The sequence below is a fragment of the Salvia splendens genome, chromosome 5 (assembly GCF_004379255.2).
Source record: "Salvia splendens isolate huo1 chromosome 5, SspV2, whole genome shotgun sequence".
Taxonomy (NCBI): Eukaryota; Viridiplantae; Streptophyta; class Magnoliopsida; order Lamiales; family Lamiaceae; genus Salvia; species Salvia splendens.
The window spans coordinates 17,088,901-17,160,989 of record NC_056036.1 but is presented as its reverse complement, the minus strand read 5'-3'; the positions used below and the strand labels follow the sequence as shown (position 1 = coordinate 17,160,989).

General features: G+C 39.4%; 4 protein-coding genes, 2 long non-coding RNA genes and 1 pseudogene across 7 annotated transcripts; 3 read left to right on the top strand and 4 right to left on the bottom strand.

The window, feature by feature from the left end:
* Nucleotides 1-33,935: 33,935 nt before the first annotated feature.
* On the top strand, nt 33,936-36,022 carry LOC121803368. The gene is made up of 3 exons (XR_006050970.1): nt 33,936-34,144; nt 35,584-35,739; nt 35,891-36,022. It is a non-coding gene; the product is annotated as an uncharacterized LOC121803368 (long non-coding RNA).
* Nucleotides 34,158-36,795, bottom strand: LOC121803367 (protein PNS1-like). The gene is made up of 2 exons (XM_042203043.1): nt 35,599-36,795; nt 34,158-35,517 (listed from the first exon to the last, which is right to left on the bottom strand). The coding sequence occupies exons 1-2, from the start codon at nt 36,748-36,750 to the stop codon at nt 35,383-35,385; spliced, it is 1,287 nt and encodes a 428-aa protein (XP_042058977.1). The 5' UTR covers nt 36,751-36,795; the 3' UTR covers nt 34,158-35,382.
* On the top strand, nt 36,555-37,061 carry LOC121803369. The gene is made up of 2 exons (XR_006050971.1): nt 36,555-36,695; nt 36,795-37,061. It is a non-coding gene; the product is annotated as an uncharacterized LOC121803369 (long non-coding RNA).
* Nucleotides 37,062-38,920: 1,859 nt separating this feature from the next.
* Nucleotides 38,921-40,914, bottom strand: LOC121803916. The gene is made up of 4 exons (XM_042203490.1): nt 40,888-40,914; nt 39,771-40,295; nt 39,462-39,564; nt 38,921-39,384 (listed from the first exon to the last, which is right to left on the bottom strand). Exons 1-4 carry the CDS (start codon nt 40,912-40,914, stop codon nt 38,921-38,923), a joined length of 1,119 nt encoding a protein of 372 aa, XP_042059424.1.
* Nucleotides 40,915-44,008: 3,094 nt separating this feature from the next.
* LOC121804888 (transcription factor IIIB 60 kDa subunit-like) lies at nt 44,009-54,483 on the top strand. Of its 2 annotated transcripts, XM_042204586.1 has the most exons (20): nt 44,009-44,199; nt 44,274-44,350; nt 44,460-44,541; nt 45,220-45,292; nt 45,834-45,919; nt 46,003-46,079; nt 46,354-46,410; nt 48,526-48,638; nt 49,152-49,231; nt 49,318-49,404; nt 49,963-50,043; nt 50,783-50,944; nt 51,021-51,185; nt 51,825-51,894; nt 51,996-52,105; nt 52,522-52,602; nt 52,799-52,936; nt 53,204-53,293; nt 53,908-53,958; nt 54,212-54,483. In XM_042204586.1, the coding sequence occupies exons 2-20, from the start codon at nt 44,286-44,288 to the stop codon at nt 54,368-54,370; spliced, it is 1,827 nt and encodes a 608-aa protein (XP_042060520.1). In that variant the 5' UTR covers nt 44,009-44,199; nt 44,274-44,285; the 3' UTR covers nt 54,371-54,483. The 2 variants fall into 2 exon arrangements, with proteins under 2 accessions (XP_042060520.1, XP_042060522.1); XM_042204588.1 differs by lacking the exons at nt 53,908-53,958; nt 54,212-54,483 and having other exon boundaries at nt 52,799-52,953.
* A 95-nt stretch (nt 54,484-54,578) lies between these two features.
* On the bottom strand, nt 54,579-57,547 carry LOC121804889 (probable arabinosyltransferase ARAD1). The gene is made up of 2 exons (XM_042204589.1): nt 56,168-57,547; nt 54,579-55,466 (listed from the first exon to the last, which is right to left on the bottom strand). Exons 1-2 carry the CDS (start codon nt 57,068-57,070, stop codon nt 54,912-54,914), a joined length of 1,458 nt encoding a protein of 485 aa, XP_042060523.1. The 5' UTR covers nt 57,071-57,547; the 3' UTR covers nt 54,579-54,911.
* A 1,645-nt stretch (nt 57,548-59,192) lies between these two features.
* On the bottom strand, nt 59,193-62,294 carry LOC121805555 (annotated as a pseudogene).
* Between the last annotated feature and the right edge of the window lie 9,795 nt (nt 62,295-72,089).

Genomic DNA, 72,089 nt, shown 5'->3' with positions numbered 1-72,089 from the left:
ACGGAAAAAAGTAAGAGAGAAGTAGTGTTAGTGGAATGTGAGGTCCATATTATTAGTTGTGTTTAATTGTGTTAGGTGGTAAGATATCTTTAATTAGGAAGTAGGATCAATGACAATAAATAATGTGACGCCCCAAGATTTTGGGTCAAACAGTAATTGGCTCTAAATTACCTTTGATTTATGATTAGATTAGATGTCGTAAGTTTTTTCATGTGTTTAAACTAGATTTGTTTAATTATTAGAAAAGATGATTAATGGGAAAGCCCACTAAGTGGTTCTAGTTATGGATAATTTAATAAAAGAGCCCAGCCCAATTCTTCCCTCTTAAGGGAGGAATCGTGAAACACACACACACTTAGAAAAATTAGCTTTTGGAGTAGAATAGAAGCTTTCCCTGTATCAATCTGTTCATTGTGAACGGACCGCCAAACCGACCACCGCCGTACACCCATGATTCTTTGATTAGACTACTTCTAGTCTCCTCTCTGTTTTTCTCCATGGAAGTAAAAACCTAGAGCTGGAAGTCAACACCAAGTTTAAGTTTTTGGCATAAATAAGATTCAACAAGGGAAAAGTAGATCGAGGGAATTCGGTACGATAGCACACCTGCCTCCATTTCTCCAGTGTTGCTTGTATATACTTTTAAACTTAGGCTTCTTCTAGTGGCATATACTTAGGCTTTTGGAGTGTAAATATTTTGTTGCCTTGTGTTTACACCCGTGCTATGCACGGGGCATATAATTTTTAAATAATGAATATAAATTTTAATGAAATATAGAAACTAAGAATTAAAAACAATATAAAGATTTACAAAAACATAAATGTGATTATAAATAAAACATTTATAATAAATGAAGAATTTACTCATCAACTATAAATGAAATATTTCATATTCGGCAATCAATTTTATATAATTTTAATTTATGATATAAGTGGAGTAAAATAAATGACAAATAAGAGATGTATGACTAATGATCAAAGAGTATGAGTTAGTTAGAATAAGATACACAAATAAAGAACATGTTATTTGAGTAGAGATTAAAGAGAAAAATTAGAAAACAACAACAAACCAACCGATAGTTCATAAGTTTTGAAAAACTTCTTTGTAAACAACATTAACAGTAGCATTGCTTCTATTATCATCTTCATCTCCACAAACTAAAATCTTGAGACCTCCACGACTCGTAACTCTAGATATAGCAACATACAACTGTCCATGACTGCAGACTGGTTTTAGTTAAAATAATCCAACATGAGACAGATAATTATACCTATATTTTTAAATTAAAAATCTAATAAAAGGCAAAATAATAATGTACAAATTTAATTACAAAAGAGAATTTAAATAAAAGATAATATCATTATATTTAAAACATAAATATAATGATAATATAGCCATAACACCCAATTTGGAACTCTAAATTTTTATAAATTTTTAATCATAAAATTCATCAAAAATAAAGCCCAAATAATACACTCATTAAACTAAAATACCAACACAAATAAAGCCCAATTAATACACTCCTTAAACTAAAATACCAACACAAATAAACCCAAATAATAGTACTCCATAAATTAAACCCTATAGGAAAAAGCGGCGCCTCCCTCTCCCCCCAAATCGGCGCTGCACTCTCACTCTCATCTCCCTCTTTCTCTCTCAATTGGAGGAATTGACTCGTGCATCGCCACCACGCCGGCAAGCCCATCAACCTGCATCGCCGCCACGCCTTCCGCACTGCCTCGCCGCTCCTCCATCGCCCTTCCTCTGCCGGTCTCCTAGTCCGTACTCTTGCAGAAAATGACGTCCAACGATGAGGGAATAGAGGGAGTTGTGCCTTAGGGTGTATTGTAGAACGACAGCTGATTCTCCCAACACCCACTCCGCCGGTCTGCTCGCCCGGAGAAGACAGCCGAGGCCGCGGCTGTCTCGGAGTTTGATCCCCGCCGCGGATGCTACTCGCCATCATCAAACGCCGTCGTCTCCTGCAGCAGGTCGCTGGTCCGGATTCGTGGGCAACATCCCGCAGCCGCAGACTCGCAGCCTTTCCGCCGACCTGATCTTTTCACCTTCTTTTTCTTCTTCTCATCTTTCTCTCTAATTGCATTGAAGTATTGTTATTTGTTTCTGTGTTGGGATATATAGAGATTTTGTTCGTGTTGGTTTATATAGAAATTTTGTAAATAGTTTAAAGATTGGCTGGTACGCTTTGTCTATACTTGCAAGATTATAGCTTTTTATTTCTTGAAAATCGTCGCACAGTTGTTATTCACTCAATTTTTCTCTCTTGGAAACTGCTGAAAATATAGGCTGCAGTATACAAAAAAAATCAGTAAATAAACTCCAAATTTAGTGTCACGCCCGCATTTTCTAAGGATAGAAAACACGGTTGATCGCGACTAGGGGAGGATTAAAGAAGCGGGGAAGAAAGGGGAAAACAACACAACTCGACCATAGCTCGAAACAACTGGGAATAGGTCGAATAAAATCAGAGTATCTCAACAATCAACAAATCAAAAATGAATATTATCTCAACGATACAAGAACTCAAAAGAAAGACAACTACTTAGCGGAAGCATTTCGAGAGAAGGAATATGCCACGTGTGAAGACATGACAAATTCTAAACACTTAATTTCTTCAACGATCTTGCTCAACACCCACCGCACCCGTCACGCTCAACCTGCAATTTTTAAAAGAAAAGCAGGGCTGAGTACTTGATGCACTCAGTGGACTCATGCCGAAAACATTTTATAAAAGTATTTATCATGCCACCATTAAGTGACCATGGGGTTTTAACTTTAGAAATCGCCCAAGACACTAAAATCATTTCCATCGTAAAACTCGGTTGATCAACCATTTTCCCATATCTATCTCCCTTATCTGATCCATTGATGACAAGGAACGTGGCCACATTCCAAGTCACTAGACCGGCCGACCCAAAAGACGGCTCACGGTCTCCATAGGTGTACACTAGCCTGAATAGGGACTCACTCCCTAGACAGACCCGAATTCGATTATCCATTGATGGCAAAAGCCACATCAGATAGGTTCCATAGAATAAAACAAAACACGGCATGACAAATATTCATATCATTTTCACATAAAAATATACTTAGGGCATTGCCCTTACTTAAAAAGAAAGCCCACCTCATTCTCTTAAATCCTCCACTTGTCAATCTTTTCCGTTCTCAAATAGTATGCAAAGATCAACCTTTTTGAAATAATATAATATGCAAAAATTAGACTTTAAGAAAATAATTGGATTTAGAGGACCACATGTATCATACAAGATGTTCACATTACCATCTTCGGGGTGTTCTGAAACTCGCGTACTGTAACTCTGCTAAGCAGCCAATTCTTTCGTAACAATTTAATTCCTGAATCCAATCCTTGAAGCTCTTAAACACTGGCCCAAGTTTAACACACTCATCTCCTTTATTTCCTTGGCCCAACTTCTAATTTTTTAAAAAGTTGGCCCAACTTCTAATTTTTAAAAAGTTGGCCCAAACCACACCTAAAATGACTTCTCTTCCACCATTCTCTCTCTCTCTCTTCTTCCCAGAAACTGAAAGTCCCCAAATCATCATCTTTCTCACGTGATTTACATTGTTGCAACTCTTTCTCTCCATCTAATTATCTCTCAATTTCGACAGAAACTCTCCCTCTCTATCCCTCCGTTCTCGGCCTCCCTCTCAACCTCGTCACTTCTCTTTCTAACTCGCCGCTGCCTTTGCTTCGCAGCGCTGTTGCTGTCTCGGTTTTCCGTCATCGCCGAGCAGCCGCTGCTGGGGTCGCTCTTTGCCACCGCGTTCCATCTGTGAGTCCATCGCCGTCACGATCAGCCCTTGCTTCCCGTTGTTGCTGTTGTCTGTTGGTTGCGAGGCTGCTGATCGGAGTGGGAGTCGTCGCCGTCCGGTCCTCCACCGCCGCCTCTGCCCAGCGCCGCCATGCGTCGCCGCCTCTCTCTCTCCCCCCCTCCGTCTGTCCCTCTCTTCTCTCCTGGCACTGCACCGCACCATCCAGCCGCTGTCGTCTCCGGCGTGAGACTGTCGGCGTCGTCTCCACTTCATCACTTCGCAGTTCCTCCGTCTGTCCAATCACGCCGCTGCCCTGGCCTGCTCAAGTCTACGCCGTCGTCACTGGATCGCAACAATCCGTCGGATAGCCGCCGCTGTCTCATCCCCTTCACTCTAGATATTTTTCCCTCTTTTTGAAACTGAATCCCTCGTTTAATTTACAGAAAATCGGTGGAATATATATATATATATATATATATAAGCTGAACGTCTACGTTTGTTGAGATATGGCCGAGATTTTCTCCTATATTTAAAATCTGATATCCTCCCCGTATTAGATGTTGTAATCAAAAAGGAAGTGGCGAAGGGCATGAAATTGGTGAAATAAAAGCTGACTTGGTCTTCTACAAAATTGGACTTCAAAAAGAAATAGTTTCAAAAAGAATTGGGTTTGGAAATAAATAAATTGGGATCGAAAAAGAATAATTGCTATAGGCCACAAAATGATATTTCTTCTCTTGACAAACAAAACAAAGCCGAAAATTTTTCCAGATGCACAAACGATGTCATTACGAGAACAGGTAAAAAGGGTAGAAAAAGTCGGGGTGTTACAATCTACCCACCTTAACAAAAATTTCGTCCCGAAATTTAATTACATCCTTCGAATATAGAATTTCTCCATCATCTTGTCTTCCAAGTTCCAAGCACCTTCCTCATATCATTTAATTAACACTGTAGTTGAAAGTCACATCGCTGCCACTTTTAATAAATTACGCGAGATTAGACTATATTAAATTAAATCGCGCACTTCACATCATCCCTCCATGTCTTACACCCTCTTTTGCGTTTGAACTTCATTTCGTCTTCGCTATCTTCCACTTATTGAAATCTTCCTCGTATTCTTTTGATCTTGTCGTTCAGGGAAAACGTAGGAAATAGTAAAATAGTTCACACATCAAGCTTGCTCCACCGTTTTGCGCCATTCCAAAAAAATAGAAAGAGTTTCATGGTTCACCGGCCTCCATTCGCACTCTCGCTCTCATTGCCTCGTCGTGTCTTGACAAATTAGGGGTTCACCCCAAACTTTCAGATTCTCATTCGTTTTCGTCACTCGGGAAAGTGATAGATTATCTCAACTTAAAACTACGGTTCGCGTCTATTCAATCTAGCCTACAATATAAGCACTCTATGTTCGCCACATACTTCATCATCTCTCATCTCAACATCTACCACAATTAACGTCATTCATACCACAAGATAAACACACAACATTTTCACATCGTATAGCTAAACACTTTCGCACTTCACATTTGCATTCATAAAATTTTGACACAAAAGATTTCTTCAAACTCTTTCACACTTTCCTCAAAAATTTACACATCTCACTTTTAAAGTAAAAGTTTTGACTCAAAACTAAACGTACTTTCACATCAACTTTCATGCTTCGCATAAAACACTCCATAGAATAACGCATCATACTTTGCACCTCATAACATAAATATCACCACACTTCCATAGCTCAATTTTCCAAACGAAAAAGTTAAAACTAATTTTCTCGAAACTCAAAATTTTCGAACAATTCATAAACACAACATTTTCCATTGATCAAATCTTTTCATAAAAGACAAGTCACCCCATTGCATAACATATCGCGAAAAACACACATATATTTTTTTATATAAGCAAAGCTCATCTATCTCAATGTAAAACATACTTTATTTTCATAACCATAGCTCTGCTATCCCATTATAAAACATACTTTGTTTTCATAACCATAACTCTTCTATCCCATTGTAAAACAAACTTTGTTTTCATAACCATAGCTCATATATCCCATTGTAAAACAAACTTTGTTTTCATAACCATAGCTCATATATCCCATTGTAAAACATACTTTGTTTTCATAACCATAGCTCTTCTATCCCCATTGTAAAACATTCTTTGTTTTCTCTTCTATCCCATTGTAAATCATACTTTGTTTTCCTAACCATAGCTTCTCATCTCCTTTCATGAAAACTTTCTCATACAAATTTTTTTCATAAAAATAAATTACCTCTTTCTTGATTGAGCGCGGCGAAGCAGGATGTTGAGCCTTCAATGCATAATTATTATTATCATTATTATTATTATCTCTATTATTTTAGTCTAGCGAAACAAGTCTAGACTAAGACTGAAAAAGACTCTCGGGTCCAGAGCGGAAAGAAAAATTGCTCTGATACAACTTTGTCACGCCCGCATTTTCTAAGGATAGAAAACACGGTTGATCGCGACTAGGGGAGGATTAAAGAAGCGGGGAAGAAAGGGGAAAACAACACAACTCGACCATAGCTCGAAACAACTGGGAATAGCTCGAATAAAATCAGAGTATCTCAACAATCAACAAATCAAAAATGAATATTATCTCAACGATACAAGAACTCAAAAGAAAGACAACTACTTAGCGGAAGCATTTCGAGAGAAGGAATATGCCACGTGTGAAGACATGACAAATTCTAAACACTTAATTTCTTCAACGATCTTGCTCAACACCCACCGCACCCGTCACGCTCAACCTGCAATTTTTAAAAGAAAAGCAGGGCTGAGTACTTGATGCACTCAGTGGACTCATGCCGAAAACATTTTATAAAAGTATTTATCATGCCACCATTGAGTGACCATGGGGTTTTAACTTTAGAAATCGCCCAAGACACTAAAATCATTTCCATCGTAAAACTCGGTTGATCAACCATTTTCCCATAGCTATCTCCCTTATCTGATCCATTGATGACAAGGAACGTGGCCACATTCCAAGTCACTAGACCGGCCGACCCAAAAGACGGCTCACGGTCTCCATAGGTGTACACTAGCCTGAATAGGGACTCACTCCCTAGACAGACCCGAATTCGATTATCCATTGATGGCAAAAGCCACATCAGATAGGTTCCATAGAATAAAACAAAACACGGCATGACAAATATTCATATCATTTTCACATAAAAATATACTTAGGGCATTGCCCTTACTTAAAAAGAAAGCCCACCTCATTCTCTTAAATCCTCCACTTGTCAATCTTTTCCGTTCTCAAATAGTATGCAAAGATCAACCTTTTTGAAATAATATAATATGCAAAAATTAGACTTTAAGAAAATAATTGGATTTAGAGGACCACATGTATCATACAAGATGTTCACATTACCATCTTCGGGGTGTTCTGAAACTCGCGTACTGTAACTCTGCTAAGCAGCCAATTCTTTCGTAACAATTTAATTCCTGAATCCAATCCTTGAAGCTCTTAAACACTGGCCCAAGTTTAACACACTCATCTCCTTTATTTCCTTGGCCCAACTTCTAATTTTTTAAAAAGTTGGCCCAACTTCTAATTTTTAAAAAGTTGGCCCAAACCACACCTAAAATGACTTCTCTTCCACCATTCTCTCTCTCTCTTCTTCCCAGAAACTGAAAGTCCCCAAATCATCATCTTTCTCACGTGATTTACATTGTTGCAACTCTTTCTCTCCATCTAATTATCTCTCAATTTCGACAGAAACTCTCCCTCTCTATCCCTCCGTTCTCGGCCTCCCTCTCAACCTCGTCACTTCTCTTTCTAACTCGCCGCTGCCTTTGCTTCGCAGCGCTGTTGCTGTCTCGGTTTTCCGTCATCGCCGAGCAGCCGCTGCTGGGGTCGCTCTTTGCCACCGCGTTCCATCTGTGAGTCCATCGCCGTCACGATCAGCCCTTGCTTCCCGTTGTTGCTGTTGTCTGTTGGTTGTGAGGCTGCTGATCGGAGTGGGAGTCATCGCCGTCCGGTCCTCCACCGCCGCCTCTGCCCAGCGCCGCCATGCGTCGCCGCCTCTCTCTCCCCCCTCCCTCCGTCTGTCCCTCTCTTCTCTCCTGGCACTGCACCGCACCATCCAGCCGCTGTCGTCTCCGGCGTGAGACTGCCCGCGTCGTCTCCACTTCATCACTTCGCAGTTCCTCCGTCTGTCCAATCACGCCGCTGCCCTGGCCTGCTCAAGTCTACGCCGTCATCACTGGATCGCAACAATCCGTCGGATAGCCGCCGCTGTCTCACCCCCTTCACTCTAGATATTTTTCCCTCTTTTTGAAACTGAATCCCTCGTTTAATTTACAGAAAATCGGTGGAATATATATATATATAAGCTGAACGTCTACGTTTGTTGAGATATGGCCGAGATTTTCTCCTATATTTAAAATCTGATATCCTCCCCGTATTAGATGTTGTAATCAAAAAGGAAGTGGCGAAGGGCATGAAATTGGTGAAATAAAAGCTGACTTGGTCTTCTACAAAATTGGACTTCAAAAAGAAATAGTTTCAAAAAGAATTGGGTTTGGAAATAAATAAATTGGGATCGAAAAAGAATAATTGCTATAGGCCACAAAATGATATTTCTTCTCTTGACAAACAAAACAAAGCCGAAAATTTTTCCAGATGCACAAACGATGTCATTACGAGAACAGGTAAAAAGGGTAGAAAAAGTCGGGGTGTTACATTTAGCCAACTGGATTTACCAAAAGTGCCCTCTCATATACTGTAATTTTTTCCCGCCAAAAAGGGTAAATTTGTCTTTTCATTGAACTGTCACTTTATATTAGTATAGATTTTTGTGTTGCCATTTTGCATAACAAAACAATGATATTCAGTACGCGTGGTTAGAGTTTACATCGAGTGACTATCCTTGGTTCGTTTAGATCTAATCTGGTACCTACACATTTTACATAATGTTGAGGGATGTTGATAGCTGAGCTGAACTATTCTTATGTGTTGAATTGTTGAATAGTTTTGAGAATTTTGTTATAGTTTAATAAGTTGTGATCTTAATTAAATGTGTGACATAAAATTGAATGTTTGTCAGATATTTTCTTTAAGCAGCTCTGCTTTCTGCCTTCTTGTTTATTTTTTTTTTCCAAAAATGTCTTATTTAATTACATAATTAGACAGGGAAAGTGATTCTTTTCATGCCCATGAATCACTTATCTTATGTCGGAGATGGGGTGTTACAAATAAATTCAATAAATTAACTTCAAATTTTTGTTTTGGAAACTAACAAACCGAAAATTGTATCCAGGGTTGGAAAACTGCAATAACGGTGGAAAATTATACTAATGGTCAAATTTGCATTAAGTAGTTCCGTATGGAAAATTGAAGATGGTTGGAGATTTCATTTAATTTTGGAAATTAATATAATTAGGTTATCCGCAACGCTATCACTTATCCGTCTCTTAACTGTCCCTTAAATTACTATTCACGGGCCCACTGTACTTTTTTACTCAATCTCTTAACTAAGGGACGGAACCTGCAACCCTCGTCCCTTAACCGTCCCTTAAATTACTATTCATTCAATTTCATTTTTTATTTTTATTTCCAACCAAATTCAATTAATAAAAACACACTTCATTAAATAAAATAAACTTACAACATTAAAATTCGTAAAAAAAACATAATTTAATAATTTCCTAAAAAATTAAAAATACATAATTTAATAATCTCCTCCGCCAAATTTTGCTCAAATGTGCTCCATTAGATCATCTTGGAGTTGAGTGTGGGCGGAAGAGTCACGTATCCTTGCCCAAATAGACAACCGTTCTTGTATAGACGGATGCACTCCACTGCGTGGCAGACTACTTGCGGTAGAGCTTGCGGGGGCTTCAGGGTCGAACCAATTTCCCGTCTCGGGTCCTTTGTCTTGGACAATCATGTTGTGCAAGATTAGAGCATCCACAACGGTGGTGGGAGTGAAGGCCGCCGTCCGTGCCAGCGGCGAGGACGAGGAACGCCGCCGCTGCGCTCGCGCCGTGCCAGCGAGCAGGCGACGTGGCGGCTTATGATTGGGCAACGGCATAGCCGTTGCCTTTGAATTATTTTTTTTTATTTTAAAAATCATTTTTAAATTATATAAAATGATTAAAAAAAATTTCCAAATCCAAAAAATATGGCTATTTTTTCCCCGTTTTTTCTGATTTTTTTTATTTTTTTTTAATTTCCCTCCCCCCCCAAAATCATCTATAAATACACACATTCATCATCCATTTATCACATCAATTCATCTCTCATTCATCTCTCATTCTTAATTCTCATACAAACTATCAACACATTCATCCCTCATTCAAAACCTCAAATGGATTTCACCCATATTATGGCGGAAGCGGAACGCGAAGAACAAGAATACTACGAACAACATCGTGCCGCTTACGAAGCATATGTCGTGGCGAATACCCCTGCTCCTCCTCCTCAACGAACCAGATTACTTCGTGCTACATTCATCGTGACCGGGAGGGAGCCCACGAAAGGCTCGTTGCCGACTACTTTGCCAACCAGCCGCGGTTTCCGGCAGATTACTTCAGGTGCCGTTTTCGCCGTCTTCACGAATGAGTCCATGGCTTTCCCGGAATGCTTGGCAGCATTGACTGCATGCATTGGAAGTGGAAGAATTGCCCGACTGCTTGGAGGGGGCAACACTTGAGCGGTCACAAAGGCGGCAGCCCAACGCTTATCCTTAAGGCGGTCGCCGACTACCGCCTATGGATTTGGCATGCATATTTCGGCGTTGCTGGATCCAACAACGACTTGAATGTACTATATTCTTCACCACTCTTCACTGATGTGATGAATGGTGTAGCACCGGCGATCGACTTCACCATCAACGGAAATAGCTACCACATGGGTTACTATCTCGCCGATGGTATCTACCCAAGGTGGTCGACTTTCGTGAAGACGTTCAACAACCCGCACGACCCGAGACGGGTTCTTTTTGCACAGCGTCAAGAGTCCGCATGGAAAGATGTCGAAAGAGCTTTCGAGGTCCTTCAAGCCCGATTCAACATTGTGAAGTCCCCGGCTCGGCTATGGTACGTGAATAATATCGCCGACATCATGTTCACGTGTATTATCTTACACAACATGATTATAGCCGACGAAGGGCCGAGGGCGGCTAGCTTCTACGATGAGGACGAAGCTGGAAGCTCAACAGCGAGGTCTCCCCCACGCCGAGGCGAGCATACGACGGTCGGCCAAAGAATCGAGACAAGGCACACAATGCGCGATACCCGAATCCACAATCAACTACAAGAAGACCTAATCAAATACATGTGGGCGAAATTCGGCAACGCGTAGTGGTTTTTTTAATTTTTAGTATTTTAATTATGTAATTTTTAATTTTTTAGGATTTTAATTATGTCGTTTTTATTTTATTTGTCATTTGTAATATTATTTAGGTTTTTTTAATGAATTTTAGTATTATTGAAATGTTATTGTTTAATTGAATTTTAAATTAATTGTGCTCGTCCTTGCAGAAGAGCACAACTGTGGGTGTTGTGCTCTTGCCAGAGAGCAGGCAGAAAAAGTGGGGTCGGGCCCACAACCGTGCCGCTGGCAAGAGCACGGTTGTGGATGCTCTTATGCATGTATACATGATGTCGACCATGCTCTCCATGAACCACGTACGAGCTGGGGCTTTGATAATGTTGAAGCGCGCTTGGAGAACCCCGAACACCCGTTCCACATCCTTCCGAGCAGCCTCCTGCTTCTGCGCAAAAAGCGCCTGCTTTGCGCTCACAGGCCTGGTGCACGTCTTCACGAAGGTTAGCCACTTCGGGTAGATGCCGTCGGCAAAATAGTACCCCATTTTATAGCGCCGGTTGTTAGCGGTGAAGTTGATGGCCGGCGCTTTACCATCCAAAACTTCGGCGAAGAGGTCGGATTGGTGGAGGACGTTTATGTAGTTGTTCGAGCCGGGGACCCCGAAGTACGCATGCCAGATCCATAGTCGGTAGTCGGCAACGACCTCAAGTATAACGGTGGGGTGAGTGCCTTTGTGGCCGCTCGTGTACGACCCCCTCCACGCCACTGGGCAATTCTTCCATTGCCAGTGCATGCAATCGACGCTGCCAAGCATCCCGGGGAATTTGTGCACTTCTTCATGAAGACGGAGCAGGAACTGGCAATCTGTGGTGCTTGGCTTCCGGAGAAATTCGTCGGTGAAGGCTACCCGGGCGCCTTTGCAGAATTGGAGCAAGCACATTCTCCCAGTGCTTTCTCCAATGTGAAGGTATTCGTCGAACACATCCGTCGTTTGTCCAGTCGCAAGCTGACGGATTGCTGCAGTACATTTCTGCAACGTCGTGTGGCTGGGACGGCCGACGGTGTCGAACCTTTCTTGGAAGAACTCTTCCCTGGCAGCCAATGTATTTGCGATGTGGAGAAATAGCTGTCGCCACATGCGGAAACGACGACGGAAGTAGGTATCTTCCCACACCGGGTTATCGCAGAAGTAGTCGCGGACTAACCCTGCGGCGGCTTCCTCCCGGTTACGATGGATGTAAGTCCGGAAGTGCCTTTGGGGCGGCGCGGCTTCCTCCGCCTCTCGGCGTCGATCTTCTTCAAGTGATTCTTCCATTATTCGACGCATTTGCTCATATGGATCCATTAGATCGATTAAATTTAGGGGAAGATAAAAGAGATGATTTGAGATGAAAATTGGAGAGGAAAGAGAGAGGATTTGAGAGGTTTAGATGTGTGTTTGTGTGTGAAATGAGAATGAAATAGGAGTATTTATAGAGTAAAAAAAATTAAAAATAAATGAATAAAAGGAAAACGATCGAAAACGGTAATATTACTGTTTTCGAATTTTTAATTTTTTTTATGAAATTTGAAATTTTTTTAAAAAAATGAATTATTGCGTCAGCGTGACGAAACTCACTCGCGTGCCGGCGAGTGGGCGTCACGCATGGCCTGGGAGCGCGCCACGTCGCGGGAGCGCGTGGCGAGCCGTCTCAGCATGACAGGCGATCCGGCGGGATGGTGACGGGACGAGACGCTGCAACGCGTCCCGCCACCGTTCCGTCACGGAGGAACAAAATTCGGGCCACCCGCATAACGCGTTGCGGGTGACCTTAAGACTTAATAGATTTGGATTTAATGCTTGAAATGAGTATGATACGGAAAATTGTTTCTGTATTAATTATGGTGGTTAATGCATTGAATTAATTTGTAAATCAGTAGTGATTATTGCATTAAATTGTAAGGCAATTCAACAAATTTATTACCGCCTAAAATGAAAGGAAAAGAGGGAAACAGGGTGAAATCAGGTAATTTGACGGAGGGAAAAATTTCCCTCTAGAATTGAAATTTGCTGCATTAACTAGTCATTTAAATACATAAGGCCAGTCATTCATTGCAGCTAATTGTCATTTCAAAACAAAAAACTACACATTCCATACTCTCAAGATGGTAAATCATAAAAACACCCTTGATATCACCATGGACCAAAAAAATTCAATCGCCCAGTTTCTTCTATAATGTAGCACTGAGGGAGAACTTCCTTATGGATCAAAGAAGAAGGCATCAACTACATTTGGAGTTAGCTACAGCACAATTCGTCGCATTTGGAGAGCAGCAATGGAGCATGTTGCAAATGGAGAGTCAATACATTTCAAGTCAAATAAGAAAGGCAAACAACATGCCGATTTATTACAGATTGATGAAGCTAAAGTCAAGTCTCTATCAATGTTAGAAAGATCAACCATAAGAAAGATGGCTTCAAAGCTTGAGGTTAGTAAATCTATTGGGTGATGCTAAATGGCCATATTATGGCTGGCCATAATCAGATTTTTTATTTGAAAACTGAGTCATTTAATACACTTAGAAAGTATCAAAATTTTCAAGACTATACTACCCGTTGCCTTAATTTATCCAACAATATTTTCCTTAGCCTTCAATAAAATGTACTACGTACGCTTTATACTTAATATTTCTTTCCTTATTTTTTCAGATTTTTAATTTTATTTCTAATTGATTTTTCAATTTAAGTTAAATTGATAAATCTAAGCTTAGATCAATCATATGTTTAGTTGTTTGATTGAATCTTCAATTTTTCCCACTATTTGCCTAATGTAGCAAGTTTTGGTAATAATGTATAGTAATAACTAGATTATCAATTTATAAAAATTCATAATATTACAATGTGTAAAACTATGATATTTCATATTATTAATTATAATAGCATCATATACGGTATATTATTTGCAACATTAATAATTCATAATATTATTAATCCATAATAATAACTTTATACAACAATAATACAAATTGATATATTATGGTACTTGATATTAATGTGTATAATAAAATACATACTCTATAAATTTACAATTTAAATATATTGACTAATGATATTATGCAATAAGCGTACATACTTCATTAGACCAAGATTAATTATGCATGACTTTAAAGATCCGATAATAATTATTTTTGGGAAAGAGAGTTGTAATTAATAGAGAAAGAGATTGATTTCAAATAGTATAAATTTGAAATGCAATGTAAATTCGCTCCCCAAAATTAAAGGAAAAGGGTGATTATGTAAAAGTACTAAAGCACTATCTAAAACTATTATTTTATTATATTATAATTTTCAGTTATTTACAAAAATACCACTGTATGGCCGGCCACATTGTAGCCACATAGCATTATTCAAATCTATTCTAGGTGTAATGATTAACAGAAAAAACTAAGGCCACACACAAATGCAATTAAATCTCAACTTTTAGAAGCAAATAAGCTTGCTAGGATGAAATGGAATTTGAGTCAGCTGAGGATAGACACTCATTTGGATAAGATATTTTACAACAGCATGCATAACATAGTACATATTGACGAGAAGTGGTTTTACATAACCAAAGCATCAGGTAGGTACTACCTCCTCCCAGAAGAAACTGAGCCCTATAGGTCCATCCAATAAAAAGGTTCATTAATAAAGTTATGTTCATGTGCGCCGTAAGCAGGCCACACTTTGCTAGTAATGGTGAATTGCTATTTGATGGGAAGTATGGAATTTCTCCATTTACTACTCAAGTAGCAACACAAAGAAATTCCAAGAATAGAGTCAAGGGTACATTAGAGACTAAGCCAATCCATTCAGTCAACAAACAAATCATGAAAGACTACATCATTAATCATGTATGTATAGGAGTATAAGTTTATTCAAATCTTTCAGTATTAATGTATTTATCATTTATCTATCAGATTATTCCAGCCATAAAAGCAAAATGGCCAGCTAGCTCATGCAAGGATATTATCATCCAATAAGATCATGCGAAACCACATATAATGCCAGATAATCAAGAATTCAAGGAAAAATGTGGATGACAAGTTTCTTTAGGGCCATCCAGTCGTTACAAGATGACAAATCAACCAAGAATGTGGATGACCTTTTGAAGAATGCGGTGGCTTCATTTGATGAACTGTCACCTGATAGGAGTGAAAGGCGAGGGGAAGGAAAAGAGCACGAGAGGTGCTCCTTGATTTGAGTCACTAGTTTGTAATTGCAGTAATGTAATGAACGATCACTTTGATTGAATAGAAAGTAAGGAAAATAACACTCCTCCGCGGAGGCCTACGACCAAGTCGTCCAATACAAATTGATCTCTCCAAGATGGATTGAACTCCCTAGTTACATTTATTTATACTAAAACAAATAACTGAAATGCATAAACCTAGGATCCGCTCCTGCCTTCACTGCTGCCAGCTTCTCCTATTTTCTTGCTTCCCCTACCTGCTTCCTCCAATCTCTCGCCGCCTCCAACCTCTTTCCCCTTTTTGCGGCGGGTGTACACCTTCCATCCTCCGCGGCTGTTGACCGTATCAATTGCCCCGCCCGTCGGAACAGCCTTGTCCTCAAGGCTGAAGAAAGGAAACTGTCCGCGGACGTCTGCCTCGTCCATCCAAGTTGCCTCGTCATCCCCCAGGCCGACCCAGCTAACGAGGACCTGGTCGACGGTGTTGTCATCTCGGCGCTCAGCCCGTCGTGCCAGCACCTTATCCGGAAGGAAAAGTGGAGCGGCGTCGACCAAGCCGTTGGGTAGCGTAGCCTCCACCGGTTCGTCCCCCACGGCCCGTTTGAGGAGTGAGACGTGGAACACCGGGTGTATGCGGGCCGAGTCGAGAAGATGCAGCCGATAGGTCGTCTTACCAATACGCGCCTCAATTCTAAAGGGCCTAAAAATCGAGGGGCGAGCTTCCTGTTGCGGGCCGTGAACAGCGAGGACTGTCGATGGGGCCGAAATCGTAAGTAGACCATATCTCCCACGCTGAATTTGACATCCCGACGCCGCTTGTTCACAGAGGACGCCATACGGTCCTGGGCGCGTCGCAAATGGTGCCGCAGCAGCTCCAACATCTCATCGCGGGAGCGCAGAGTGTCCAACACGGACTGCGCCCGTACCTCCCCCGAGAGGAAGGCGTGTAACGTGGGGGGGGCGACCGTAAACCGTCTCGAACGGTGTCATGCTCGAGGCAGAATGGGCGCTCGTGTTGTAGCAGTACTCCGCCCACGACAGCCACTTGTTCCACTGTTTCGGGCGGTCGGAGGAGAAACAACGCAAGTACGTTTGTAGGCACCGATTTAGCACCTCTGTCTGGCCGTCGGTTTCGGGGTGGTAGGCGGAACTCATCTTGAGGGTGGTTCCTGTGGCCCGAAACAACTCTTTCCAAAAAGAGCTGAGGAAGATGGGATTGCGATCCGACACGATGGACCGGGGAATACCATGGAGGCGAACCACCTCGCTTGTGAAGACTTCCGCGACCTGCCGGGCGGTGAAGGGGTGTCGTAGGCCGATGAAGTGGGCGTATTTGGACAGGCGGTCGACGATTACGAAAACGCAGTCCAGACCCCCAGCTCTCGGCAGCCCCGAGACAAAATCCATGCTGATATCTTCCCAGATTCGGCTCGGGATTGGCAGGGACTGGAGGAGGCCGGCTGGCGACTTGGTGTCGGCCTTGTGCCTCTGACACGTTGTGCATGCCGCGACAAAGTTAGTGACATGCTTCATCATCCCGGGCCAGTAAACGTTTGAAGCGATCCGTCGATATGTGCGGTAGGCTCCTGAGTGTCCCCCGGTGGGGGTGACATGGAACTCGGCCAGGAGTTTCGGGATCCATGGGGAACGGGGTAGCACAACTATCCTCCCTTTATAGAATAGGGTCCCATGAACAAGCTCGTAATGTGGGGAAGTACATTGGCCGGCCTCCAATGCGGCTTTGATTTTTGCCAAGGGTGGGTCGGCCGAAAGAGTTTCCTGGACCGAGGACCTATCTGGCCACGACGGAATAGAGATTGCCGCGAGTTCCGGTGCATCCTCGTTCTGACGGGATAGCGCATCTGTTGCCCGATTCAACTTGCCCTCCTTGTACACGATGGCGAAGTCGTAGCCTAGCAGTTTTGCCGCCCAATTTTGCTGCGCCGGGGTGGCTAGGGGGTGGGCTAGGAGCTGGCGCAGACTCCTCTGATCCGTGTGCACGACGAATCGCCGACCCAGCAAGTAGGGGCGCCAATGATGGATCGCGAGGGCGAGGGCCATGAGCTCCTTCTCGTATGCCGACTTGGCCAACCAACGAGAGGATAATGTCTTGCTGAAATATGCCACCGGCTGACGATCCTATATTAAGACAGCGCCGAGGCCCCGGCCCGAGGCGTCGCACTCTATCATGAACTCTTTTGTAAAATCCGGCATCCGGAGCAATGGTGCTGACGTCAGTGCTGTTTTGAGGGCGTCGAACGCGGCGGCTGCCGCCGCCGGCCAATCCCATGTGGTCTTGGACCGGGGAGCGAGGGGCTTTTTCAGGAGCTCCGTCAATGGGGCGGCAATCTTGCCGTAGTCCTTGATGAAACGGCGGTAGTACCTTGTCAACCCTAGGAAACCGCGGACACTCTTTAGGGACATCGGCGTCGGCCAACGGAGGACAGCCGAGATTTTGGCCGGATCCATTTTCATTCTGTCGAAAGACACGATGTGGCCGAGATACTCGACGCTCGGGCGACCCAGAAGACATTTCTTCGCGTTGACCACGAGTGAATGGGCGTTAAGAACCTCGAAAACCCGGCGGAGGTGACGCACATGGTCCTCCCAAGACGCGATGTAGACGAGAATGTCGTCAAAAAATACCAAAACAAACTTCCGAAGGGCCGGGCGGAAGATGTCGTTCATCAGGCTTTGGAACGTGGTGGGAGCGTTGGTGAGGCCGAACGGCATGACCAGGAACTCGTAGTGGCCGGAGTGGGTCCGAAATGCTGTCTTCGGAATGTCCTCAGTGGCCACCCGAATCTGGTGGTACCCTGCTTTCAGGTCGATTTTGCTGAACCACTTGGCTCCGTGCAATTCGTCCAGCAGCTCCTGGGTCACCGGAATAGGATATTTGTCCGGGACCGTTCGTTGGTTAAGCTCCCTGTAGTCTACGCAGAATCTGCACGAGCCGTCTTTCTTGCGTACCAGGAGGACCGGGCTCGAGAAGGGGCTGGTGCTGGGTTGAATCACCCCGGAGCTTAACATCTCGGCGACGAGCTTCTCCATCTCATCTTTCTGCAAGTGATTATATCGATAGGGTCGTACGGAAACGGGGTCGGTGCCGGGGAGAAGTGGGATCCTGTGGTTCGTCCGGCGGCGGGGGGCAAGCCGACGGCTTCCCTCGTGATTGCCGGGAATTCCCCGACCAACTTGAGGAGGTGCGACCTGGCTGTGGATGGCAGGGCCGGGTCGATCCCGAAGGGCTCTACCGGGGTCTCCTTCTCTAGGGCTCGGAGGACCCAGCAGCAGTCCCCTTCCTCGAGGCAGCGGAGGTCGTTGGTGGAGCATTCCCGTCGCATGAGGGACAGATCTCCCTTGAGTGAGATGGGCCGTCCGTTTGCTCGAAAGTTCATGGAGGATCGTTGCCAATTGGCCATGACGTAGCCGAGGGATGCGAGCCACGCGACTCCCAAAATGACATCGATATTTTGGAGGGGGAAAACGTAGCACGACACCATGAACTCCTCGTCCTCCAACATTAGCGGAACGGTCCTGCATATTCTTGCCGCACGCCGTGTGGATCCGTCGCCCAGCACCACCGAGTAAGGCGAGGTGGGGGTAATTGGTAGCTCGAGGCGTTGTGCACACTCCTCGGATATAAAGCAATAGTTAGCGCCGCTATCGATCATGATCTTGACCTGTTGTGAGGCGATTTTTCCGAAGAGTTTCATTGTATTGGCCGTGTCCAAGCCATTAAGTGACAGCACCGAAAGCTGTGGTTCTAGCCCTGTCTCCAAGCTCTCCGAGTCCTCGGTGTCGGAGTCCGCGGCTGCATCCTCACCCTCTTCGCAGATCATGACGTTGAGAGTCTTGGGGGGGCATCTATGAGCCGGTCCAAACTTAAGTCCGCATTTAACGCATGTTCTTGCTGCTATGTGTCGCCTGTATTCCTCCGGAGACACGTTACAGAAACATTTGGACACCGGTTTCGATGAGGCGGTTGAGTACGAGTGGGTCGGAGAGTACCCTTTGGTGGCCGACCGATTCGAGTGAGCTGGGTAGGAGTGCGTCTGAACCGTGGTCTGGGAGGGGACAGGCCGCTGGGGCTGAGCAGAGGCCATGATGTCGAGATCCAGGGCCATTTCGACCGCGTCTTCATAGGTCGTGATTTTGGCGGCCTTCATCTGGAGACGCACCTCCGGACGGAGCGCAGCCATGAAGAAGCCCAGGTACTGTTGGCAAGAGATGTCCGGAACCTGTGCGAGGTGCGCCTCAAACGCCGCGACAAATTCCGCCAGAGATCCGGTGTGTCTGACCGCTGCGAAGGCTTCGTATTCGTTCAATGCTCCGGTGCCCCCGAAGCGTTTCATCAGTTCCCTCGCGAACCGAGCCCATGTCAGATCCGGGACCCGGTGTCGCAGCAACTGGTACCAAGGGAGGGCCTCGCCCGCCAGTGCTACCATCGCGAGACCCACCCGATCCTCGGGAGTGGTCCCTGCAATCAAGAAGTATTGCTCAGCCCGCGCCAGCCAAGCGAGGGCATCCGAGCCATCGAACGTGGGCATGGGTGACGCCGCAACACCCCCGGCGGGCGTCGGCCTAGGACCGTGGTTCGCTGAAGTGGATCCATCCCCTGGGTTGGTCATATCCCTGAGGTTCAGTGACGCGAAGCCCGCGCGCATCTCGCGGAGCATAGCGGCGAGTTCGGTTCGGACCTCCGCTACCTGGTCCTCAGTGTGGCGGAACTGAGTGTTGAGTTCCTTGACAGCCGCGTCCAACGAGAGGCTGCTCTGACGCAAGTCCCCCGTCGCCTTCTCCAATTCATCCAGTCTCGAGTCCGCTCTTGAGCTCACCATTGTCACCGCACCAATTGATAGGAGTGAAAGGCGAGGGGAAGGAAAAGAGCACGAGAGGTGCTCCCTGATTTGAGTCACTGGTTTGTAATTGCAGTAATGTAATGAACGATCACTTTGATTGAATAGAAAGTAAGGAAAATAACACTCCTCCGCGGAGGCCTACGACCAAGTCGTCCAATACAAATTGATCTCTCCAAGATGGATTGAACTCCCTAGTTACATTTATTTATACTAAAACAAATAACTGAAATGCATAAACCTATGATCCGCTCCTGCCTTCACTGCTGCCAGTTTATCCTATTTTCTTGCTTCCCCTACATGCTTCCTCCAATCTCTTGCCGCCTCCAACCTCTTTCCCCTTTTTGCGGCGGGTGTACACCTTCCATCCTCCGCGGCTGTTGACCGTATCATCACCACACACTCTTGACAGTGTCTTCCTCACCTTACAAAGTTGCTTGACAGATATATTGCGAGTAAAAGGTGGGAATAACTACAAGATTCCAAATATGAACAAGCAAAGGCTAAGAAATCTAGGGGTTCTACCAATGTTTCTTGAAGTGGACAAGGATTTGATTAAGGACAGCTTGAACTACCTACTGCTGCTTGAAATGAAGCTGGTGCCGACATTGATCTGTCATTTCTGAATGACTGTTTCCAGATATAGTTTGCATTAGAAGTGTAGGCTTTTTGTGCATTTTGGTAAGGATGTGAAGTGTCTACTTTTTGTACATTTTGGTAAGGTTGTAAAGTTAAAAGTTTTTTGTACATTTTGGTAAGCATGTAATGTCTCGGCTTTTTGTACATGTTTGTCAACTAGTGCGATGCTTAATTGCAATCCTCCAAACATATGGAATGAAATGTAATTCCACAGGGTGACTTTTCAATTAGCCAACACAAGAGTCTCAGCTTATTCATACAGAATTGCATCATTGACAATCAAATTCAGCCCCACTCATTCATATAAAAGTGTACAGATTCTGCCCCAACACAATGATCCAACAACTGTTATCCAACAAATGCAACACATTCATCCAACAAATGTAACACATTCATACAACAGTCACATTCAGACCCAACACATTAAACACAACCAGCATTGCACACCAAGGACAATATATCGACAGATATAGCAACATAGTCACCTGATTAGAGATCAAGTGTCAAAATCGTGTGACAATATATCGCCAGAATATCGATGACACATTTTTCCAACTTAGGGCGGACTGTTCTCGACCGAGAATCAAGGATGACAATCTCGGAAGTAGAGAATAATGTCACAGATTCGTCAAATGACACCACCATCTCCGGCTCCACCATGTCAGAGTCATCAAGCAGACGACTCATCTCCAGCACCACCGCATTCAATTCGTCGCACAGAAGGACCGTTTCCTGCACCACCGTTTCCGACTCGTCGCCGATGTTAAAAATAGTGGGAATAAATTCCCAAGCCGTGTACAGGCGGTACTCTAACTATTACAATCGAAAGGAAACTTGCAACAAAAGATGAATGAAAATTACAACAGAAATAAAGCAAACAAAATTTATAAGTCGAGTCGAGGAAAGCCCTCTTTCCGCAAGACAAATTACGCCCTGGCTAGTGCTCACGGAATGGCGTATTGCCCCCAGAGATAAAACGACTTCCTCCTAGCGAGTAGAAGCACCTCAAACCCGCTAGGCACCGGCGAACTTGATGGAGTTCCGAGAATCGAGCTAGACAATGCTCCTAAGATGCACACTATGATGTAGAGACCTTGAGAGAAAATATGATGATTTCTTGGTGTGTTTTTCTACTTCAAGATCAAGCCTATTTATAGGCTAGGAAAAACAAGTGAAAGGTCTTGCAATTAGGACACCTCATAAACATTTGGAGGTTACACCATATGAAAGACCAAAGGCCTAGCCTTTTGACATTTTCACACGTGTTTTCCTACAATCCCCCACATTGGTTAGAACGGTGTAAGCTCAAACCAACACCATACACAAATGCATGTATGCAGACTCTATGCTCAATTCTCGAGAAACAATATTGCATTCGGAATAGTAGCTTGTGGCTTTGAACTTTCCATAGTCAACACTATCGAGCATACTGGCGGTCTGGTGGACGTGATGCCTTGAACCATTCCTCCGTATACTGAGACAATAATATTGACACAATATTATTTACAAACTCATCAGTTCTCACGTTTGTGTCCTTTACTGACCATGGAACACCACTTTGGACTCATAAGTGATTCACATGTTGAAGCTGCCCACACTTCTTCATTTACATAGGTGATTCTTTTCCAGGTATCCTGCAATACCCACCCTCTCGAGGTTTCCAAGAATCATTAAAAGTCAAAACTTAGCCTCCTACCACATGCAGGTTACAACACTCAATGTTTTCTAAAGAATGGACGAAGATTAAAAATCTTTCCAGTGTTACAACTAGATTCATATAGCTTCGTTTTCCCATTGAACCAAGCCCATGGGATCTCCAATTGTATGGTTGGGTTACCACTATAATCATCTTTTAAGATGTGTTTTCAGTCTCATTCCTTTTAGCAATTTATGCATTTGATCACGGTTTAAACCTTTAACGGACCGCTAAGTTATCAACTGACCTTACATAGTCAACTGTGATAACACCACTTGTGATCAATTGTCTGACGGTATTATGTCGCCAACGAATATGTCGAGACTTACCGTTGTATAAGCCACTATGTGCTCTCCCTATAGCTGCTTGGCTATCATAGTATATCACTACTGTCGGCACTGGCTTCTTCCAACTAGATTCATATAGCTTCGTTTTCCCATTGAACCAAGCCCATGGGATCTCCAATCGTATGGTTGGGTTACCACTATAATCATCTTTTAAGATGTGTTTTCAGTCTCATTCCTTTTAGCAATTTATGCATTTGATCACGGTTTAAACCTTTAACGGACCGCTAAGTTATCAACTGACCTTACATAGTCAACTGTGATAACACCATTTGTGATCAATTGTCTGACGGTATTATGTCGCCAACGAATATGTCGAGACTTACCGTTGTATAAGCCACTATGTGCTCTCCCTATAGCTGCTTGGCTATCATAGTATATCACTACTGTCGGCACTGGCTTCTTCCAACAAGGAATACATTCTAGGAAATTTCTGAGCCACTCGGCTTCTTCCCCTGCTTTATCCAATGCGATAAACTCAGATTCCATGGTGGAACGAGCAATACACGTATGTTTCGTTGATTTCCACGAGACAGCACCACCCCCCACAGTGAACATATACCCACTTGTCGAAAATGAGTCTTTTGAATCAGAGATCCAATTTGCATCACAGTACCCTTCAAGTACTTGGGGATATCTTGTGTAATGCAACCCCAAAGTTAATAGTATACTTTAAGTATCTCAAAACTCTACACAGAGCTTTCCAATGTTCCTTGCTTGGATTGCTCGTGAATCAGCTCAACTTGTTTACAGGACAAGCAAGATCAGGTCGAGTACAGTTTGTGATAAACATCAAACTTTCAATGACCTTTGCATACTCTTCTTGAGCTACAGGATCACCCGTGTGCTTACTCAAATGCACGTTGGGTTCAAATGGAGTTTTAGCTGGCTCACAATCGAACGAGTGAAATTTCTTTAGCACTTTCTCAATATAATGAGATTGTGTAAGAGCAATTCCCTCATGATTCCTTTTAATTTTGATTCCGAGAATCACATCAGCTAAACCCATATCTTTCATGTCGAAATTTCTCTTCAACATATTTTTGGTTTCGTTGATAATGGCACTATTGCTGCTCATAATCAACATATCATCTACATAAAGACACACAATAACAAAACCGTTATCTGTGTTCTAAATGTAAACACACTTATCGCACTCATTGATAGTGAATCCATTTGTCAACATCATGTTGTCAAATTTTAAATGCCATTGTAATGGTGCTTGCTTCAACCCATATAATGACTTTACCAGTTTGCATACTTTACGCTCTTGCCCAGGCACAACAAACCCTTCAGGTTGTTCCATATATATTTCTTCTTCTAGATCACCATTCAGAAACGCAGATTTCACATCCATTTGGTGAATTTCAAGATTGTGCAAAGCAGCAATCGCAAGAAGCACCCGAATGGAAGTGATTCTCGTAACAGGTGAATAGGTATAAAAAAAGTCATGCCCTTCTTTCTGCTTAAAGCCTTGGACAACTAGGCGAGCTTTGTACCTATCTATAATACCATCGCGCTTATATTTCCTTTTCAGAATCCACTTGCACCCTAAAGCCTTACAGCCTTCAGGCAAGTCTACTAACACCCAAGTGTTATTTCTCATGATGGATTCAATTGCACTGTTGATAGCTTCTTGCCACCACGCTGCATCTGGGCCAGACAAAGCTTCCGCCACTGACTTTGGTTCACCATCCAACATGAAAGTTATGAACTCTGGACCAAAAGTCTTAGCAATTTTAACTCTTTTACCACGTCTTGGTTCTATACCTAAGTGACCTTCACCTATGAACTTTTCATATTTGGTCAATATAACCTTTTCACACTCAAATTCTAGTGAAAATCCATGATTTACTAGAAGTGAGCCTGACACCAAATTATTTCGGATGTCTGGGACATGCAGTACATCCCTAAGGGTAAGAACTTTTTCAGATCCTAATTTTAGGATTACATTACCCACACCAACCACCTTAGAAGAGGCTTGGTTTCTCATACGTACTTTTTTACCTCCAACAGATTTGTAGGTAGAAAAAACGCTTATTTCAAAGCACACATGACATGTGGCACCTGTATCAACAAACCATTCATTTGGATTGTTACCATGGTTCACATCGGAGACCATTGCGACCACCTCGTGATCATTGTAGTTTATAACAACACGTTCAAATAATTTGCACAATATTGTCTCCACCAATAAGTACACAATTATATTGACCCATATGTGCATTTGTGTATTCAACAACCCATGCATCCCAATTACTACTACCAAGTCTAAATTGGTCTTGCTTGTCAACTGACAAATGATAAACACAATTCTCAAGAGAATTGATCTCAGGGAATTAACCATTACGTAGTAGCCCATGAACATTGCGACAGTTCGTTTCTTCATTCCAGCTTTGGTGCTCATGTTTCCTCCAACTTCAATTTGTATAACCCTGTCTTAGAAGAGTACACTAATTTGTCTTGCAATTGTTAAAAATAGTGGGAATAAATTCTCAAGCCGTGTACAGGCGGTACTCTAATTATTACAATCGAAAGAAAACTTGCAACAAAAGAGGAATGAAAATTACAACGGAAATAAAGCAAACCAAATTTATAAGTCGAGTCGAGGAAAGCCCTCTTTCCGCAAGACAAATTATGCCCCGGCTAGTGCTCACGGAATGGCGTATTGCCCCCAAAGATAAAACGACTTCCTCCTAGCGTGTAGAAGCACCTCAAACCCGCTAGGCACCGGCGAACTTGATGGAGTTCCGAGAATCGAGCTAGACAATGCTCCTAAGATGCACACTATGATGTAGAGACCTTGAGAGAAAAGATGATGATTTCTTGGTGTGTTTTTCTACTTTAAGATCAAGCCTATTTATAGGCTAGGAAAAACAAGTGAAAGGTCTTGCAATTAGGGCACCTCATAAACATTTGGAGGTTACGCCATATGAAAGGCCAAAGGCATATCCTTTTGACATTTTCACACGTCTTTTCCTACAATCGACACCACCAGCGTTTGAGTCGTCTAACAGAAGAACCGTTTCCTGTACCACCGTTTCTGATTCGTCACCGACACCACTAGCATTTGATTTGTCGAACAGAAGAACCATTTCCTGCACCACCGTTTCCAACTCATCTCCGACACCACCAACGTTTGGATCTAACTTGAAACGTTCAGGAGCGCGACTAGGGCGAACAACATCTCTTTGAAACAATCTTCGATTTGTAGGAAAAAAACGTGTGGAATTTCAAAAGGCTAGGCCTTTGGCTTTTCATATGGTGTAACCTCCAAATGCATTATGGGATCCCTAATGCCAAGACCTCTCATATGGTCACTCCTAGCCTATATAAGGCATTGATTTGTAGATGGAAGGAACACCAACAACAAACATTCTCTCTTCTCTCAAGGTCTCTACATCATAGTGTGCATCTTAGGAGCATTGTCTAGCTCGATTCTCAGAACTCCATCAAGTTCGTCGGTGCCTAGCGGGGTTTGAGGTGCTTCTACACGCTAGGAGGAAATCGTTTTATCTTTGGGGGCAATACGTCATTCCGTGAGCACTAGCCGGGGCGTAATTTGTCTTGCGGAAAGAGGGCTTTCCTCGACCCGACTTATAAATTTGGTTTGCTTTATTTCCGTTGTAATTTTCATTCCTCTTTTGTTGCAAGTTTCCTTTCGATTGTAATAATTAGAGTACCGCCTGTACACGGCTTGAGAATTTCTTCCCACTATTTCTTACATGATTTACATTTCGATGGAATCATTGTGGTGCAGAATTGGGGCTGCCGGAGGTGAGAACGGCCACCGGAATTGCACCCACACAGATAGAACTCGGCAAGAGAAGAGATATGTTGGGAGAAGAAGAGCTTTGCATTAATATTTGAATTGAATGAGTACAAATGAAGGAGAGATCAGCTTATATAGCTGAGTGTGTAACTAAACAATGGTTAACAACTCTAACCGCCTCTAACTAACTCTCATTTCAGCTCTAACTAACTCTAACCACTCTCATTTCAACTTTGGACGATACACTCGTGTGCATGCTGGCATGCACACATCAACTTTATTTGTATTTTATTTATCTGGTATCAAACATCCCCCCCTCAAATAACCTTGCCCTCAAGGTTGGAATTGAGGAAATCTCTCTTGAATATCGTCTAAGAACTCCCACGTTGCATCTTCGGGGAACGAGTTCGCCCAATGAACCAAGACTTTAGTCGCGGGTTGATTGCCTTGCTTCACCAACTTCCTATCCAAAATCTGAACTGGTTCCAAGAAGGTGGGGTTGCCAAGAAGGTGGGGTTGCCAAGAACTTCTTCAATTGAGACACATGAAAAACAGGGTGGATTTTTGCCTCTGCCGGTAGAGCCAGTTTATACGCGACCTCCCCATATTTATCGAGCACTTTGAAGGGTCCAAAGTACCTCGGACTGAGCTTATGGAATTGGTGATCACACAGTGTATTTTGACGATAAGGTTGCAGCTTCAAGTAGACCCAATCTCCAATAGAAAACTGTCGATCCGAGCGATGCGTGTCGTGCTGCAGCTTCATGTGGCGCTGTGCACATCCAAGATGGAACTTAAGCACATCCAACATAGCCTCCCGAGCCAAGAGACTCTCATTAACGTCATGCACTGAAGAATCACCCCTAAAATAAGGAATATGGATAGGGGGTGGGTAACCGTATAAAGCCTCGAAAGGAGTGGTCTCAATAGCAGTGTGGAATGAAGTATTGTACCAAAATTCCGCAAGACTTATCCATTTGCTCCAGTTAGCTGGTTGATCTCCACACATACAACGGAGATAAGTCTCCAAACATCGATTTACAACCTTAGTTTGCCCATCGGACTGAGGGTGATAAGCTGTCGACATATGGAGCTCTACTCCTTGTAATTTGAAGAAGTTCGACGAGAATTGGCTAAGAAAAACCTTATCTCTGTCACTGATGAGAATAGTAGGAAGACCATGTAATTTAAACACGTGATCAAGGAACGCTTGAGCCACGGAGAGAGCCGAATACAGATGAGTAAGAGGCATAAAATGGGTGTATTTTGTCAGTCTATCCATCACCACAAATATAGTTGATTTCCCCTGAGATAGATGGAGACTTTCAATGAAGTCGAGAATGACTTGGGACCAGGCAGCTTTAGGGATAGGCAGTGGTTTTAGCAATCCCGGGGAAGCACTATTATCATACTTGAAACGTTGGCACTTATCACATTCTCTTATATAATTTCTGATTTATTTCTCCATATTGGCCCAATAAAAAAGAGAAGATAAACGTTTATATGTGGCCAGAACCCCTGAATGGCCTCCAGAACTGGAATTATGGAATAGCTGGATGATTTTCAAACGTAGAGCCTCATCATTGCCCACCACTAGGCGCCCTTTTCTTCTCAACTGATTCCCTAACCAAGAAAATTTAGATGTAGAGGTGGGATTTTGTTTGAGCTCCTTAATGATTAGCTGCAACACTGGATCAGATTCCCACAACGCTTGAATCAAAGGGTAGATATCAGTAGCCACTGTAGTGATGGCCATACATAGCACTTCAGAAGAATGCACTCGGGATGGCCACCTTTCTTATAAGTAATTTCGAAGTCAAAGGCCATTAGTTTGGAAAGCCAATTGAGTTGGCCCGGGGTAGTAAGCTTCTGCTTCATCAAGTAGCTCAGTGTTTTGTGATTAGTTCGTACTTCAAAGGGTAAGTTGCTCAAATAGTGGCTCCAATAGGTGACCGCAAACACAATGGCTAGAAGTTCTTTATCATAAACCGATAACCCTCTGTTTTTGGGTAAAAGTGCCTTGCTTATAAAAGCAATTGGATGGTTATCTTGCATAAGTACCGCACCAATACCATAGTTGCAAGCATCTGTTTCTATCACAAAAGGTTTGGAGAAATCAGGGAGAGCAAGCACTGGTGGAGACACCATGGCTTGTTTCAGTGCCAAGAAGGCTTTATCAGCTGCATCATCCCAATGAAAAGCATCTTTACGAAGAAGATCTGTCAGTGGCTTGCAGATAATACCATAATTCCTCACAAATTTCCTATAGTATCCAGTGAGCCCAAGAAAACCCCTCAGTTTGGAAACATCAGTAGGTATAAGCCATTTTTGCATCGCTTGAACCTTCCTTGGATCAGTAGAGACTCCCTCCTCAGAGATTATATGCCCCAAGTACTCTATCTGAGGCTTAGCAATCTCACATTTGCTATCTTTAGCATATAAAGAATTCTCCTGCAGTTTCTGAAAAACCAATTGGAGATGAACCAAGTGAGAATCTAAATCTTTGCTATATACTAAGATATCATCAAAGAAGACCAGCACCCACTTCCTTAAGAATGGTCTAAAGATGTCATTCATCAAGCTCTGAAATGTAGCCGGAGCATTTGTGAGACCAAAGGGCATGACAGCAAATTCATAATGGCCATCATGAGTCTTGAATGCGGTTTTTGGAATGTCTTGAGTCTCCATTCGAATCTAATGATAACCAGCTCTCAAATCAATTTTAGAGAAGATTTTAGCACCTCTGAGTTCCTCCAACAATTCATCAATAAGGGGAATGGGATACTTATCCTTAATAGTGAGTTTATTGAGTCTCATATAATCCACACACATTCTCCAAGTGCCATCCTTTTTCTTGACAAGCACAACTGGTGAAGAGAAGGGACTTGAACTAGGTTGAATGAAACCTTGCTACAATAGATCAGCTACTTGTTTTTCAATAATGTTCTTCTGCAAAGCAGAGTGTCTATAGGGTCTGGAGCTAACTGGAGAAGCATCCGGTCTGTTTATGGTTGTGAGACCTCAGTGGAGGCAATGTGGTTGGCTCTACAAATACAGATTGATGCTGATCCAAAAAAGCTTGAATAAAGTGAGGAAGTTGTTGTTGTTCTTCAGTACTTTGCACAGCAAAAAGCTCAGAATATCCTTCACCATTCATCTGAATGCAGCACAGTTGAACTCCTGCATTATGACTTAGAATTTGTTAATTTCCCTTTCTAATGCAGCCTGTACTATGTGTTCATTATGCGCCCCCCCTAGGACATGTCTTTTGCCATCCAAGGTAAAATCCATAGTTAAGTTCTTGAAGTTCCATTGTATATCCCCCAGAGTTTCTAGCCATTGAATGCCCAACACCATGTCACAACTACCCAAGGGTAAGAGGAGCACATGCACTTCAGCTCTTTACACATGGACTTGCATTCCAATCTATTACCATCAGCAACATCCACAAACACAGGGTTCACCCCAGTGAGTGACAGCCCCAACTTCTTAGCCGTTTGTAAATCAAGAAAGTTATGAGTACTACCAGAATCAATAAGAATATGGAGAGCTTTTCTTCCAATTCTGCATGTAACTCGCATAGTTCGAAAGCCTCTGGTAGATGAACCATTAATAGCATGGATAGAGATTAAAGGATTTTCAGCTTCACCTAATTCCTCAATGAATGGATCAGATTCACTATCAATAGCATGCTCACCATCATCTATCTCAAGCAAATAAAGTTGTTTCCTAGCACACCGATGACCTCTTTCAAATTTCTTATCACAACCATAACACACACCCCGAGCTCTCTTATCTGCCATTTCTTCTTCAGTTAGAAGTCTTTTAGTTTTAAAGACAGGAGTGATAGGAGTAGGGAGCAAGGGAGCAGAATTGTGTGCTTGTGAAGGTCTAGCATCAAAAGTATTAAATCGTCTACTAGGCTGATTAATTCCTTCTTTAACTGGTGTAGACATGTCTTGCAAACGAGCTACAGCATAAGCATGCACAAGTGTTTGAGGCATAAACATTCTCATAGCTTTTTGCACATAAGGTTTCAAGCCATTGATGAAGTGGCTCACAGCATAAGATTCAGAGATAGACACACGACCTAAGAGTAATTCAAAGCGATCATGATATTCAGAGAAGGAACTTGTTTGTTTTAAAGCGAGCAACTCTGTCATAGGATCGCCGAGGAGTTGATCGCCAAATCTTCCTTCAAGTGCTTGCAGAAATAGAGGCCAAGGAGTAGCCATAGCTTGATCCTAATACCTCGATCAATTCTGGAACCACTGCAGTGCTCGGCCTTCAAAATTGATCACAGCTAGGCGAACTTTAGATTCCTCCGGAGTTAAATCGACTGTGAAGAAATGACCGCATCTAAGGATCCAACCGGCCAGATCCTCGCCGGAGAAGCTAGGGAAGCCAACCTTCGATTGGCGAGTAGCGAAGTACAGGTTGGCATTGAGGTCCATTTCCTCCAAAATGATTGTGAAGAATAGCATCTCCTCCAAGCGACGCATGTCGCCGGAGCGAGTTTCCACCATGACAGGCAAAGGATCGTTACGACTGATACCACTTGGTGCAGAATTGGGGCTGCCGGAGGTGAGAACGGCCACCGGAATTGCACCCACACAGATAGAACTCGGCGAGAGAGGAGATAGGTTGGGAGAAGAAGAGCTTTGCATTAATATTTGAATTGAATGAGTACAAATGAAGGAGAGATCAGCTTATATAGTTGAGTGTGTAACTAAACAACGGTTAACAACTCTAACCGCCTCTAACTAACTCTCATTTCAGCTCTAACTACTCTCATTTCAACTTTGGAAGACACACTCGTGTGCATGCTGACATGCACACGTCAGCTTTATTTGTATTTTATTTATCATGTATCACATTGCTGAGGGCTACAGCTGCGCTGCCGACTAGGGGGTGTACCCAGAACGAAGGTGTCCATTTCGGACTCCATGGAGAAGATGGATCGAGCATAAGGGGGAGGATGGGGGCGACGTGAACGATGAAGATGAAGATGAATCTGTTTCAATCTCAATTTTAGATAGGGCACGATTAATTTAGGTTTAGGAATTGGGTGGGTTGGGGTAATTAATTAGTTAGGTTAATTAGTTTACTTAATTGAAATTATGAGGCTAAATAGAAAATTTTTAACTCTAATAACATAAGTGGTAAATACAATGATGTGTAGGGTTATTATTTTGTTGAAACTTCCCATTTTTAAACATGGTCTATTTTTCGTGGATAACCAGAAATGACAAATGTGGTCTAGTTTTTGTGGACGGATGGAGTACTTCCTTTGGGTTCTGCGGCATTTCTGCAATTGGACCACAATCCTTCAAATGGTAACGGACAGCTTTGTACAAAGTCAATAACCCAATGTTGTTTGCATATCCATTATCGAACAAGTAATAATTCCCTATGTTCATGCCACAAAATAAAACAAAAATTAACATGTGACCAAATATTTTAAAAATGATGCAAGCCAACGATGTGTGGTTGAGCACAAGTGTGTGATATCTTAAATAACCTTTTGATACTCGCAATCCATGAACCCGATTGACTGCATCATGAAGTACTCTAGAATCTGCAGCCGATCCTTCCCATCCTGGAAAAACGTAAACAAACCTCATATATCGATCACACAGCCAATGTGTTTGTCGATATTTGTCCCTTCTGTGTCTGGTACCTCGGCTTGTCCGTATTAGGCACATGTTGATATACGTCACGTCAAGGGCTCCCAGACAGCCATACAATTTTGGGCCAACAAAAATAGTGAACGACAATTACTTGGTTTAAGGAGTATGAGAATCGACATATATAAAGTTATCTTAAACCACTTCCATCGTTGATCAAGACAATCATCGGCTATTGGGTCAGATTTTACCAAAAAAGGGGCGTGCATCTTTAAAATCGCATTTAGAACACGATGGACGTAGTGGGATATTGTCTGCCCCGATCTCCAAAAATCAAATCCGACAGTCCTATTCTTCTTATGGAGTGCTAAGACGCCTAAAAATATAGCTACTTGCTCTTCACAATAACATATTTCCCGTTCTTAAGACCTTCTATGTGTCTAAGTAGCTGACATAATCTTCCGAACGTGTTACGGTCCATTCAGAGGTTGGTCACACAGTTGACATCTGTGACTCCTACTAACCTATCCATGTGTTTACTTTGATGTGGCATCCTATTAATTAAGTTGAATGGCAGCCTAGCTGCTGCTCGTCAACTACGACCTCTGCTACGAGTCCTTGGAGCTATTAGAACAAGAATGCTCGTTGTTTCAAACCCGTAGTTGTGCAAGATGTCCTCGAGTATTAAGACAATTGATGTATCCGATATGATATTACGAGTCTCCATGACACTATCATGTGATAAAAAAATTTAACATTGTGAATATAACCACAATTCACTTGCAAACAACTCAATAATCTTGTCAAACAAAACTCATGTTCTATGCACCCAAAACATTTTCAAGATGGTCTAAAGCCCCAAAATTGTCAACATAGTCATGAGCTACACAGTAAAATTTTGAAAAGTTTTTTACTCCAAAAAAATGTTAGCATATCCGTGAGTTACAAACAATAAAATTACCATGATAAACAAAATAAATATTACATCATTGGGGAATAAATAAAGCTCTATTGTTGGCACAAAGAAACAGACAATGAATAGTTACACTTCATAATGAATTAATGAAACCAATATATACATATATGTTTAACGGATTCTAAATCTCTGATTTGTGAAGTACCTGCCCAAAATGTGTTAATCCTCAAACAAAAATAGAAATTCTTAGCTGAAAATTCATGAAACTATGAGATCTGAAAATTCATGTCACGCTAGAAATATTTCTAAAACTATTGTGCTAATACTCAAAACAATTAACACATGTTGCGCTAGACTGATCTAACCATTATAAACACTCACCGAATGAAATATTTGCAGATGTCAGTGATTTGCTTGAAGAGCGTGGAAAGAAAAGTTTATTCTGATTGAAAGAGGTAAAGAATTGAAAGAGGCGTTGGAAGAAAAGGGTACGAAGGTGATAAAAATTGTATTCAGGCATATCGGCTCATTTTGACGCTGAATCTGCCGGGTCGAGATGGGCTTTTGAGAAAAACAAGGGTTTGTAGGATAGTGTAACTATAATACCAAACATCTAGAAATGTATAGATAGATACATATCTATATTTAGGTATTATTAGCTTACCAAACAGCCCTAACAGAAATTCATACTCTATATTTAAAGTTTCTAAGATTAAAACAAAAAAAATAAGTAATGTAATATTTCTCTAATTTCTATCAAACATTTCGAAACCACCACCACTCTGAAAAGCTTAATTTTGAACAAAAGTATTTTCTCTGTTTTTGAAGAGAGAAATTACTCGAAACCTCTGCCCTAATTCCACCTTCTTTCGTTCTCTCGTTCAACATATGGATTGAGCTCCGAAAATGGCGCATGTTTCAAATTTCTCATTGCCCGAGATCCTCCCTGTCCGTTATCATAATTCAAAGCTCCTCTAGATTTTTCAGGTATGAACATCGAAAAGCAAACTTCTTCTGTTTTCTCATCGGATTAGATGCAGCAGTTAATTATGATAAACATATGTGAGTGAAAGTAACTGTAGATTTCAGCTCTTCAAGTTCAAGTTTACAAGATTAGAAAGAAGAGAGTGAGATTAGATTGGAGTGTCTCCATTGATTCATTGCTCGTTTTCTATGTGATTGCTTGAGAGTTCTTGAGTGTTGTATCCATCAAAACCTTCAATCAATAAACATCCGATCTTTTACCTTCGTGGACGTAGATCTGTTTCCAGATCGAACAATGTACATCCTTGAGTTATCATTGTTCTTATTTTGTTCTTGTTTCAAGTTTCAACAAGAATGAACAATTGTGGAGGTGTATGTGCATTTGTGTGAAGTTAAAGTTGCTTGATTGCAGCCCAAACTTTGCTGTTGATAGTTTTTCTGATACCAACATAGGCTAAGCTATATGACATGAAGTATATGATGTGTAGTCGGAACTAAAAATATTTCTTCTTGTGGTGTTCTTTTGTTGTTCCATGGCCTGTGCTTCGTGCATCAGGTGGCTGAATGTGTATCATCTATGTGCGTAAGGGAGTGGTGAATGTTGCACCTGAGTGTAATATATATTGCACCATAACAGATTGAGTATAGAGTAGTGTGTGGATGTTGCTTCATTTAACTCGTTTTGGGGGGTGGGGGCAAATGGGGATTCTTGTTCACAATTTGGAGATTGTAGAGTTTTTTTATGGCTGATTCCTAGTTTTTATGCTATTGGTGTGCTTGCTGCCTGGATCAAATACTAAAGCTAAACATTGTGATTGTTGCTTGAGGTTTTTGAATTTAGCATTTTGAATGCAGAAATTTGTAGCATGGCACTGGTTTGTGTGAAAAACAAATTATCATTTCAGGGAAATGAATTGATCTTACCGTATCTGCATAAAACAGTAAATGACCTCGAAATCCTTTTGTTGTTACTGAATTCAAATTTTCCTATTGTAAATTTGAATCACATTCATCAAATGGACTTCTAGACCAGTCGGCTTGTACTTGGAGCTAATTGCATTTCACAAGCATAAATCTATATAACTAATTGAAGATAGTGAGTGGCTTTTGTCTGTACAAGATGATAAATTAAAGGGAATCGAATTCTAACCATCTGATTGCAGTTCCAGCAAAGTATGGTCGCTCGTGGTGAAAGTACACCTTGAATTTTGTTTCCATGTCTGGCTATGATCTCATGCATCCTACCTCTGTAGTCTCTGTAGTGCCTGTATATAATCTGGTATGGTACCATCAAATTGCTGGTTTTGTGGGTTTTCTGCATAGGCAACGTAATATGCTGCAACACTAGCTTGTATCCATGCCATGGCGACTCTATTCTGCATTTTTGTACAAGTTAAATTGATTTGCAGCTATTAACATAATCGTGATTTTCATCTATTTAGGATTTGGGTTCTTACCAATAAGTACCCTGTCAAGAATGCGTACAAAGACAGTTCCGTTGCGTAGCTTTTCTGGACAAAAAGCGCCCAAGTTCCGGCCACCAGTGCGCACAATGATCCGGCTGCAATGCCACACAGGAAGCAGAACGAGCTAGTGAGGTCTGTATCAATCAACATTTCGATTCCAGTTCTGTTAAATATCTCCCATGTATCCTTTGAAGCTTGTACGATTCCTTTGTTATACACCGCTACATGAACAAAACCCCATCTATTTCCATACACTACAAACCTTTTAGCTACTCCTGTGCAGCAATTTGCACACGAGAACATGAACTCATCCACGTCTCCTGTAAGCAAACCTGTGGCACGAGCCAAACCCCGGATAACACCAAGAACCGGAACAAGAATTGAGCCAAAGCACACTCTCCCTATCGAGTTCATAGCTGAGTCTCGTATCACTGTTTTAAGCTCAGCCTCTGTCCCGCTTGCAAATCTCATGAACTTGATATGTGATACAGTGATGAACATCATGTTTCTTGCTACGTGAAGTGTCCACGTGAGGCTTAAAAGGGTCAGGAATATGAACAGGACATTAAGCTTGTTCGTACCGATTGCAGTTGCTCCCCCAATGCCACACAGCAGGAAAGCGGAATAGAAGGTACAAATGAATATCAATAGAGGCGCTGCAGTTCTGATTCTTGGAGGGGAAGATGCCACTGAAAGTACTAGAATCCTAGTGGCGTGCTGAAACCGGGAATGGACCCAGCACGCGTACAAGGATTGAATGACAGCAGAAGCTAGAGCAAATACAGCTGCTGCGGCACTTCCTTTAGATCCAATGGAGACGAGTAAAATCCCATACGCGCAGGTAACAAGAGGGCTAATGACAAATGCAGCCTTGAACGCTCGCGAAGGGTTGATGCTCGTGAGCAGCTGCCATGCAAATCCTGCAATTCCTGCACAAGCTGTGGAGGAGAGCAGTGGAAGGTACCATTTCTTTGGGTGGAAACGATGGCTGTCTGAAGCTGATATGACACCACGAACTATGAGGTACAGCTCAAGGATTACAATCAGGAGAAATTGTATGCAGAAAATGTATTTAAACATGTTGGAGAGTAAGTTCCTTTCCCTCTTCTCGAAGGGAGGACCATTTCTTTCCTGTATTTGCATTGAAAAATCACCTGTGGATCAAAACACCAAGAACATGAACGCAGGGGTACGAGGAAGCCAAGATGAAGGCCCGAAACAGATTTTCAGATTCTTGAAAAGAAAGCTATGCATAGGGTTGATGTTTGAATTCAAGGTAACTGCTTTGTCTGAGAAATTCACATATCATTATTGATTGTAGTTGTTGATTCAATTACTTGACACCCACGATTTAGCATGAGATAGTGATTAATTTACAGCCAGTTGAGTATATAAATGAAAGTCTTCTCAACAACTTTTACTTTATATGAAGAGATTTATATTATTGTCTCTTATTTAATGCATGTGGGGTTTGTGTGTGCATCACACAGTTGACATATACAGTTAATGGCCATGTGTCTGTGAGTGAGAGATATATTGTTTGGGCTTATTTTATTATTGGGCTGTGATACTGTTGAAATCGAGATTTTTAAAAAGGTGTATAATCAATCTTATTGGGCGGGCCTCTTGGAAAAGCTAAATGCTCTGGCATTTATTAAGTGTCCAAAGCTATGGGCACTGAATTTGTATATTAGTGTTAATTCGAAGATGACTTGAAAGATGGTTTATATAAATAGTAATAAGAGAAAAACTTTAGAAGGGTCGACAGAAATAGGGAATCAGAGGCCAAAAGCCGACGTAATATTGAATTTCATGTAGTAATAAAAAAAATAGTTGACTTTAATATCTAAATTCATAGTGTGTGTATGACGTGAAATCGAACTTAATAGGTGCCTTTCCTTCAAACTTTATCAACCTAAGCATACATTATTTACTGCCTAAAGTCAAAACCTACAATGACAATATGTCTTATTTGAATTTCGGTATTAGTAATAGTCTATGTTTGCTCTTGAAAAAGGACTTTATCGGAAGTAAGGTAGAGATAGGTGGCTCCAAACTAGAACTATAGTCTGCATCGCCCTAGATATTTGCGTGGTTGCCCCCCACACCTCAACTACTGGTCTATCATTTGAATTGCGGCGAGCCACCGCATGTGCATTTCAGGCGTCACTATATAAGCCCTTGTTTTCCTTTCCCATTTCATGAACTATACGGGCCCGAATGGTTTCCATGTTGTCCCAACATGATTTTGAAGTTTGTAGCCTCCAATAGCATGTTTAAGGATGGAGTTAACAATCACACTCAATTGTTTGGCTGAACAGATTCATATCCCACAGTTGTAAGACCGTTGTTTGGTATGAGATTCAAAAAGTGTGGATAGACACACGGAATGACGGTTTTATCCTTGTTTATTTGTAAAAATTCCCAGTCTGCCCTCGTTCTCCCTAATTTGGGGCTGCCATATTTTGTAGCCGTCAAACCCTAGCTCCCGCCCACGCAATTAATTGACAAGGTCTTCTCAAACATTGTGGAATCGACGACGGTGACTGAAGGTTGAAGCTCCACCGAAGGTCTCTCTACTCGGTTATTAGAGGTAGTATGCATTCCGTATGTGATGGTATCCAGCAATATGCACGTACTCGCCGTGCTGTTTTGATTTGATTTCTGATTTTGTTTTCCAATGGTTACATATGTATTCCTGTGTCATGACTATTGAAACCACTGGTTATGAATTCATGTCCTGAATGTGTATGCTTGAACGTATTCATTTTTGTACTTTGATGTAGGTGAACACGGCGAAAGCTAATTCATGGTTTCGATATTGTTAACATGAGAGTTTAAATCAATCAAGTCTTCTTTGCCTTGGGTCCAACCGTTCAGGTTGAGTTCTTTGTTGTAGCTTGGTTGGGTCAATCTGCATCCATACAATTTGACTTATTATTGTGTTTGTCCCCCGACCAGTCTTGATATCGTATGTTGACGGAGTAATACGGTGTTTCGTAATTTTAGTTGCCGAAATGGTCTTCGAATGTAGGTGCAGCTTGTGTTTCATGTTTTGTCGACGGGGGATGTACAACCGAGACTGGTCTTTTTGGCTTATGTATGATGCCTATGTAATTGCAGATGAAATGCAATGTTACTTTAATATTAATATTGGTCGTTCAATGCATCAAATATCGAGCTCCATGTCCTAAGTTATCTCACAAATAAGAATTCAATATAAACCATTTTTGGGGATAAACAAGTTATGCCACAGTTCAATTGAGTAATACATAGATTTCTGATTTCGGACGATTGATGTCAACCACGACAATCAAACGTTTGGCCTATGAGCCCACATCGCAGCAGCAAGGTCGTCCCTCTTCTTCGTCCACATGGGTGTTGGCGCGACGGTAGAGATAGTGGGCACCAAAGGGTCATCGGGATCACTCTCATAACCGTCTTCATGTTGAGCCAGAACCAATTCCTCGTACGGATCCACCTCCATATGAGTGCGTATAAAATTATGAAGCAAGAAACAGGCAATTATCAAGCCCGTTTGGACCTTGATAGGATAGAAGCTTGGGCTGCGAAGTATTCCCCAACGCATCTTGAGCACAGCAAACGAACGCTCAATCACGTTCCGAGCTTTAGAGTGCTTCAAGTTGAACAATTCGTCGGCTGTTTGCGGTGCTTGGGTTCCATGACCCCACTCCTTCAAATGGTACCGAAGGCCTTTGTAGGGTGTGATGAATCCCTCGCTGTTGGCATACGCATTGTCGCAGAGATAATAGCAATCTGAAAACAGGACAGAATGTGAAATGGTGAGAGTCAAGCCTTCCCACTTGACTAAGATATATGTCAGAAAGCTTTACCTTTGGGTACTTTCAGCCCGAGAGGCCGACTGATTGCATCGCGTAATACCCTCGAATCACCTGCCGAACCCTCCCATCCTGGCAGTACGTAAACGAACCGAAGCTGTCGATCACACACGGCAAGTGTGTTTGTTGATACTTGCCCCTTTCTATTACGATAACGTGGTGCGTCAGAAATGGGCACTCGTACGTGTATGTACGTCCCATCTAGCGCTCCTAGACAACCCTACAAGCATATTTTGGTAGAGGAGTAAGTTCATTGCTTGGAAAAAAATTAAAGAGTATAGCGACCTCGTGTATTTCACATACCTTAAACCACTTCCAACGTGAGTCCGTGCAGTCATCACCAACCGGTTCAGGTTTCATTAATAACAGCTCATGCAAATTGAGCACCCCACGGAGCACCAAATGTGTGTATTTAGACACTGTTTCAGGAGAACGCATGAAATCGTGGCCAACAACCCGAGTCTTTTTGTGGTGTGCTAGAATGGACAAGAATATAGCAACTTGTTCCTCCACGGTGACGAATTTTTGGTCTGCTAATCCAGCCCGACAACGCAGAATGCGACATAATCTTCCGAAAGTGTTTCTATCCATCCGCAGATTATCTATACACGAACGATCAGAAACACGGATGAGCCTATCCAGCTGCTTGACATGAGTAGGGATGGAGTCAATCATTTCCTCCGCCGTATCTCGTCCACCCCGTTTTCTTTTATGTGCACTAGATCTGGCCAGTGTGACAAACATCATGATAAGGAGCATGTTCGACCGATGGTTTCTTAGTATTTCCTCAAGCAAAATCAGCAGCTCGGTTGTTTCCTTTTTATCGACCTATATGAGCAATGTAAAATGTGACTGATCATATTGATTCGGACACTATAGCAGCATATCAAATGCCATATAATCATAGCATAAATCACTCTACAATGTCATCACAAAGACATAAAATAGATGCATAAATCAACTACACAAGCATACGGACTGCAATAGCATCAGTAGCAGCATCGAATCAATCAAATATATGCAACAAAATTCATGTCCTCACACCACATATGCATATAAAAGCATACAGTCGGGCACATTGGAACACATTGCAAATGCCATGGGTGCTGAGGAGCAAATTTATACAGAAGCTTAGTTACAAACCCACAAATTTATATATTCAATCGATCTATGATGACCTCCAACATCGCTTAACAAACTCACTTCAATCGCTCACCAACAACAGGGGAAATCGATTCTATATAAACAAAATACACTCACACTCGTATACATATTACACCCACCGGGATGCCATTTAGCAACAAATCGTGACCAGGGATACTCAAAATTAAATATATTGTCACATCATACATACAAAACATCATATGTGTTTATGCATCGCGGTATACGTTCGTCGAGTTCAGAGTGTTAACGAACTTACCTTCTGAGAAGCGCCTTGGTCGGCCATGGCTCCTCACCAATGGATTTACCCAGGTGTTTCGTTTGCGACCTATACGAATTTACACAAACGCTAGTGAGAAATTCGAATTGGGTTAAACCCTTCTCATTTCTTAAACAACGACGCCAGCAACAAAGCCACAAACGCTAGTGAGAAATTCGAATTGGGTTAAACCCATCTCATTTCTTAAACAACGACGCGAGCAACAAAGCCACAAACGATTTTCGTACTACAGTGTCTCACCCAACGCGTCGCCGATCTGCACTTGACGGATGAATGTGGAAGTAGTAGATGGGAGGGTGTAAATGAAGGGTTATTCAAGTAATTTGGTTGAAATTCGAAATATTCAAATTGTAGATTGTGGACAATCGCACGATGAACTGCCGATGGAGTTATCTGGTTTTTTGTTTTCCATAACTCACTCCGTGTCGGGTATTGGGATTGTTGATGCGGGTCACAAAGATTGCTATCATGGAAACCAAACATGGAATGGAGGGTAGATAGACATGACTAACTATGGCTAACATGGAAACCATTCGGACCCTACCAAAACACTATTAATTCATTAATTATGAATCACCCGTTACCAAAACACTATTAATTCATTAATTATGAATCACCCGATAAGAATATAATTACATATTGTACTACTATTTTATATAGACTTCAATTGTTATTGATCAATACAGCAGCCACTTCACATTTTCCGCCTCAACTCTCTTATATTTACTTATAAACCCTACTACCCCCATAATCACCAATCTCACTTTTCCCAATCAAAATGAAAGTGAAAGTGATCAAAGTCACATGCGCCCTCTTCGCCTTTGCCTAACCCTAATCGCTACCGCCAAAAACACCGGCCCTGACCAGTCCCCACAGTTCACGTCAGCCATTTCCTCCAGGAGAAGGAGAGAAACCCTAGAGCCGCCGACCACTGCCACAAGGACAACGAAGTGTGCAACAACACCTTGGAAGACGGCCGGAACGCCACATGTTGCAACAACAAGTGCTATGACTTGCAGTACGACAACAAAAACTGCGGCTCGTGTAAGAAAAAGTGTGTCGTCACAGAGACGTGCTGCAGAGGAGAGTGCGTGCTCCTCGCCTATGACAAGAGGCACTGCGGCGCGTGCAACCAGAAGTGCATGGACAAAGGATTATGTGTGTACGGCATGTGCTCTTACGCCTAAATCAAGGTGAAAAAGCAAAAATTCAAGGGTTGGTATATTTGAATTTTTATTGAAATGGTGAATTTCAATAATAAATGAAAACGGTGTTAGGATTGGTGTTTAGTTAGTACCATTGTTGTGTCACGTATTATTTCCTCTTGGGTTTCAATAAATTTTAAGTACACGTTCATATATATATTTGTATTTATTATTGAGACAGAAAAGATCAAGAATCATACAAATGAGAGTGGGGATTTTGTCTAAATGAAGTGGTTATTTTGTCTAAATGTAATTAAATTATAATTACATTTTAGTATCCAAAAATATTTTATATGACTTTTGTTCGTTTGTTTGCTCTAGGCTGCAAAATAATGCAAACGCAATTGCCCAAGTGCTCAATCCATTCTAATTTACTTTTACAAATTTAATAAAACTAAAAAATAGAGTATTAATTACTATTATAATATTATTATAATTTTCAGCACCAATTTATTTTAATTTTTGATTCCGTTACTAGTTTCAACTCTAATATATTTTATAAGGTTGATGTGAGATAATTAGTTTTACATGTAAAAGATAAGAGTAATTTTTATTATTTTCCATACAAATTTATTAGATTTCAATACAAAATCAATGCTTAATCTAAAAAAACTGTGAGTTCAAACATCAAACTTAATATTTTATGGCCTTAATGAAATGAAATTAGTTAAATAAATAGAGTGAACTAAAAAAATGGTACCTGATCTTTCACTTTCACACGTAAATGGTATCTAATCTTTATTTTATATCATTTTAAATACTCCGTGACAAAAGTAACCCTAGGTACCAAACATGTGATTTTTTTGGTTATGGGAGATATTTTTGGAAAATTTCAATTAACCCTTTCTTATTTCTTTTTTTCTTCTTCTTTAGTTTCTTCTTCTTTCTTTTTTCTTCATTTTCTTCTTTCTTTTTGTATTTTATCTTCCTTTTTTCTTTCTTTTTTCTCCTTAGTTTATGTTTCCTCTTTTTTTTCTTTTTTATTTTTAGTGTACATACATATAAATGCATTCATAATATAAATCAAGAACAAAACACCTAATTAAATTAATTATTTAAAATAATTACATCAATTAATATTTTTTATTAAATTATTTTATACTCATTTTAGGGTTGAAAGACCTAACTAAAAATATTCAACACTTTATATCATTATGAATACAATTCACAATTTTAAATTTTTATTAAGACAATATTGATTAGTTATTAAGTTAATATAAAATAATAATAATATTAATAGCAATTATTATTATATAATATTATATGATTGATAATTTAAATAATTATACTATAACTATTTATTAATTACAACTAGGTTTTGGTATTATAACAATAATATTATTATAATAATTAAATATAATTATAACTATAATTATAATTAAGTATATTTGAATGATATTAAAAAATAAATTAATTATTAATTTATGACATCAAAATAATAATAGTGTAAAGAGTGGGGAGAATGAGAGAAGATATTATAATACTCCCTCCGTCCCGGACTACTCGCACATTTCCTTTTCGGCACGGAGATTAAGGAATGAGTGTATAGCAAAGTCAACAATTGCGGCTGTAGGTGATAATTTTTACTAAAAATGGAAAGAGTGTAAATAACTTGGGACGCCCAGAAAGGAAATAAGTGCAGGTAGTCCGGGACAGAGGGAGTATAACTTTTGGTACTTAGTTTTGTGTATGTCTAAAATATCATCAATGACACAAATGGGAAAATATATTTGTTTAGAGAGCATGTTGGAGTGAAAATTGCATCAAGTACCAAAAATATGATTTATAGGTACCAAAAACGATATAAAATAAAGATCAGGTACCATTTATGTGCTAAAGAGAAAGATATAAGTAGTAATGAATTTATTCGACGACCTAAAATAGTACAGTAGTGCTTTAACCGTTGAACGCCACTAGATACCGTTTCACTAGTGAACCCCAGCCAAAACCCCACACCATCACCAAATTCAATCTGCGTTAATTTCTCAATTTTCAAACCCTCGATCCACCACCGCAGCGATTCTTCTTTCCCGGCGGAAGCAGTAGGCACTGCCTCCGTATCATTTATCTGCTCTCCTTCACTGAGGTGCGACCTTTCTCTCATGTTAATTGCTGATTTTCTTAAATGCTTAATTCGGTTTATCAATATGATACATCCAGGGCGGGCGTGCGATGGTGCGGATATGGTGTCCTTTCTGTGCCGTCAACGTTCGGACTGATACCGCTGAAGGAAAAACGTAAGCCCTCCTAATGCCGCCTTTCTATTTGTAGTTTCAAATCTCACATTTTTATGTTATGTGGTGAGTGTGCCAACTGAAGTTAGGTTTGTTTCTGACATAAAAACAGTTGCTGTTCACTTTGTGGAAGGGTTCTATCTGAAGACAACTTCACAGAGGAAGTTCAGTTTACGAAATCATCTGATGGACAGGTTTGTAATGTTATTAGACTAGTGTAAATCCTTAGCATGCTCATTTGGCACTAGGCCTAACTTGTTCATTTAATCATGTGTTGCATAGACTGCTAGCTTGGGAAAATCAAAATGTTGTGATTGCTTTATATGAAGATTTCAGTGTTGTATTGCCTCAGCACAATAATTCCAATAGTTTTTTTTTCTTACCTGACAAAAAGAAGAGAGATTTTGTCATCTGTTCGGTTAACTTTTTCTTTCTGTTGGGTTTTATTTTCTAGTTCTACTATTTGATGCTGTTCAGTTTTGCTTAGTTCCCAAACCGTAAGGCTCACATAGGTATTGCTTTGTCAAAGAGGATAAAAGATAGGTTTGTTTTGTATTTCAATTGAAGATTTGGCGATATCTTTGTTATGCTTTGGTTTATACTTTGGTGGACCGGTGGTTGTTCGGATTGGATTCAGAGAAGGAATGGAAATTCATTACTCTCATTTTGAATTTATTTCTTAGTGATCTTCATGAACTCAAAATCCCCTCAATGAATTGGAAACCCATTTCTTACAAATCAACAAATTCACACATTTCTAATTCCAATCAACCTCTAAGGATAATGTTTAAGTTGGTGTTTCATGGCACTTGTTCATTCAATCTGTCCTTACTTTTATGTAGGAGTATTAATTAACTCCAGTTTATCCACAGGCACGCATGCAAGGTCGTTTTGTGGCGTCTGTCCAATCTCATTCAGAGAGTCGTGAGAGGACATTGAATGAAGGTAGATTATTGCTACTTACTTCATAGCTCTTTATTCAGTATGCTCGATATTGTTGTTTGGATGGTAAAGCCTGCAGGCAATTGATGGAACTTCTTGAGTGAAGTTTAAAATCATCACTAGTGAAAATGTACTTTTTTAAAGTACGCACTCACTATTTGTTTTGTCAATACTTGGTTGTTATCAAGTAGTGCTAATATATTTATGAATCTAGCCAAACATCATAAATTTTACACAAACTAAAGATATATATGCTCTGTAGTTCCTGTAAATCCTATAGATTGTACTGTACCATTTGTTCAAACTAAGACCTACAAGATAATTTATCAAGAAAAAGTGAAAACCAAGATGAACACTAAAGTTTGTACACTAAATTAATATTGTAATGTAAACATGCAGCTATTTCCTTGGTAGTGGTTATACTTAGATGGCTATCAGTAAGAAGGTTGTATCAGTTACTCACATCTAACATGCTTTTATATCTTATGAAGTTTTGCTTATTTGACCTCTCCATATTTCTTATGCAATGTCCTTGGTTTTATAGCTTACAATGGAATAAATGATATAATGTATGCCTTGGAAATTGACGGTGGTGATTATATAGCTAGTGCAGCATTACGGTTATATAAGGTATAGCTCTCTCATCAAGTCCAAAGTTCGTAGACATTTTGTTGATTAGCAATCAATGCAACTAATTATTATGGCACTTACAGTTGGCACTAGATAAGAACTTCACAAAGGGGCGCAGGAAAGAACAAGTGCAAGCTTCTTGTCTTTATATTGTCTGTAGGTAATGAATCTCCAAGAGGACATCCTTTTAATGTTTTTATCCTTAGCAAAATGAAGGCAGGCATGTAGTCATGCAATGCAAGTCTGTTCCTATTATGATGACATTCTTTTATAATTGTGAGACTTAAAACTGAACAAAATGCTGCTAAAAGAGGCACAATTATCAAAGTATACACCTGCTATATATGTCCAATCATGACTCCTGAAAGAGAGTAATCAAAACATATAGTACTTTGAAAATCAAGCTTTGATTGTTTTCTCTTTTGGTTTTGCAGGGCTAAAGATAAGCCATTTCTTCTTATTGATTTCTCAGAACATCTAAGGATAAATGTGTATGTTGAATTTTCTTTCCTTTCTTCTGCATTCTTCCCTTTTCTTTTTTCCAAAATTCTTGTGGTGTTTTTTTCTTTTGTTTTGTTTTGTTTTGTTTTTTTTTGGGGGGGGGGGGTTGGAGATGGGAGGGGATGATTTATTTGTTGGTGTGTACTTTATGCATTTTAAGCACGATCATAATCATTTTCTCTATCTATTAAGGTGTTCGGACTTTATTGAGGTGAAATAGTATATATAGGAGAACATGGCCAGATATATGCTAACACGTCTTGAGTTTTAGGCATAAGAAGTAATATGAAATACAGATATGAATCAAGCCAGGAATGTTGTTAATACTAGTGTATGAGGTTTGGTAACATTTCAGGGCAAGTACTTGTTTTTGTCAGTTTCTAACTATTTGATTTTTTGCTGCGTTAGTTTGTTGGTTGCCTATTATCATTTGAGTCATGTTATTTTCCAGCTCCATCCAACCACCATCTTTTGTATACAGTTGCATGCAAAAGATAGACAACTTGCAGTTGAGGATGCTTTTTGTTTTAACATTTAATAGGATGCTTTTTGTGATTTTCTTACTATTGAGCAAGCTAACTATTTTGGATGATTGGAGATATTCTCCAGTGGATGATTGTTGGAGGACTTAAAACATACATTCACAATTCCTTATGGGAAATATGCAAAGGACCTGAAGATTTTTGATATATTTGTATGATGAAAAGTGTGCAAACTATATGATTGAATTATTTCATAGTGTAGCACTTGAAACCTAATTAGAAGGGTTAATGTGTAGTTTCTATGTTAAAGAAGAGGTTGGAGGTTTGGCCGACTCCTACTTGTTTGTTAAAGATTTAGGACATTTTAATATTTACATGCACAGATACGTGCATAGTTACGTACAGGGTACATATATAAGTTGATTAAAATAAAACTACTACCTAATGTGTGAGCATGAGAACACTGCACTAAATGCTGCATTCATCTAGATGCGTCCACCATAGATCTTCACAATCTAAGGGTTGAAAATTATTTTCACATTCTTAGGATAAGAAGGATTCTCATTTGAACCTATGTAACTGTGAACAAAGCAGTATATAAAAAGCATTGTTCCTCTGTAAAAAAACTTACGTTTGGAAATTAACCTTGACCATTCAGCAATGATGATCTATAAACAAGAGTGGTATAAAATTAACATTTTAAGTATGGTTTTTATATGATCATTTTCCTTTATAGATATGTAGCAATAAAACATAGATATATATGAAGAAGTATATAGACATCGTAGAGAAAAGTAGTCATTATATTTCATTTCTTTATAAAGCACACATATATAATACTCCAAGAGACTAAGCCAGACTAGTGTGGGATACTTATTATATGTGATACTCTATAAAAATATATACAAACATTATTGTGGGTTCTTCGCAAAAATTATATATTTTGTGAGAAAGTTAATGAATTTGTGGTAAACATATTAAGTTAATGAATTTGCTGCGAATTGTTTAACTGCATACAAAAAGTGGAATTTTCCTCCTAGTGGGATTCGAACATATGTCCTAAATTCATTTAGCAAGAAAATGCATCTACTGATCTTCAGGATTGAAAGGCTGAGAATGTTCTCTTTTCTCACAATATTTAAGGGTTCTCATTTGCACCATTATATATGAATTCAAATTCTCAACAAAAAAAAAGTAATAATTTCCATTCTAGTTATCACAACCAAAAAACTAGTAGCTTTTAAGGTTGAATTGGATCAAGGCACGAATTTCAGCTTTTTTGCAAGTATGTGCACTTATAATGTTGGGAGTATTGTTCTAGGATGGTGAAAGGGGTCTATCAGATTTAAAGAATTGAATATGGAGTTGAAAGTGCCCTTTATGGTTCCTTGGGATGGCATTAAGGGTTATACTCCTACTCTTTCTACCACGACCTGGGAAAAACTGATAGCTTACTTGAAGTTATTATCCTCTTAATTTGCTGGCCTTGTAACATTTTGAGCATAATCATAGAGTTGATCACTCATCACTAACTGTCATTCTGTCAACAAGCTTATAAATAATCTTTTTTGTTGTTGTGATGCTGAGATCTCTTTTTGTTCGTTTCTATGTAATACATCACAGCTATGTGCTAGGGGCAGTCTTTTTGCAGCTCTGCAAAGTTCTTAGCCTTGAAGAAACTGGTCTTTTGCAAAAGCTTGTGGATCCCAGCCTTTTCATTCACCGATTTGCTGATCGTATGTACCTCCATTCACCTGTTCTTTATATTCCAACCCAATGATTTACAGTATGTAGGTTTTAGTGATATGAAAATGAAATTTCTGAAAGTAGGATATGCTGATATATTATCATCAAAGTTGATCCATACCTTAATAAAAAGACCTGCTGATCCCAAAAACAGTTAATTGATCCTTGAACTAACTTTTTGGGATTTTCGGTATCTGGTGGACCTTCAGTTTTTCAGAAATATGGCTCAACATATTAGATATGCTGAGGTAAGCATAGGTTTGTGAAGCTATAACATGAACTTTATACATAGTCATCTTTCTGGTCAACTTTGACTTACTTTTATGTCTCCCTCCGGACCTCCCTTGTTTCTCCTTTTTTTTTGGGGGGGGGGGGGGAAGGGGGGTGGAATTGTTCTATGATATTGAGGAGTATTATTTGAACTTCTAATTTGAAGTCTGTTTAGAAGTAGAGACCAAAATGCTATTCGTGGTTTATGAACATTATTTGAACTTTTAATTTAGGTCTATTTAGAAGCAAGGACCAACGTATTTCCAAAAGTGCACTTCAGATTGTGGCTAGCATGAAGCGTGATTGGATGCAGGTGAGAAGGGGAGGGGGGCAGATTTCTCGTTTTCTATTTCTTAGAGTTGAGTTATGTCAATAACCTGTGTCTCTTAAATTTTGCAGAGTGGAAGGAAACCAAGTGGGATATGTGGAGCTGCACTTTATATATCTGCTCTAGCACATGGTCTTAATTGTTCCAAATCTGATGTTGTAAGTGTTGTTGGACATAATATATACTATGGTCGCTACATTTATTTAATTAGGTAGATATCTATTTGCTAACACAGTGCATGCCATGCTGTCTCTGTGCCTGAACTAGTTAATTAAGGATGAAATCGATTTATTTTATATAGACGCGTGAGTTATTAGTTTCATCAGAATGTAGGAAACAATATAATTGTGTCAATTGACATCGTCGTTTTATGATCTGTGATACATATGCAGCTTCTCTTTGTTGATTATTCTACTAAAACCTATTTTTCCTTTTCACATAGCGGTTACTACTCAGAATTTCAATTTCTCTTTCTTTAAATTTCATTTTTGTCTATGCTAACTTAAACAAAGAGTATGTGCCAACGAAAGCTTAGTGCTATATGTTTGTGGTGACAAATATTTTAAAAGCCTGCAGACTGGATCAGGCGTCTTGCGGACTGCAGTAGCTTCTTTATCATTTTCTTTCTTGCTTCCTTTTGTCTCTGAGATTGCAAAATGATAACGTGTTTGGTTTGATGGAGCTTTATTTAATTCAGGTTTCTGAACTGTTGTCAGATAAAGACGGTCCACATATGTGAAGCAACATTGACAAAGCGGATGATTGAATTTGAGAATACCGAGTCAGGAGGTCTAACGGTATGTGTTAGCCTTGTTTGAATTGATTTATCATGCTTTAGTTATCAAAATATTTGTAGTTGGTAAGACAAAGATCTGCACTGGAGACATACATTAGAATCTTTCAAGTCATTCATAATATTTCTGACGGTTTTAAGTTTTTACTTTGTTATCAGTCATTACATTTCTATGCTATGCAATACTCCCTCCGTCCATAAAACATAGTCCCATTTGTGGACGGCACGGGTTTTAATGAGAAATTAGTAACGTAAGAGAGAGCGGAGAAAAATAGAAAAAATAGGAGAGGGAAAGAGAAAAGTAAGAGAGAGAGAGAGGAGAAAAAGCGGATAAAGTAAGTGAGTTTCCATTTTTGAATTGGGACTATATTTTGTGGACACCCCAAAATGGCAAATGAGACTATTTTTCGTGGATGGAGGGAGTACTATTGTTTTGTTGTTTTAATGTATTTGTTTAAATTATGTGACCTTGGATTGGACAATTGTAAATTAAGAGGTGGTTGTGTGTATATTGTTTACTTTTATTTATATATTTAGAATTCTTGTACTATTCTGGTTAGTACGGAAGTACCAGTGAGAGAAGTCCAGCTCAGGTGACACTCTTAAAAAAATGGTTATCGTATTTATATCGCATAGCTTTGTTTATCCTGTTAAAACTGTTGGATGCTATTCATATAGTGGTTGGTGTTATTCACATTCTTGGGATCAATATAACACTTTTCTCTCTTATTTTGTGACCTTAGATTGAGGAGTTTGAGAAGAAGTCAGAGGAACTTGCTGCTCTGGAAAATAATGTTGAAGACAAATTACAAATGAAGTCTAGGAATGGTGAGCTTCTATGTAGTCATAAGGGTGATGGGAAACCTCAGTTTGCTTATGGTCTTTGTAAGGACTGCTACAAGGAGGTAAGTCTCAACCTCTGATGTATCATTTTGGCTTTACTACCATCTGTCTTTACATTGCTTGTGCCTTTTATTGTAGTTCATGGCACTTTCTGGAGGCCTTAATGGTGGATCAGAGCCCCCAGCTTTCCAGCATGCTGAGAGGAAAAGAATAATGGCCGAGGAAGCTGTTGCTGATAGATCTGAGAACCTAGATTCATCAGCATTGCTTGGACTGACTGAGACCAACAGCAAACATTTAAATGTAGTTTCGAACTCTCTAGCAATCCCTCATCGCCTCTGGTTATTCCTAGTTCAGCTTGTGAGCTTTGAAAATTTTATATACTGTATTTTTGTCTAGAGCAAATTGTGCCTGCTTCTGCAAGAAGTACTCCATAAAAATCCTTGTGTGGTGTTTACTTATTAATCCACAGTCCCTTCTCAAAAAAATGATGGTTTTTACTATTTGCTGGTATGGTTGACCTATGATCTTATAATTACATGATTACGATTAGCTATGAGAATAGACTCCAAATTATTCTTGATGCTGGGGTTCCTAAGTAAGGCCCTCCATCCCAAGGTAGTTGAGTCGTATTCCGTTTTGAGCCATCCCCACTTTAACCTTTAAACATCAATTTCTTAAATCTCGTGCCCGAAAGAAACGCCTCAACTAACTTGGGACAGAGTGAGTATTATTATAATATTCCTTTTCACTGGATATCTGTTGATGGTCCCTACCTTTTTCCTCTGTGTATTCTTGGTCGAAAATCCAGAATTTCTTGGTACTTTTTACATAGCTTTGACCTATTAGTATAGATTTTTACCTTTTTTTTCAGGTAATAGGCTTCTACTAGTACATCCCATTTTAATATCACAGTAATATTTTGTTTCATGCATATTGTAGTATGATGGACAAAGGAGCCTCAAGAATACTCAAGATGGAGCTACACAGCCAGCAGATCCTGATTTAACAGGCATGCCGAGTTTTACTTCTTACAAAGATAGATATTTGAATGACTTGTCAGCGTATGCTTTATATTAATTGAGAATACCTGATTTTAATCAATGGTTCCAGGAGCCACCTTGAAACCGAAAACCATGCATGGTACTATTGATGGCAGAACGGATGCTAGTGATTTTACTTTGGAAGAGTCAGAGAGTTTATCGGACATTGATGACTTTGAGGTTTGTAAATTACCCGATCTTATTTCATTGTAAGATTAATAGTCTCTTGTGATTATTTGTTAATTACTTTGCTTATCATTTCACCCAAATATAAAAAATAAAAAAATAAAAAATTCAAATGGTCCATACTTAAAGTTGGGCCCATGAATTAACCAAATATATAAAAAAAAATTTATCCTCTTTCAATCTCCATAGAATTATAAACTATTTGTCATGGTGTTCACCATGTCACACGAATCACAATGTAATGCATCAAACAGGTGTTTTCTTCTTTTAACTCTGATAATATATGGTTAGTTACTGAGTTGTCATTTGGAACTATGTATTATCATGTGATATTTATGCACTCAACATCTCTTTGGAAGGACGTGGTTCCTGATTCTTTGACTGTTGAACTAAAACTTAAGTACTTGCAGGTGGATGTGTATATTAATACTGAGGAGGAGAAGAATTTGAAAACGACTGTATGGGAGGAGATTAACAGAGAATATCTCGAGGTACTAAAATGAGTTCCTTATCCTGCTTCCATTTCTATAGCCCAAACGAGATAAACCAGAGCTGCATTGAAAGATACATTCTCTGATAGTAACACAAAGTATCTGATAACAAATTCTAAGTGATTGTACTTTTCAATGATATTTTTATTCTTGTACCGATTGAGATGAAGTTGCATCTTCCACTATACAATTACAGGAGCAGAAAGCAAAAGAAGCTGCTGCAGTAGTTGCAAAGAAAGCTTATGAAGCCAGTTTTGCTAACTGCTCAGGTGATGTTGAAGGCGCAAGAAAGCTCGCTGAGGCAGCTGCAGCAGCAGCTGCACAGATTAGAAGGGTGGAGTCCTCATAATCGTATTTTTTTAATTCATGTTTCATCTTCATTATATTCTCCGACCAAGTTCAGATTTGTCTCTCCAATAAAAACACCATTATATATTTTGGACATGATTTCGGAATGTTAAATTTAATTAGGTTAAATTTGATTCCGGAATGTACTCCGAAACAAGTGAAGCTTGCATTTTTGTGGTTATATTCTGAAAATTGGAATTACCTTACAAAATATGAATGTACACAAGTGTAACATGTAGAACTACAATTGCAGGAAAAACGACAGAAGCGAGCTGCTGATTTGAAAAATCCCGGGCCTCCTGAAACTGCTAAAGACGCATTTAAACAAATGTTAAATGGGAAGGTATATATCTTTTACTTTACCTCTGGCCACTGCTGCTGTTCCCTGTAGTGCCTTCTAAAGCACTTGGAACTAGGAAGTTTGAGACATATCATTATCATATGGAACCACAACATAGTTGAATTGTTTTCAGAATTATTGATGGAATGTGGTCTCCTTTAGATTCTGAGTTGAAGAATCAGTTTAGAATACCATTTTTAGATCCTTTTTCGGAGCTTCTCAAAGAAACTCTTGTATGATCACTTTTGGAAAATCTCTTTTAGATAAGCTAGCTATAGAGGACTGTTTCAATAAACTTGCATTAGTTGCATCTGAGACCCCTTCTGAAAAAATAACTCAAGCCTCTTGGAACATCTTACTCTTTGGAAGTTAGCTGTCGTTTATATAATAAGAGAACGCTCCAGAAATCTTATTCTTAAGAATTTATATGCTAATGTTACTGCATATTTAGACATTTGTCTGATGGAACTTGAATTCAAAAAGGTGTCCGGAATGTGAAAACTGGAAATCTTAGATTTGAATAACATGAAATATATTTAAGAGAGATGCTAATGATATGCCAAAATTTCTTTGAGATGCCCGTCGCTGACAATATACTTGAATATTGTGCATTGCAGCCATGGAGTTCTAAAATTCGATATGAGTTACTGGAGCAGCTTATTGATTCGGTAAGTGATGGTTTCTAGAGGTGTTAGATGTTGTTCGTCTCACTCTATTCCAAATATGCATTTCATCCTGACAGAAAAGTATTAGAATTTGATATAAGTTGAGTTAGTATGGAAGCAAACAAAGGATACAGCAATCAGAAGCCATCTCTGTTGTTAGAATAACATCATTCTGTGTTGCATACTGGAATTAGACAAGTGTTACTTTAGTTGATGTCTTTATAATCCGTAAATTGGCACCCTGCAATTTGAGCAGGATGAGCAGAGCCCCAAGAAGAGCCGGAATGAGACAGAGGCTGAGGCAGAGACGAAAGCAGAATCGGATCATGGAGACGATTATGTGGAAGAAGATCCTGAAGTAGATGGCGCAGAAGTACGGAAGAATATAGTTATGGCCAAGATATTAACGATTTGAATGAATTCTAGTATTTTTCACACATAATCCATGTTGTATAAGTATGCATCAAGCTACCATTAAAATATTAATTATTAGTAATATGTTACCCCATTACATTTTTTTTATAGAAATACTAACCATTTGACCTGTTTTATAATCTGGAAATATCAACAAACGAAAGGAAAGTCTTGCATATTTTTGTAAAACAGATCTAGGTAGCATTTTATTCAGTGTTTCCAAAATCAATAAAAACTTGGTTTTTTTATATATGATGCGAGTCTTGATATACCAAGTAATTCTTGAATTTCTATTTTTTATCTTGGTATTTCTGAACAAATCTTGACCCCAGCTGGAAGTAGTACAAAACTAAGAGAGAAAAAAACACGTTCGAACTAACAAAATTTGACTACTAAAGGTTGAAACAACGAACAAACTGATCAACTGTAAATAAGCTTGCAGCGAAGCAGAGCGTCGATTTCTCCGGCCACCAGCTTCCTTCCTCCGTTTCTGTTTGTTCAAACCAGTCAAGCTTACATAGTTTTCACGACATCGAGATCGATCAACCAAAATTCCTGGGCACGGAACCAGAACTAACAGCTCTTCCTCTATAGGCGCTCGTTCGAGAGAATCGCCTGTTGCGGTGAATCCTCCATCTGATGCCAGAAACCTTGCGGGAAACGGCCTGCCATATCATCTGAACAGCATCGTTCTCTTTGGAAGGATACTCATACTCATACATGTGTTTGATTTCTCGCAGCCTCTTCCACATCCTAGTCCACTCCTCTTTTCCAATATTCCTGGTAAGATTCAAGAGAAAGCCTTGTTTAAGAGCATCCGTTGTACTGACGAATACGCAGAACTCAGAGTAGTCTAGAACGTCTTCGTTGGGAAGCTCGATCTCATCGCTGATGATGACGGGCACGCAGTGGCTAGCTATAGCATCAAAGAGGCGGTTTGATGAAGGCGTGTCACCGGCTATGTTGAGGCAGAACTTGGATGAGCGCATGCCGTTTGAAGTCTGCCTAGCGCCGTCCTTTTGGTAAGTTCCAAAAGTGAAGTGCACATCCGATTCATTTTTCAGCATGTAGTATAACTCCTGCCGAATTATTCCACCCTGAAATCGAGAAACGTATAAAATCTTACACAGGAGGCATCCGACAATGTGAAACGGACTAGGAGAGATAACACACAAAACAAAACTCAGTCATCAATCCACCGGGGTATGTTATGCAAGAAAACTAACCGAGATTACATCATATGGGAGAAACTGTTAGCTAACATAGGTTTCGCAAAAACTGAGTGCAGTTTAGAATCAACGTTTTACTCGATTCTCAATCATGTGTACGACAATCACTCTTCTTTGAAAAATACACCATACCCCTTCTATTAAGTTCGTATGACACGCAGATATCAAGATCACCGAATCATTAAAATCATACACAAAATCCAAGCTTTGCTAACTAGCTTTTAACATTTAAGATACACAACTAGCAGCAACAGCTTGGTATAGCTTCTCTAGAGCTAGACTAGAAGCAAACACAAACCCATACACATGCAGAGATCAAGAATACCGAACCATCAAAGATGAATAGATTCCAAAGTAGGACAGAGATCCTAGTCTATGTTCGAGTCGACTAGCGTATATAATAAGAAATACTTCTAAACTAAACAGAAGGCTGAGGTTCTAATGCAATCTATAGTTCTCAACAATCATGTTGCAAAAACAAAGAATATAGGTTGATCACTAAAAACGATGAAGCAAAAGAACATAGTAGATACATATACAAGTATAAAATGTAAACAAAGCCAACTTACATCTTTTCTGTAGATAGCACCCTGAAAATAGAGTAAGGTGGGACGAGTATCAAAACCAGACGAGTCATCCACGTAGCTCTCAGTAACGTGCCTGTAAGGGGCAATCACATCTTTCTCAACATTAGCAATGGTTGGAGGATACCTCCCGAAATCTGATAAAATGAATATTGCAGGCCACAGCTTCATCCTCGCTTCTAACAAACTATTCGGATGGTGAGCAACAATTATGTGATCTTTCCCACCAGACCTCTTCCATTCATCCTGAGCTGTCAAGAACTTAACCAACTTCTCCTGCAATACAACGTTCGTGCTCCTGTTCTGGCCTGGCCTCAACTTTGAGAACCGATTATAGCATAAAGACGAGAAAAAGGGCACAAACACAACATCTGCCTCGCTAGAATTATGCACTCGCACAGCACTACGACCTATAGAATTCTCTGCAAATTCAGAGCTCAAGAGATCCAAAGTCAGCCAGTATTCTATGCTATGCTGCAGATTCAACCCACCGGGGTAGTCGGGAACCTTAACCCGGATGTCGGGCCACACATCATTCTCCCCAACACCCTTCCAACCTAATAGATCAAAATGAAACTCTGATGGCAAATCATACATGAAAACCCTAAGCATTGGCTCATTAGCTCCACATTTCCCTAAATTATTATCCCAGTTTGCTCTCTTACCCATTGATTCATCAAGATTCGAACTTTCAGAGAATCGCAGCAGCCTAGAGTTTGGCATTATACTAAAAGCAACAGAATGAGAGTACCCAGTTGATCTTAGCACTGACAACCAAGATAATATGAACAATGATGATGTCAACAAGAACCAACAGAATAAGGATTTGTAGGCAACGAATCCCATTTTTGACATGCCAAGACCCAAAATTTGTATCAGTGGTTTCATTCAATCACTGAAAATAGTTAAATATGGGATTAACATTAGTACAATTTCAATTTCTTCGAACTTGAAATAGACCCCTAAATAAAAATCACATGTTCTACATTTCTAAGCTAATTAATTGGAGTAGTAAATAAGTAGAGCATGCATCAAGACAGAATGTAAATCTAATGCCCTGAAGCAAGGATATTAGAAATGCGAAAGAAATGAGATTTGGAAGGGTTGCGAATGCGATGAAGAAGCAAGGAAAAGCAGGTATTTGTGTGAGAGAGTGAGAAAGAGGGTAATGAAATGGGAAGAAATTGGAAAGAAATTAAACCCCAGATGGATTGTGGTATCAGATTATTCAACCCAATATCGAATGCAAGAAAAGAACAAGGTATGCGTGCGAGTCTACCAAACAACTCTCGGAGAAAAAGGGCGTTTTTTCAATTTTCAAGACCCCTTTTTTATCTTCTCTCTCTTCGTTGGAGTTTATTCGAGTTTTTATTACATTCAATCTTCATGCCTAATACGCTCATCTTGATAATGAATGATGGATCAAATAGATTTTACTATCATGTCCTATTCTATTACCAAGGCATAAAATTGTGAAAATTCCTATCTTTATATTCTAACCTTTGAGTAAAATCAATTTTCATCATCACTAATTATTGCCACTTTGTTTTGCTTAATCACAAGTTATGTAGGGCCCATATGGTTACTAATGATATACAAGCAACAATTTTTCCTCATTTCTTTCTCAATTTCAGTGGGAAATAAGGGTGGCATTGCATGCTTATGTTTCTTGTCCTTTTGCTATTATTAGTTGAAATTAAGGTGCACCAACTAGCTTCGATTTTTAGGGACATTATTTGATGTCTTGTAACATGCATGTTTAGAAATAATATTTTAAGTCCACTTTATGAAAAATGAGCCAATTTGAGAAGTAAATAATTTGGAAATTTTAAACAAGTATTTTGCTAGGGAGGTTGAATAACTTTTACTAGTGGAAACTAGCACTATATATGTAGATATCTATTTTATACTGTATTTTTTAACAAAACAGTATATGCTATGTAAATTGTGTGTGGAAATTTTTCTAAGATTAACTTACACTCTCCCTACTGCAAACTACCTCAAAACATAACTATGCTTCAAAACCATGTCCAAATAAAGACCAAAGTTAGAACTGGAACTGAGTCTCTGGTGCATAGCCAAGAGCTTCAAGAGGCCAGTCATTGCCTTGTTTATGGGAGGAGGATCACATCTCAGCATCTGCAGAGGCAAACAACTAACTTAGTGCTCGCGTCGCTTGGATTTCACATAGCTCAACACAAGCCTGGACATCAGAAGCTGAGCTTGAATCATCTCTTTTGATACAAATCCAATGCCACCCTCCCATATCTCATGAGGCTACGAAAGTTCATCCGAAAGTGTAAGTGCCCAGTTATATATAGTTTGCTCTTATGAAAAAAAAATGCAATCAAAACAACTTTTTTCCTGTGAAAAATCAGATGAATTTCTGCTGCGAACCTTCTATCATCTCTGTATAGTATATTTCCTTACCTGATCATCGAATCTTATATCGCTAAAAGAGTCAATTTTAAGCCAAAAAAACCGCTGAAAATAATGGGAAATGTCAAAATGATGCATGTTTTGTTTAAATGGAAATTTGTTGACAGAAGCAGAAGTTAGTTACTTAAGTTAAGACCATACACAACTTGAAACATCTCTATGCATTCCATCAGAATAAATCAAAAAATAAATCTAAGTTATTGAAATGGTTCTGACCCATATATGGAGCATTTTTTTTGCAATAATGATGTAGATTATTCATGATTATATCTCCTTCAAGAGAATCTCCTCAAACATAACATTAGCAATAAATTACGTGAACCTTTGTTTTGTCACTGGGATTTTCAAGAACTGCTCTAGCAACCTGTACACGAAAACGAGAAATGTGAAGAGCAACCTGTACACGAATAAGTTGTGTTTTCTTGACCAGCTTGAACTACTTGAAACTATCGGGTTCCAAGCACACTGTTCACCGCACGAGTCAGATAATAAGTCGAGTACATAATACGACCTACAAGACAAACTACTCGATATATCGCACGAATTTGCTCTGTTTCATAAAGATTCAATAAGTATGATAATCAAATTTCAGATCAACCTCAATTGCTCAATAAAAAAAATGAAAATGCACTTGAGCTTCACTAAACAAGCTCCATGATCAAGATTTCGACACCAATTGAAACAAGCACAGACCAACACTATTGTGCTGAGCTCAAGACTGAATCTTGCACAACCGAAAACAACCGAAAAATCTTAAATTTAAATTTCACAACTACTATTAGGTGAGACAAGTTATGCTTACAGATTCTATGAGACTCTCTGGGAGAATGTTGAAGATGTTACCACGAGCTGATGATGGCCCTCTAAGACCATCATTCTTCACACTCTTCACCGGAGTATCAAATTTCAGATGCCTATTTGGGGGCGGCCATCTAACAAGTTTGCTAGGCGTTCTGCATGAATCTTTATCTGGGCTCATGTAACATCTTTTAGCAGATTGAAGTGCAGGCGTTGCACTCATTGGAGTAGATGACATGTTCACTGGTGTTTTAATTACAGAAATCATGTCATCATCCTTCACAGAATTGATACATTTCACCTGGGTATTGGGGGTGTTGGGGAAAGTAGACGGCATTTCACTGCTTAAAGAATCTTCATATGAAGAACATGTCTCCCCAGCTGAAATTCTGGCAATTTCACTATCTTCCGTATGATAGAAGCTACCACCAGCATGTTTATCTTCAGAATGACCACTGAGTGAAGACAGTTCTTGCTTTAGCTTTTTCACTTGATGACCAGAATCCCGCAGCGAAAAGCTCTTTTAAATGATGGAGGCAGAAGTGAGGCTCTGGCTGATAATCCTGGGGATGCTATCTGACCAGTTGAGGATGTGCCAGAAGGCTGGGCTGAATTCGCCTCCTTTGATCGATTAAATGGCTCTGGTAGCACTTCCCTGGAACTTCATCACCCTGAGTTCAGAATGTGGAATTTGTCACTAACTAACAGTATTTGAGAAAAAGAGCAGTGCCACAACATCAATGAAGACAAGTCATCACAGTCAAGTCAGTACATATTAGTACAAGCCATTCCATCCAGTCTAACAAAAACAATTGAAATGGTAAATGTGCATGTTGATACAGATTTACAACACTAGATAGACTAGAAAAACTAGAGAACAGTAAGAATCAAATGCTGTATAATTGTGTTGCGGCAATTCGCATTGCAAGACTAGTTTCCATCCACCAAAACCATAGCCATAGGAACAACCTTTTCAAATTCATACGCTCTTGACATCCATAAGTGTAGAATCATATGATCTTGATCAATGTGACAAATTATCACAACCACCAATAGCAGTCTACATGATTGATATATGCAAAACGAAACGCACACATGTAAATCGGAATAAGAATGTCTAAATCAAAAATATTGACCTCTGGATGAGTTTTGAAGAAATGCAGAAGCCGGTTGCGAAATACTTTTCGCAGCTGTAAATTCCCAGATTTTGACTTGCCTTTGGTCTTGATTGCTTCAACATCCAATGTAATGCGGAGATCAGGTTTCATACAGCTAGTGCTCTCGTCGTGTTGAAGGGTTTTCTCCAGCACAATGGCCTCTGGCAAGATGAATTTCAATTGAGCTAAATGTCAGTATGTAAATCTCCTGAAATTTTAAGCCGACTAACAAATCAATGCTACTTGAAGCTGCATGATGATAAAAGTGCAATTCTGACTTGCAGATCTCTTCAATTGGAGCAGTCTAATTGAAGAATCCAAACTGTTGAAGAATTTTTTTAACAACTCGTATCTGATAAAAAGGAAAACATATCACAAATGAATATCAATAAATTATTTGGAAAACACCAGAAATTTTTTTTTGATTTCATTGGAAGCGTAAAGATCTGAAAATAAAATTCATAAATCACAATTCATTACAATAAAATGCAGATTGCATCTTCAACGAGCACAAAAACGAAAAACCACTCACTTTTCGGGAAGCTCTACCTCAGCAGCAGCCGACTTCTTCAGTTTTGCAATCTCCGGTTCCTCTGAAATCGAAACCGCGTCGGCTCTCGAAGGCGGATCGCATACCCGTTCCAGGAGCTTCATCGCCGCTTTCCTGACATCCGCAACGGATAAAGCCACTTTGCGGTTGCGCAGCCTCCGCGGCTGGTCCACCGGCTTCCCTGGGGTCTTCAAACTCAGCGGGTCCAGGTTCGGAACAGAAACCTTCCGATCCGACGGCGCCGGCGAACTTAGAAGCTTCTTCGACTTCAGCGGCGACAGTTTACCGGCATACATGGCAGCACAAACAAACGAGAATATCGGAGGCGTGGTGGACTCTACTACTACGATAACAAAAATTGTACCGACTTTGTTATTTATTCCATCTATGAGAAAACGCCAAATGCCAACCGCCAACCGCGTTGGCGTTTTATTAAGTAAATACGCTAATTAAGAAGGAGTTTTACGATTAATTTTTTATTTTATGTAAATACAATATTTATTGAAACACGCCAACCACGTTGGCGTGTTTAAATAGAAAACGGAAGTCTTGTTGGCGTTTTTATAAGTAATTAAAAAAAATTGAACACACGCCAATGAGGTTGGCGTGTTTCCCTCTTCACATATTTAGGAGAGTATTTCTCCCTAAATCGCAAACCCTACCTCCATCTCTTCTCCCAAATCAAATTCTCCCCAAATCGCAAACCTTACCTCCATTTCTTCTCCTAAATCGAAAACCCTTTTTCCTGCCTGCGCGAAAACCTTCTCCAGCCTATGCTCATCAATGGCAGATTCATTACCTCTGTGGTGATTCCTCTCGCTGCATAGAAGAAGAGGGCCAATCTCCCAAGCCTTCATTCCAATAACATTTTTGTAGTGAGTGGGATAAGCGGGTGGATTCGAGCTCGTTGAAGCTATTTACAACCTCTCCGTACGTCTTCTTCCAAGCCTCATTAATTTTGTCAAACATTTTGGGGAAGTCATTCGAGCTCGTTGAAGCTATTTGCAATTTCTTCAAGAAAAAAAGGGAAAAGCTGCGCGAATTCGAGCAGAGACTGAACCCTCGAAGTTGAAGTGCTACAGTTAGAGTAATAGAGAGGTATGATAAGGAGGTGCATTCTACCATTTATTTATAATTAGTATAATTTTTTTTTGGTTAAATGACCGCATACATCTGAAAATGTATCGTTGTTGATTAATTCCTTACAGAATATTTGGACAACATGTTGCAACATCTGTTTCCCTTCCCCTCTCTACATGCAATGCAATTTTGAGTGTACAAAATGATTTGACTGGTTTCTTGTTGAGGACTTTGAAACTTTAGATTACTTAGACTATCATTATCAATGAACTTTGACTTAATTTATGAAATACGGTATTCTTTTACTTAAATATAGTACACGCCAACTTGATTGGCGTTTTATACTTTTAAAAAACCGACGAGAAACATTATATAAAAAAATGGCATCGAGGACGGTGTTTCAAGCGTTTAATGTTTTAATTTTTTTAATTTTTTTTAAAAAAACGCCGATGTAGATGGCGTGTTTAAGATATATTTTATATTTTTTATTGTTTTTAGTAACACGTCAACCGAGATGGCGTTTTACACTTGGTTTCGGTTTTTAAAAAATCGACGGGAAGAATCATTTTGTAAAGAAACGATAACCGGGTTGGCGTTTTTATGCATAATTTTTTTTCCTTATCCATTTTCGTGTCTAACAAGCCCTAGAAAGCCATAGTTACAATATAATAAACACGCCAACCAGGTTGGCGTGTTCCAATAAATATTACATTTACATAAAATCAAAAAAAAATTGGAAAATGTCTTCTTGGTTGGCGTTTTTACTTAATAAGACGCCAACTCGAATAACGTTTTTTCCATAAATGAAAGAAATAACAAAATGAGTATATTTATGTTATTGTAGTAGTAGAATGCCCCACACATCCGAAAAACTCCAAACAAACACACACAACACAGTGGAGGTAAAGGGGCCGAGTTGGTCAGGAATATACAGGGAGAAGGGTTTTTTTTGGCGCGAATGGAAAGCCACGTCATCTTTGGCGCCATTTCGTTGGCGAAGGACCTTTTGGGGAGAGCCGTTTAGTGTTTCGTGAAAAAAAAGTTGATTTTTGTAATATTTGAGAAATTTTAATTTTAATTTTAATTTCTGGCAGCTACATTGGTTTATTATATTCGAATTAGACCAGATTTTTCCTTCATATTGAATGCAATTACATCGGATTATTGATCATCCAACAATAAATAAACATTGATATAGAATCGAGTTTTCAAGATTCGTAACATATTGGCATGAAGTCTGGATCAGATTATGAATTATTAAATTCGTACATAATACGTATGCAGTATACGCATAATTCAAACACATTTGTTAAACAAAGGGTTACTTCGTTTCATATGAATTTTAATTTTCCATAATATCCTCTCGTTCACGAATTAAGGAATCGATAATGCTTAATAGTATTTCTTTAATAAAAAAATACTATCCATAAATTAAAATTGAACAATTTTTCTCTTAGTGGTCCTGATTTCATTCTGAAAATACAAGGTTCTAATCAAAATAAGGAATATTGATCAACTCTTCTTGATCTCCTGAAATTTTTAAAGTTCAACTAAGTCCTTAATGTAGAAATTGCTAGCATAGATTACTGCTCCAAATGGATTTTATCCCAAAATTTCTCCTACTTACTTTGATATTTAAGGAATTAATATATAAAAATTAATTTATTCGATATTTATATACATTATGTAATAGAATTTTACTTTCTTAAAAATCCTTTTTTTAGAATTATCTCTTACTAAGTCATGACTACACCTTAAATTATAACTACAACCAAATTTAGTTCATTTAATCTAAAAACTAACGGCCAAGATCGATTTCCACGCAATGTCAACTAGCTATTACTATAACAATGTCAATCGGGTTTTTTGGTTCATTTTATGTATATACATATTTTGTATATCTTAAGGACATGTTTGATAATTTTATCTAGAATAGGCGAATCTAGAAAATGGATCATAATATTAGGGCTTAAAAATTTTGCGGATTGGGTAATTATTGAATCAACCCGATATCGATTCAACCCAATAAATTCAAACTCTAACCCAACTAAAAATCATCATGCTCTTATCGGGTCCCAACCTAATAACTCTGTAGTGCTCGTGTAGGTTATCATGTCATGCAAAAAATATGCCATGCCGTTAATGATAGTAAATTACTATAGACTTTAGCTTGATATGACAAGATAACTACCAGAACATAATATTACACGATTAAAAGCTAATATTACATGATAAAATATGATATGACACAATAAAAACCTGTTATAACATGATTAAAACCTTATCATGTCTTAAATCTAAATAATAAAACTAAAGTTTAATAGTAGTATTTTTTAATTAATAAAATAATTAAAATAATAATTTTATTTCTTAACTGATAATTTGAACCCGACCTAAATCATCGGGTTCTTATTGGATCGACCTATAAGGACCTGAACCCAAAAATTGGATGTTCGTGTCGGTTTATATTCGTGTGTGTTCTTGTCGGATTATTATATCGTATAAAAAATTGACAGTCCTACATAATATGACCAATTACGTTGTTTAAATAATTTGGTGGTGGAAATTCTATTCATGTTTCATGTTTCATACCGAATTGATGGCTTCCCAAATGGATTATAAGACTTGACTATGGTGTTTGCCCTCGTAGAACCTTACAAATTATTATCCTTCTAAAAAAATTGGAATAGGGTCAATAAAGTACTAGAGTTAGTTCATATGTCTAGTAGTTCATATGTCAACTTAAACTAAAGACAACTAATAATATTTCATTTCCTTCATTGATAATTATTCAAATACAAATTATTATCCTTCTAAAAAAAGGAATAGGGTCAATAAAGTACAGAGTTAGTTCATATGTCAACTTAAACTAAAGACAAGTAATAATATTTCATTACCTTTATTGATGATTATTCAAAAATCAAATACATGTATTTGATGTCACCTTTCCTATTCTTTCCCCCGACCCCGCTACTAAGAAAGATGTTCACTTCTTAAAATATCCTATATATGTAGGAGGAAATAGGGGAAGGGGTCAGATTTATCCCGACGGAAGCAAGAGTAACAATACAGTTTATAATGCTACAGGGGCGGGTATAGTAAGCAAAATCATACGAAAAGAAAAAGGGGGATATGAAATAATCATAACAGATCCATCGGATGGACGTCAAGTGGTTGATATTATCCCTCCAGGACCAGAAGTTCTTGTTTCAGAGGGTGAATCCATCAAATTGGATCAACCATTAACGAGTAATCCTAATGTGGGTGGATTTGGTCAGGGGGATGCCGAAATAGTACTCCCTCTGTTTCTTCATAGTTGAGGGGAAACTTTTCGGCACAGAGTTTTAGAAAGGAATGTTAGGTGTGTTAAATAAATAGATAAAAAAGTAAGAGAAAGGAAAAGGTAGAGAGAAAAAATTATAAAGTGAATAAAGTAAGAAAGAGTAAAGTAACAAAGATAAAAAGTTACCATATATAAAAATGACTCAACTATGAAGCAACTTCCCGAAATGGAAAAATGACTCAACTATGAAGGAACAGAGGGAGTACTTCAAGATCCATTACGTGTCAGAATCCATCAAAGGGGCATCTAACCCGGAGGGGGATCCTCTGCTGTACTAAATAGCACAGAAGCTCCTGCTATTAGACACGCCAAATAAAATAATTAAATAAAAAATTATAAAATACTGCATTAGACACCAGAGCATCCCCACCCCCTCAAGAAAACTGGCCACGTGTTGCGTGGATAGCCGTGGATGTGCAAGCATCGACCAACTTCGAATTTACTTATCCAATAGTCCAAGACTAAATGTCAATCGACGGTCGCCCACCTCTCTCTGCAGATGTCTACAGTCTCTGCTGGGGAATGGGTCTCAAGAATCACAGAAACCTTGATTTCTGCGGCCAGTCTACCCCCGTCTTCTTATTGCTAGACATTCTCGACATCATAATGTGCTTAATCTTCAGACTCCTCGACGGACTCTTGGAAGGCACAAACTCTTCATGCTACTGTCATTGTGACATCACTCAACCACCAGAATCCGAGAGTGAGCTATCGGAAAGCCTTCATGGGAGAAAAAACATAGTTAGGGAAATGACAGGGTTGCTCAAATTTCCAGTATTTCTTACCAAAAAGGGGACCGCGCCAGCAAGAAGCACCAATAGATGGTCTGACTGTGGCTGCGAATCTTGCCTTTCATGGATGAATCATGTAGAAAATGTATAACATGGATTCATATGATCCAAGAAGAAAGAAAATTCAATCTTATTGATTGAAAAATTCAACCGATACAAAAGAGCTAGCTACTCTATTTATACAAGAGCTTAGACTAAAAATATCAGAGAAAACATTTTCCAAATACTTTCTAACTAACTTCTTAACCAACTTATTCAGTAACTAACTTCCTCCAAAATATCTAAGCTGACATGGTAGTCACGGCTTGAACGAGGAGTGAATTATGAAGCTCTGTGTTGCTGGCTCGAACCTTATGTGTACATAGAAGTTTCCACGTTGATTCCATCATGTGCATGAGTGAAACTTCACGTAGATTCCATCATCTTTCACATGCCCCTTCAAGATGAATTGTATAAGCTTTCAAAATTCATCTTGTCCAATATTGAATGAAAAGCCAACGCTCCTAATGCTTTAGTGAAGATGTCTGCCAATTGCAGATTGTTTCTTATATGCAAGGGCTTTATCACATTTTCCAAATACCTTTCTCTCACCGTATGACAATCAATCTCAATGTGTTTAGTTCTCTCGTCGAAAACTAGATTCGAACAAATGTGGATTGCGGATTGATTATCACAATATAATGGCACAGCCTTTTCGACCTTTATTCCAAAGTCTTTGAGGAGAGCAATGGCCCATACTACTTCACACGTTGCCTGAGCCATGGCTCTATATTCAGCCTCGGCTGATGAACAAGCAATGGTGTTTTGCTTCTTTGCCTTCCACGAGATCAACGAAGAACCAATGAACAAGCAATAGCCAGTCATTGATTTTCTGGTGTCTGGGCATGCTGCCCAATCAGCATCAGAGAAGATGCTAAGATGCTTAAGCTGATCTTGCTACTGCTTGAATAGAACAATCCATGACTTGGTGTACCCTTCAAATATCTAAGGATCTTCTCAGCAGCTTCCCAGTGCTCATCACTAGGATTTGAGACATACTGGCTGAGCTTATGTACAGTAAAAGTAACATCTGGCCTTGTGATGCAGAGATAGAGTAGTCTTCCAATAAGTCTTCTATATTTTGAAGCATCTTTCAAAGGAGTTCCAGAATCCAATCTCAGTTTTTTAAGGGGATCCATGGGTACATTAGAGGGCTTGCAGCCAAGCAACCATGTATCTTTCAGCAAGTCTAATGTGTATTTTCTTTGAGAAACCAACAATCTTTTCTTGTTTCTTGCAATCTCCAATCCCAGAAAGTATTTAGGTGCTCCAAGATCCTTGAATTTGAAGTATTGTGATAGAAATGACTTAAAATCCTCAGTCATGTCAGGATGAGTGGTGGCAACTAAAATGTCATCAACATATACGACTATTCCAAAGAAGCCACTGCCACTGTTGTTGTTCTTGAAGAAAAATGAGTGATCAGAGGCAGACTGTTGCAAACCAAAGCCTTTCAATACTTCAGATAATTTTAGGTACCATTGCCTTGATGCTTGTTTTAGGCCATAGAGAGATTTCTTTAGCTTGCACACAAGGGTCGAATCTGAGTTTGCCCCTTCAATAGACTGCCAATCAACATCATATCCTGGAGGTAAGGTCATATGAATATCCTCTTTTAAATCACCATAGAGAAAGGCATTGTTGATATCAAGGTGAGATAGGGACCAGCCTTGAACAGATGCTAAAGCAAGAAGCATCTTCACAGCAGTAAGTTTGGCTAATAGAGATAATGTTAGGATTGGTATACTGAAAAGCATATTTCGAGCATGTTGCACGGATAGAATTGCTTGTATACAATATATTCTACAATCCATTTATGACTCAAGGCGAGAAGAAGTAATTTTATCGCATTGGTGTTTGTTTGTGCATTTATAAGATGTTTCTCAAACATTTAAATGTATAAGAAGCAAACAAGTCTAATTCTTCTGCATAGTAGACTGGTCGTGAACGACGTTCACAGAAGGTGACGTAGTCGGTTCTTTGTAAAAGAGAAATAGAATTTCACAACCTAGATAGGCTTTGGCTACCTATCGTGAAAGGTTGCAGTGTCAGTCCACATGTTTCTTTACCTTAGGAAATAAACGACACTGGTGTGGTATAGCACTGAAGGATCTAACAGTTGAGATAAGTCTTTCTTGCTATTTACTGAAAGACGAGGTCTCGGTGATTGTTATTTCTTAATCATTGTTGATATAACATTGAGCATACGATATTGATTATGCACTACTTTGATTTATCAAATGGTGCGGATTTTTCGCAATCCAATAATCCTGATATCTTGGGTAGTGGTGATTAATGTCTAGAGGTGCTAATATTGTTATTGCAATGAATCGTGTGCTGAGTGAGTCCAGTTTGATAATATCCTCAAGAGGTGTTCGAAAAAGGTTTTATTATTCAGAAACCCGGCCGGTTGGAATTTATTCCAGAATAATATAAAGATTTTGAACTAGACAAATCTTGGAAAAAGATATTAATTAATTAAAGTAAAATAGCAAGCTTAAATTAATTAATGGATATTTATATCTTAAACACGGGAAATAATAAATTAAAGAGGTAAAGTCCGGATTACTCGTAATTTGGGATTGGACTGGCAGTCAATATTATTTTACTATAGTGTTGATAATAATATTCTGTTGGACTTGTATTAAATTGGGGCTCAATTTAATTAGTAAAAGTCCAACAGGTTTGGCCCAAGTCCAATCTGCATGGATCCCTAATCTGGCCCATCATAACTCTATATAAGGGAGACTAAATAGAAGACAAAATTAATGATTTTAATCATAAAATTTCGTGCTCCCTCTTTTCCTGAGGAGACGGAAATTTTCATTCCCTTCTGGTGGGAATTATGTCTTCTGCCTAGTCAAGCCCTTTTCGATTTTGACAAGCTTTGCCCACCCAAAGGTCATTATCAGAGTTCGGGATACAGATTAGAAGGTTTGTGGTTGAGTATGAAGAACATCACATGGAGAAGGAGCAAGCAATCGTCGACTCTTTGGAGAATCAGATCGGTAATTCTAAACCGTAGGATTTCATGAATTAGGGTTAAATTTCTTAAGCATTAATTAATGTGCGTTCTAGCATGCAATTGATTGTTTAACATGTGAATCAATTAATCCCATAATCGGTCAAATAGATCTGTAGATATGATTTATTTGTTTATGCATGTCTTCCGCTGTGCAAGGGCTCCAAACCCCAACAATTGGTATCAGAGCCAATTTTTGGCTCTGATTATGTGGATTAATTTCATGTTATGTGAATTGGTTAAATGCATATGTGTTTCGTTCTATGTTCGTTGTTTATGTGATTTTTCATATGGAAACAAAGTCCGTACATAAAGAACTAAAACATCCATGGACTGAGGTATGTAATTATAGTTTACGTACAATGCTTGCGAATATGTCCGCTGCTTGAAATCTTTTATGATGCTTTGACCGTGTTTGGCAACTAATTGATGATATGTTATCATTACTTCCATGTAATGATTACAAAATATGTACATGATTCCATTTGAATTAAGACGTATAGTTATGTGATTTCAAATTGAAATCAAATTGAGTGGGAGATAGTCTCCCATGGTCGACGCGGCAGCCATGGCAACAAAGACGCAAAGGAGCGGCGATCGGGCAGCAGTGGGTGCGACGACGCAGCGTCAGCAGCGTCGGTATCCCGCAGTGCAGCGCCGACGAAGCGATGACAAGGACGACGCAGTAGCGTCGTCATCACGCAGACTGGAGTCTGGCGAGGCAATGGCAGCGATCAAGCAGCGACGCAGCTGCAACGAAGCAGCAACGATCTGGCATCGAGACTGCTCACCTGGATGAATCAGATCGCAGTGTGCACAGCTCCAACGGCGGTGTTTGTGCGGCAGAGACGGGGCAGCAACGACTGCAGTCTGAGTGGGAGCTTGTTGGTGGCGTTTCCGGGCTCGTGTGGCAGCGCAGCTTTCCAAATTAGTTAGGATTTCCCCAATCCTAGAAATTAATTTGGAGAAAATTTCAAAAAATTAGTTATGTTTCCTAAAACATAGGAACTAATTTTGGATAAATTCAAGATTAATTTTGAATAAAATTTGAATCTATCTTTAGTTGGATTATCTACAATTTAATTTTGATTAAATCATGGATTAATTGAATATTTATCTTTATTTTATGAATTTGGATAAATTAAATTCTATCTAGAAAAATTCTAGATAAATTAGGATAATAATTAATCTTATTTTATTTTGTCTTATGGATTTATTTAGATTTAATTTTATGTGAATAAATCCTAGTTAGACTATATAAATAATTAATTACATTGGATTTTATCCTTATTTTACGGATTTAGATATATTTAATTATATCTAGAGAAATCCTAGATAAATTTGGATGAATAATTAAATTTATTTCTGTCATATGGATTTAGATAGATTTTATTATATCTTGTTGAATCTTTGATTGACTACGATAAATATTAATTAAGTTTATCCATATCTTGTAGATATTGATAGATCTATATCTATCTAGAATATATCTTAGTAGATTTGGATAATTAAAATCCATGTTTATCTTTATCTTGTGGATATTTATGGAATTAATTCTTTTTAGAAAATATCCTAGTAGATTTAGATAATTAAATGTATCTCTATCTTATAGATATTGATAGATTTATATCTATCTAGAATATATCTTACAAGATTTAGATAATTGTTAATCTAGTATTGTAATTATCTTTTGGATTTAAGATAGATTTAGTTCTATCTAGTTAAATCCTAGTTGAATTAATTAATATTAATTCTAGTTTATTTTAACTTTATGGATATAAATAGATTTATTTAGAAATATTCTAGATAAATTTGGATAAAGATAATACAAGATAATCCTAATCTTATTGGATTTTGATAAAGTTAATTTTATCTAGAATAAATCCTAATAGATATGATATATTCTAGTTTCTTATTCTAAATAATCTAAGATTGTTTAAATCTTAGAATGATTGGATTTTATCTTCGACTTATGGATTTTGAGAAATTTGTTTTTATCCTGAAATATCGTGGTAAGATTTAGATAATGATAATCTAATGTCAGTTTTATCTTGAATTTTAGGATTTGATTTTATCCCTGTAAAATCTAGAATAATCCTAAGAGGATTTAGATAGATTCCATTCTATCTAGATAAATCCTAAATTAATGGATAGTCATTATCCAAATAAATCGTATCAAATCCGAAATTCCTATTTTGGATAAGATAAGGAATTAATTATTTAATTAAATCTCCCTAGATTTATTAAATAATTTCAATAATTATCCAGTAAGATTAATTATCATATTATTAAATGGATTTATCCGTTTATTTGGTGATTATCTGTTTTAAGTGGATTGTCTGTCTCATCTACTTATGTGATAATTATGCAAAAACCATGTTTAAAATGACTAAGCGATAATTACAACAGTGCGTTGTATATGGTCTCCATAAATTGGTCTATATATGAAGCAGTTTCTAATACTATCGCGACCCACCTTAGTGGGAGCAATAATCCTACGAAATAGCAAGTTCATAAGATTAGACTTCTTAATGGTAAATTGTTTAAATTGTAAGCATGTTTCTAATATTATCGCGACCCACCCTAGTGGGAGCCATAATCCTACGAAATTGCAAGTTCGTATGTTTAAGAATATTTATAAGATAGCTATGGAATTTTGCTTAGAGTATAAGTGGGAGAGTTTTGGTA

Bases quoted from the DNA above. Each gene is read 5' to 3' on its own strand.
- LOC121803367 (XM_042203043.1), bottom strand. From the start codon at position 36,750: ATGCAAATACAGGAAAGAAATGGTCCTCCCTTCGAGAAGAGGGAAAGG. The intron at 35,518-35,598 runs GTAAGAACCCAA...ACAAAAATGCAG, and splicing joins TCTTGACAGGGTACTTATTG to AATAGAGTCGCCATGGCATG.
- LOC121803916 (XM_042203490.1), bottom strand. From the start codon at position 40,914: ATGGCCGACCAAGGCGCTTCTCAGAAG. The intron at 39,565-39,770 runs GTATGTGAAATA...TGTGATCGACAG, and splicing joins CACGTTGGAAGTGGTTTAAG to CTTCGGTTCGTTTACGTACT. The intron at 39,385-39,461 runs GTAAAGCTTTCT...TCCTGTTTTCAG, and splicing joins CGGGCTGAAAGTACCCAAAG to ATTGCTATTATCTCTGCGAC.
- LOC121804888 (XM_042204586.1), top strand. From the start codon at position 44,286: ATGGTGCGGATATGGTGTCCTTTCTGTGCCGTCAACGTTCGGACTGAT. The intron at 48,639-49,151 runs GTATGTACCTCC...CTTTTAATTTAG, and splicing joins CATTCACCGATTTGCTGATC to GTCTATTTAGAAGCAAGGAC. The intron at 51,895-51,995 runs GCATGCCGAGTT...CAATGGTTCCAG, and splicing joins AGCAGATCCTGATTTAACAG to GAGCCACCTTGAAACCGAAA.
- LOC121804889 (XM_042204589.1), bottom strand. From the start codon at position 57,070: ATGAAACCACTGATACAAATTTTGGGTCTTGGCATGTCAAAAATGGGA. The intron at 55,467-56,167 runs GTAAGTTGGCTT...TCTCGATTTCAG, and splicing joins GTGCTATCTACAGAAAAGAT to GGTGGAATAATTCGGCAGGA.